Source organism: Salminus brasiliensis, chromosome 13 (assembly GCF_030463535.1).
Source record: "Salminus brasiliensis chromosome 13, fSalBra1.hap2, whole genome shotgun sequence".
In the NCBI taxonomy this organism is placed as follows: Eukaryota; Metazoa; Chordata; class Actinopteri; order Characiformes; family Bryconidae; genus Salminus; species Salminus brasiliensis.
The window spans coordinates 7,971,628-8,042,350 of record NC_132890.1 but is presented as its reverse complement, the minus strand read 5'-3'; the positions used below and the strand labels follow the sequence as shown (position 1 = coordinate 8,042,350).

The 70,723-nt window shown below is 41.2% G+C and overlaps 5 protein-coding genes across 9 annotated transcripts; 2 read left to right on the top strand and 3 right to left on the bottom strand.

Moving 5' to 3' along the window:
• Nucleotides 1–2,792: 2,792 nt before the first annotated feature.
• uri1 (URI1 prefoldin like chaperone) lies at nt 2,793–11,159 on the bottom strand. 2 transcript variants are annotated; one of them, XM_072695608.1, is made up of 11 exons: nt 10,797–11,159; nt 9,419–9,453; nt 8,770–8,848; nt 8,520–8,655; nt 8,035–8,126; nt 7,884–7,947; nt 6,600–6,801; nt 5,551–5,800; nt 4,965–5,116; nt 4,515–4,758; nt 2,793–3,583 (listed from the first exon to the last, which is right to left on the bottom strand). In XM_072695608.1, exons 1-11 carry the CDS (start codon nt 10,866–10,868, stop codon nt 3,401–3,403), a joined length of 1,509 nt encoding a protein of 502 aa, XP_072551709.1. In that variant the 5' UTR covers nt 10,869–11,159; the 3' UTR covers nt 2,793–3,400. The 2 variants fall into 2 exon arrangements, with proteins under 2 accessions (XP_072551709.1, XP_072551710.1); XM_072695609.1 differs by having other exon boundaries at nt 7,884–7,944.
• Nucleotides 11,160–12,117: 958 nt separating this feature from the next.
• Nucleotides 12,118–14,432, top strand: pdf (peptide deformylase, mitochondrial). 2 transcript variants are annotated; one of them, XM_072695313.1, is made up of 3 exons: nt 12,118–12,158; nt 12,356–12,966; nt 13,067–14,432. In XM_072695313.1, exons 2-3 carry the CDS (start codon nt 12,384–12,386, stop codon nt 13,222–13,224), a joined length of 741 nt encoding a protein of 246 aa, XP_072551414.1. In that variant the 5' UTR covers nt 12,118–12,158; nt 12,356–12,383; the 3' UTR covers nt 13,225–14,432. The 2 variants fall into 2 exon arrangements, with proteins under 2 accessions (XP_072551414.1, XP_072551413.1); XM_072695312.1 differs by having other exon boundaries at nt 12,127–12,966.
• A 1,292-nt stretch (nt 14,433–15,724) lies between these two features.
• On the bottom strand, nt 15,725–21,391 carry spata2l (spermatogenesis associated 2-like). The gene is made up of 3 exons (XM_072694993.1): nt 21,228–21,391; nt 19,656–19,998; nt 15,725–19,410 (listed from the first exon to the last, which is right to left on the bottom strand). Exons 2-3 carry the CDS (start codon nt 19,995–19,997, stop codon nt 17,908–17,910), a joined length of 1,845 nt encoding a protein of 614 aa, XP_072551094.1. The 5' UTR covers nt 19,998; nt 21,228–21,391; the 3' UTR covers nt 15,725–17,907.
• A 2,102-nt stretch (nt 21,392–23,493) lies between these two features.
• On the top strand, nt 23,494–27,687 carry LOC140575235 (peroxisomal trans-2-enoyl-CoA reductase). The gene is made up of 6 exons (XM_072695468.1): nt 23,494–23,680; nt 23,964–24,071; nt 24,185–24,324; nt 25,176–25,272; nt 26,337–26,461; nt 26,571–27,687. Exons 1-6 carry the CDS (start codon nt 23,596–23,598, stop codon nt 26,745–26,747), a joined length of 732 nt encoding a protein of 243 aa, XP_072551569.1. The 5' UTR covers nt 23,494–23,595; the 3' UTR covers nt 26,748–27,687.
• Nucleotides 27,688–32,602: 4,915 nt separating this feature from the next.
• On the bottom strand, nt 32,603–57,221 carry vps9d1 (VPS9 domain containing 1). 3 transcript variants are annotated; one of them, XM_072695341.1, is made up of 16 exons: nt 57,046–57,221; nt 56,242–56,314; nt 55,021–55,218; nt 54,787–54,940; nt 52,158–52,269; nt 46,361–46,423; nt 45,578–45,630; nt 44,929–45,016; nt 44,730–44,815; nt 44,029–44,534; nt 42,446–42,575; nt 41,396–41,601; nt 41,166–41,250; nt 36,942–37,046; nt 35,649–35,770; nt 32,603–34,773 (listed from the first exon to the last, which is right to left on the bottom strand). In XM_072695341.1, exons 1-15 carry the CDS (start codon nt 57,142–57,144, stop codon nt 35,659–35,661), a joined length of 2,070 nt encoding a protein of 689 aa, XP_072551442.1. In that variant the 5' UTR covers nt 57,145–57,221; the 3' UTR covers nt 32,603–34,773; nt 35,649–35,658. The 3 variants fall into 3 exon arrangements, with proteins under 3 accessions (XP_072551442.1, XP_072551441.1, XP_072551443.1); XM_072695340.1 differs by having other exon boundaries at nt 35,654–35,770; XM_072695342.1 differs by having other exon boundaries at nt 35,654–35,770; nt 44,029–44,369.
• Between the last annotated feature and the right edge of the window lie 13,502 nt (nt 57,222–70,723).

The following is a 70,723-nucleotide window of genomic DNA, read 5'->3' as shown; positions in this document are numbered from 1 at the left end:
ACTAGTGTCTTCATGAACTGTATGTTGATACTCTTCATTAGACGTGTTAACCACCTTACTAATGAGGGCGTAATTGCCATTAATGGTTGTTACTTGGAGATGAGCACCAGATGTTTCAATTACGTGAGAAAATAGCCTTTGTGAAGTGTCACGGCCTGCTACAGTCAATAGTATTACCTGAGGAAGGACATTAGGCATAGATGTCATTTGTTGCGAGAGAGAGAGAAAGAGACAGCACTCCTAAAATGTCTAACACACAGCATGTCATCAGTGCACTATGTCTAAGGAGGCAGTGGACATAGAGCTCACAGGCATAGAGGGGATCATTAGTGTAATCTTCATCGCTTTGACAGCCTCAGACACACATGACCTCCAATACTGCAGGGGAGAATGGAGTCTAAGTGACTCTTGTTGTTGCTGCGAGACTGGATGGACATTGGCCACCTTTAGTTTGGTTTGGACTAGTACAGCTGAAGCACAAGGGACTTAGCTTAGATGGTTTGCTAACATCAATAAAGTATAAAAACTATAGCAAATACCAGCTGAATACAGTGTGCAGTGTTCTAAAACAAGTTTACCTACTTTCCAGTCGAGTGCAGCCAATCTGCCAGGGCATGTTTAGTGTCAGAAGCTTACTTTTGACCTTGAGCTAAAAGGCTAATGCAGCTTACAAGCAACAGACCTCACCAGTTAGCATAGTGCAACTACAGTGAACCCTTTACAGCTTTCAGTAAAAAGAAATTTGCATAAATCTGACCTGAAACGTGACTAGATCTTCCTCACAAGTCCCAAAACTAGACAAATGGAAACCAATTAAACAGATTAATATCTTCATTAAAAAGAGAATGGGCAACTGTGATGTAGGTGGGCTTCATGAACTGCTCTCCTTAGGTTCGTCTACAACGTTTCTGTTGGGGTAAGGTCTGAATTTTCCATGCTGTAACCATTTCTTATAATACATTTTATTCCTATTTTAACATTTTACATTAGGTTTAATGATTCATTGGCCTATAGGTCAATAATGGCAAGCCAAGGCAGGCCCAGACCACCATGCTTAATAGTTGGGCTGCGATTCTTATGTTGTAATGTTTTAATCCAGTGTTTCCCTGATGGTGCAAACATACACAGCATTATTATTTAATTCAAAAGATCCTTTGGATGTATCTCATATAAATGAAGGGAATTCAGCATCACTATTAATCTCACAATGAGCGTTCGTCTGGCAAAGGTTCCTCCAAATAGTATAATACTACTTAATAGTGATGCTGAATTCCCTTCATTTATATGACATCTGCCAAACAGTGGAGTGGTGGAGCACAAACTCATTTGAAATGGTTTAGAAACCTTTCCCAACCTGGCACGCTTTTCTGAGGTTCCTAGGAATTTCCCTTGTTTGAAGCCTGGCACACTTCTATAATTTCCTGTATAGGGAAGCCTAGTCTCTAACAGTGAAAAGGTTCATATACATTCTTTAACAAAGACATATAATGTTGGATAAGAAATAAATGCTAATAAAAACTATATCATTTGTACTTTGTTTGACTGGGTTCTATTTTCAGAGATGAGAGAAAGATTTGATTACATTTCACAAACATGTTTCCATGGGGGGCCTGTCCTTAGGTTTTACGTTGCCCCCATATATAATACCCCACCAAGATCAGTGATGGGACCAGGACAGGTTAAACATGGGACATCCGGGTTGTACACTGCATATAGGGCCTACATGGGGCCCATGTGAGATTAAGGTGGGCTACAACAAAAGGGGCCTATTAAGAACAAATGCACTTAAAATAAACAGTTTCTTGTCAAGAGTGCAGGTTATGCTCACAGTTCAGTCTAGCTGAACTCAACTTTATAGAGTGTAGCATTCAGTCCAGCAGCTGACTCAGGTCCTGTCCAAGTCTAAATGCCAATGAACTGAAGTGCTGATGGATAACTGCAATCAAACAAGTCACCAATACAGGAGAAAACACAGGGATTGATGAAGACAGCACAGCTCCTCAAAGTGCTCAATACTTATCTAATGTCTGACATTACAGCTCCTATAAGGTGGCATTACCTGCATTGGTTTATATCTTTTCATTGCTCACAGCTAGAATACAGACAAATATTATTAAATTTGAATGATAATTGAATGAAATTGAATAATAATATTTCTTGTACTTTTGTAAACTACTGTATTGCAACCTAAGCTTGTTCATAGTGCTTTGTGTATCGCTATAATGCAAACGAATACTTAACAGCACTTGTTAACGGCTTAAGCTTAAGAGGGGCTTAGACAGACATTCAGAATTTTATTCAGAACAGGAAAATGATAACATTGACTTTATCTCCCCCTAGTGACTGCAGCTCAACATTACAGTGGTGCAACACAAAGTATTTGGCATAACGTAGCTAGTCAAGCTTATCCAGTTAATATGCTAGACTAGAGTAGGAACGTCTCCTAAACATCAGGCAGGTCTTGTGGGGTGTTCCCACAATGGTCAGTACCTACCAAAAATGGTGCAAGAAAGGACAACGGGTGAACTAGAGACATGGTCATGGGTACCTAAGGCTTAATGATGTGATCCATGAAGGCCCCACACAACTTACAGGACTTATAGGATCTGCTGCTAACGTCTTGATGCCAGATAACGCAAGGACACCTTCAGAGGTCTTGCGGCGTCCAGGGTTAGAGTGGCTGAACGTATGGCAGCTCATAAATGATAATCTAGCATGCTGGGCTCAAACAACTACCACCACAACAGAAGACTCCAGTCAGTCAGATTTTCTAGGCAAAATCATTTATTCTCTTTCCAGTTAACAACATTTGTAGGCAGTCTCAAAAAGCTGGTCTACATTCAAAAACTGGAAACAAAAAAAACCCATGTAGAAAATAAGCTCAACGGAAAGCGTAAAGAAGGTAAAGCAGACTTTCTGGCAGGGGGAGAAAGCTTCGGAAAGGTACAAAACATCTCAACGGCATGGCAGGTCATCACAGCAGCTAGTGAATCACTAAGACAACGACCTTTCAAAGAAAAGATATGTCTAACTCTACCATTTGATGTTCACATTGATCACTCAAGTGGCGTACTGGAACACACAAGGCAACAGCGAAGAAGGATGTGTGTAAAGGTGGCCCAGTTGCCACAAAAAAGTGCCAGGACAATTTAGCAGAGAAGAGAGGCCACAGAAGGTTGTGCAGAGCTACACCTCCTACCGCCATGACCCTTACAAGACAAAAGCAAGAGTATGTTTAGGAAATGCGTAGCACACAGAGCATATTCCGTAGAAACTCACTGGACTGACTCACGGAAGACAGTACAGTACAGCAGCACAGAGAAACAGAGCCCGGGGGTGTCAGGCATACGAAAAAATACAAACAAAAAGAGAAACCATTGGATCCTGGAGAGTGAATCGGTCACTTTTGCTGCAACCGAGCGGCTTTGAACTTTGACACCCTCTTGGTGGGCTCCTGGGGCACTTCAGAGCCCACCTCTTCCTGCTTCCTTTCAGGGATGGTGGGCAGGGCAGGAGGGGCAATAGTCAGGTGAGGGATAGATGAGGGCAGTGGATCCTTCTCGACCACTGTGCCGGAAAAAGCCTAAAACACAAAAGGCATTACGGTTAGCACAGAGCAAAATAAGCACTTATTAAATATATAGAGAAACCAAAAACAATATGTATATTTTATGCCCAAATGTTTGTGGACACCCCTTCTAATAAATGCATTCATTCACAGAAATGCTGACACCAATGTGCAAGATGTGCAGATTAGTGCAGTCTAGTCCCTGTGGAGAAGTACTTCCAATAGAATAATGCCAGGCGTGGGCTAGAGGGGTAAAAAGCCCCCAGTTATTGAGTTGTGGAGCAGCGGAACTGTGTTCTCAGGAATGGTGATCGTCAAACATCCTGACCAAACTAACTCTCTTGCTTCTGATTGCAATCAAATCCTCATAGCAATGCTCCAGAACTTTTTTTTTTTTAATACCCTTGATTTCAGGGGGAACAATATAAAAAAACCCACACATACTCACAATGAATGAGCAGGGGTCCCAAAACTGTTGCCCATAAAATATATGTTCTGAATGTTGTTTCATTTCCAGATCGATTTCTTTCTTAAACTCTTTTGTTTTACGACCATCAGACACAGCTGGATTTCGGAAAAAAATAGAAGTCATTTAGGTCCTGACCAACTGTCCTAGGCTAAAGGCTAACCCCAAGCGACCCTTTTAAACTTCTGCATTTCTCTAATGTTCACTACCTTGGAAACTGGACTGCCTCAAACCCCAGAGATGATTGTGGGACAGATGTGTTTTGAAACATGACTGAAACATCCTTGACTCAGGCACTGAGATAAGAAAGTTATGGGTAGTGTCATTTGTCATTTTCTGTGGGATAAGTGTTAGAACACCTCAAACTCAAGGAAGAATTTCAGACATACTCTAGGAAGAACCACTGTGGTGATTGTGCAACATGGAATTCCCTGTGACCGGTTCGAAGCAAATGTATTTCAGAACACTTGTAATTTGTACCTCAAAGCGACCATTCGGGTAAAGGCTTATGCTAGTAGGGCTATCCTCTTCTGTAATCCCGTCGCTGGTGTCACTGTGGGTAGCCTCGTCATGGCTTTGTGTGCGTCCAAAAAAGGCACGCCGTTCTTCAAAATCTGCTGTGCTGCTTTCACTAGTGTCGCTGCACACGCTGTTCTCGCGGCTGCGTGACTTTAGAATGGATTTCCTCGGGACAAGCTCGCCATTCAGTACATCCACAAATACCCTGGAAACACACAGTGCAAAACATCCATAACCACACCTGCAACCCAAAGATCTCCGTGCGTGTACTAGGAATTTGTCATGCAGATACTGATGCTAATGTTAACAGACAATAAAAGTATGTTTTATATAGCTACATAGATCCCATTTATAATATACACATATATGAATAAATGTGCAGTGTAAAATTCAGTATCATCAGCCTGCTACCTGTAGATATCCGCAGGAGTTGTGATCTTATGATGCTCTTGGATTGTGTGGCCATTGGTTTTGCCGTTTTTCTTTTTCCGCTTTCCCTGCTGTTTCTGCTCTTTCCTCTCACTGAACTTCAGCGTGGTGTTCTTTCCGGTGTTTATTCTCACCTAACAAAAGAAAGACAGACAAATACTTCCCTTACATACCATTTAAACTGTGTACTGTTCAGATGAGGACAAACACTCATACAACATGTCCAAACGTTTGTGGTGAAACCTTCTATTAAATTCATTAAGCTACTGTAAGTCCCCATCAGTACAGCCAACAGAATATGACTCTCTGGAACAGATAAAAATGAACCCATTGGCACCATGCGTGGGCTAGAGAGGTATAAAGCCCCCCAGTATTCTCTGGAATGATGGTTGGTGCTCCATACAATACTTTTGGGATGAGTTGGGAGTTGAGGATGACCATAGACAGTTACGCCAACAAAAGCAGGCAAGCATTTTCCCCCTTCCCAATAACCTTGACTCCATGAGAAACAATGAATGAGCAAGCGTCCCAATACTTTTGTCAATATGGTGTAGGAATGACTTCTTACTTTTTTAGGCTCAACAGTGTGACAGAAGTAGATAGTTGGCAGACTGTTGCCTTCCTCCTCATCTTCCTTTGCCTCTTCATCAAGCTGCGGCCTAGTGATGCCGTTGACCTGGACTGCATGAGAGACAGGAGCCTGGTCCTCACGCTGGCTCTGACCATCGACCTGAGCTTCCCTGCCAGCATCTGCTTCCTTCTCTTCCTCTGATGATGACGAACTAGTATCCTCTCCATTAGTGTCTGTGCTGTCCATTCTGACAGACAGACAGACAGACAGACACATAGCAATTTCACATCATTGCACTATTTTCACATTAAACATGTAAATTGGTGAGGCACCTTTGCAATATTCATAATTTCATACATTCTGTTCTGACTGGCTGCTCATACATGTCAGACAGGTGGTGATGTGATAAGTAAGGCTTTCTGAAACTTTCTGAACCAACTAAACTGAAAAACTGGTTCACTATATAAAGAATGTAAAGCTTGCTGGCGCCATCTGCTGGCCAAAGTGATATACATGCATCACAAAACCCTTCAGAATATGTTTTCATTATTATTACAGAAATCACTCAATTTTAAAATTCTTTTAAAATTCTGTTGAGCTGCGTTTATATGCATAAAGCATTAGGTCACGACAAAGGCTAAAAAAAGGCTTATAGCAGTAACTATTTAGTGACACAATCCAGGCCAAATTTTAAAAATAGATCAGGTTAAAATATCAGTTTCAAAACATGGTGGTTGGGAATGACATTTTTAATAAATTAGGACAGTTTTCACATTCTAACATCAACAGAGATGGGTATGGGTATTGCCTCTATCGCTGGGCATCAGTATTGGGTCGATGTCAACAGAACATACTCAAATATCAGTGGAAAAATCAATCCTAATTCTAAGAAGCGGTTGAGAAGTTTATTTTTTTTATCTTCACTGAAGAATTTGGAGATTAATCTCTGGTCCATTGTTTTTTCAATAAAAGCCCCCAAGTATTTTATGTAATTCTAAGCTTGTCCTCAATGCAGTGCGATATGCAGTCATCTTTGCTCCTCTCACCTGTCTCGCTCATCCTGCTCGTCCTCCATGCGTTCCAGCTCATCAAGCCGAGCCCACAGCTCCTCTTCAGACAGTGCTCCTTTAATGCTCCCTCCACCTCCTCCGCCTTCTTCTTCTTCTTCCCCTATACTGTCCTCCTCCAACTGCAGCATATATTCTTCCTTAGGCTTGGACTTGGGCTTGTGGGCCACACGATGCTTACCTGGCAAAGACCATATGCATTATTAAATGCATCCATATGTTAAATTCATTCATAGTAATGCATAATCCCTATTTACCCAGGATTGTTTATTTGGCTTATATGTCACTCTCTCACACAAACACACACCAACAACCACCAAAACATAAAGTACACCATGATATGATTATCATGCACTAGCACTTGTGTGATATTCTCACTGTATTTAACAAAATTTGGAAGAAAAAAAAATTGCTGTATCCACGGTACTGAATAATATACTAATGTGATGCAAGCAAATGAAGGAGTGTGGTGAATTACATGACCATGCTAGAGTGTAGGGCAGCTTGGATTTTAATAAACTGAATTATGCGATATGCAGGCAGTGGTGGCTCAGTGGTTAGAGCGCCGGGATATCGATAACAGGGTTGTGGGTTCGATTCCCAGGCTCGGCAAGCTGCCACTGTTGGGCCCTTGAGCAAGGCCCTTTACCCTCTCTGCTCCCCGGGCGCTGGAGTTGGCTGCCCACTGCCCTGTGTGTGTGTGTGTACTCACTGCCCCTAACGTGTGTATGTGAGTGTGTGTTCACTACCAGATGGGTTAAATGCAGAGGACACATTTCGCTGTACAGTGACAAATACATGCACCTTTACCTTTACTATAACTTAGAAATATATAAAATACAAATTTTCCATCAAAAAAGTAAAATGATCAACATGTTGTGATATTAATAATGTCCTCTGTATATCAAAGATTAGAGTACAAGTAATGATATAGGTCAGACCCAATCTGCCACTGGTTAATATGCCATGGAAAATGAGCACAGTGGGAATTTTCCTTTTGTATCAAGCAAGCTGTAGCACGACATGAATGATTTCAATTTCCTTACATGACACTGCACATCCTGAAATAGGACTACTGCACATGCGTAAACAGCGGGTTGCTGACTGGTGCTGGTTATTTGCAACGTTTGCAGCCATTTATATCTGTTCTGAGGATGTAGCTCCACAATACACCCTGTCCCATTGCTCCACTGTAATATCACAATATCTCTACGCATTGTCACTCCCCTACTTCCTGCATCACCTTCATGTTTAGAGAGTTACCTTTGGTAACAGCTTCCTCTTCTCCGACGTCCTCTCTAATATCCACAAAATCTCCTGGAGCCTGCTGTGAGAGCATGGGTTAGATCATTTCTCTGAGCTGTTATGTGATAGAATCGGGACTTGCCGGGGTGAGAAAGTAAGATCCACTTACGCCAGTCATTTTCTCCAGGTCTTCTGTGAAGCCTGCTCTGCTTTGAAAGTTCTTCATTACTTTGTGCAAATCATCAAGTTTACTCTTTACATCTGGACAAAGACACGGAAGAGTCGTACAAGACAGATTTTACACACGAGTTTGACATAAGGTTTGTGGAAATAGCAGCATTTTTAAACGGCCATTCAATCTCTATCTATTTTACATACGCGCTCTTATAAGGTGCTTCAAATGGTTCTTTGAGCGATTCCATAAGGACCATGTCTGTAATAGAGATGTGTGAGTGTGGAAAGTTTTTTCAAAGGTCTAAATAACCTTCACTTGATGTTGAGGTTCTTTACTAATGTAAAAGGTTTTACACTCAAACCGATCACATAAATAATAATAATAATAATAATAATAATAATAATAGAAACCATGACTCAAAGAACCATTCAAAGCAAAGGCAGCAGATGCAAGGCTAACTGAACCCAAATAAAACTCACGTTTCTTTCTGTGTTCGACAAGCGTCTCGGCCTGCTTAGCAGAACACTTTGCAAACCAGTTATCTCCAAGGAGGACTGTCAGCTCATTGGTGTGAACCAGCTTCCCAGGCATGAAAGCCAAAGGCCCGAATGGTACCTAAAACATTTAATGGAGGAAAAAAAGAAAAAAAAAAAAAGATTCATAAATAAAAAGTAAATTCCATACAGACACACCTTAAATTACTACAGGGGTGGACAGTATTTTACTTACCATTATATCATAAGAGAGCTTATCAGGCAAAGTGACCAGGCGCTCCTGCAGGCCTTCATAGTCTTTCTCCACTTTTTTCCTAGTAGACAGGACAAAGTAGACAGGAAGAGGAAGACACGTAACATTTTCAGACTACAGTCCCAGCAGACAGAATTACAAGTTCATCATTACCTATTCCCTCCAGTTAGCTATGTCTTCCACCATCACTGGGATGGTGAAGGCTAGAACGTGCTTTGGACAGCTAGACATGCTTGGAGGAGCTAACTGCAACTATCTACAAGCTAACAGACATCCCCACTGACTAGCATCGTGCTGAATGATGGGGAAGAGGGTGGGCCATCCTACCCACCCAGACAGATTGAGGGTAATTAAGCACTCTTGGGCTCCCAACCACAGATGGCTGTGGCATCCCCAGGGATCTTAAGACAGCCAGCCAGTCAGCCCAGACTGTCCACTTTTAAGCAGTGAACATCTGTACAATGGATCTTATTCATATACAGTCCAATTTAAATCTGCTTCATCAATCACCTAGTACTGATTTAAGAGAGAATCAATCAATCAATAAATAAATAAACAAAATGTGCCAAATAAGTGACGATGTGGCCATGAGGCTTCTGTGTTTTTATGAACTTTGAGTAAGGGCACTCACCAATGTGTGATCTGTCCTTTGCAGTCTTTCACCACCTGTGCAAACAGTTGGACATTTACCATTTGAGAACGTCACAGAACTTTGGACAAATTAAAAACAAAAACACTATGTAGCTGCTATAAGCAGTCATATAAAGGAGATAATCATGCAATAATACTCACCACTGATGCAAACCGGGTGACTATCACGAGAGCTGAACATTAATAGTTATAGATCCAGGTAAAACTCACTCCAGAATTAAAGGAATTATAATAAATGTTAGAGTCTCACTAAGTACAGGGTACTTTTAGATAAAGAAAACTCAGCAAAAGTAGTCTAGGAAGGCTAGGAAACAAATTTAATAAACTCATAGATCAATCTTAATGTCAGTTTTTCCAAATAGGGCCATAACGTAATGGAAAAGGTGTATCTTGATGCCCCTAATTCCTAGTGTCCCTGGAGAAAGACCAAATTTAAACTTTCAATGGAAACAAATTACAATTTGTTTTTTATTTTATATATCATTATTAAAAATAATGTATGTCAATTCATTTTGGAGCATTTCTATTGGTCCATTCATCATGTGGTTTTATCATGTATAAAATACATATAAAACTAATTAAAAAAAGCAAATTTAGTTTAAAATGTTCTCATAATTTTTTTATATTTATTTTTATTTTATATATAGTCTTAAATCTAAAATTAACTCATTTCTTGTGTCTGTGGTCTGGGACAAAGCATGTAAAGACAAACACTAAGCCAGACAAAAACATAATCTGTGAATAACCTGCAAATAATCGGTAAATAATACTGTTATTGCTTTTTTTTTTTACTTCTATTATTTCTATTGTGTATATATTGGTAATTTATCTACATTTTTGCATCTGAGTGTCTTGCTATGCCTTTTCTGCTGTGACACTGAGAAATTCCTCACTGTGGGACTAATCTTATCTTTACACTTAAAGTCCATAAAATCCACAAAAACAACCTGATTTGTGCTTCATTTATTATAGATCATTTGATCAATACTTGAACTTATTTATTTTGCAAAATAATAAATTTCTGTTGTAATACATTGGGGGGGCATATAGCATTAGCTAACTCAGCAAAAGCAGCTATCTAGCAGCAGCTGTATGGCAATGGCACCCAGTAAGCTAACCCACTGCTGCCATGCAGCACGTGACTGACCCTCTTTAGAAAACACCAGCGTTACACGGGGCAGCCTGCCTGCAGAACTGCGGGGGTCCTGCTCCACCCGCCTGCACTTTAACAAGGCAGACAAGCAACCGAGGGCTGGAAGTACCGAAATCAGAAGCTAGACGTGGGAACAGGATGTTTTCCGAGCTGCAAATGAGCACAAACCGAAAGCGTCCCCAGACATGACCAGTCACCCCTTTACCTTTCTGTGCTCCTCTTTCAGTCTCGCGACGCCTTTCGGAAGATCAGCGCTTGGTTTCACGTTTCCATCCATTGTGTCCCGTGGATCTCCAGCAGCTAACAGGCGTACAAACTGTGTATATCCACCTCCACCACCACCACACTCAGGGGTTTGAAGTCCTATAGAAATGTTTATGAATGCCAGTGAACGTATTCCTCAGCCCTGGTGTCCTTTTAGTCATCAATGAGGCGATAGAAACGGTCCAATTCGAGAATGAGACCATTTCACCCTTGCATCGTACAAAAGCAACCGTTCCCAAAATTATTCCACGGGTTATGTGCGTCCGATCCCCTCAGCAATGTCCGTCCGTCTGCGCCATGTTCGTCTTCCAACAAAAACACAGCGGCGAGCACGTGACGCGAGGCTCCGCCGATTTGTAGGGGCGCTCGGTCGGTCGGCGCAGGGCTTGCGCAGAGTGCGGATCTACAAGTCATACCCGTACCCAGTTTACAGGAAGTTATGTTTTGGAAATCTACGAATTCTGCACGCAACGCCTCGAAGTGATGATCCCCGTAGATAAATCTTAATATCAGTTTCTCAAGTCATGCATATGTTTATAATTTAATGGAAAAAGCGTTCCTAGACGTGAATTATGTTATAATAAATATGTTAGAGTCTCGGTAATCTTAATTTCAGTTTTTCAAATAGGGCCATAATTTAATGGAAAGTGTGTTTCTAGACGCCCCTAGTTCCCAGTGTCCTTGCAGAAGATACACATCTTAACTTTCAATGAAAACGAATTAATTGTATTTTATATTTTAATGTATTTAATTTATTTATACTTAATATAATTAATTTAAAAACTATTTATTTCAAATCATTTTGGAAAAAAATCTATTGGTCCACTCATCGTGAGATTTTATTACTAGCTATGTCAAAAAGTGAAAAATAGAGACTTTGCATTGTGCATCTATTTATGTAAAAAAAAACCCAAATAAATTAAATACACGTTTATTTAATATTCGTTTATTAAATATCCTTAAATAATTGGGTTTTGAATTCTAAATGACCTTACTTTTAATGCTTTACGTTCTGGGACAAAGCATGTGAAGACAGAAACACTAAGCCAGAAGAGAAAATCACAATAATGTAAGCACATAGTTTTTAAAAAGGCAAAAAAAAAAAAAACGTCTATCAAATAAAATAATCATCAACATTACAAATTAAAATCTTGTATAAAATATATGATATGAATAATCTGACGTGTGTTTCATTTATTAGAGAAAACGTCAACAATAATTGAACTTTTATTTTGAAAAATTTGTGGCCATATCCCACGGCCATACTGGACCTTGTAGGGGGGGCGAGTAACATAACGTGAGGGTAAGGACAGTAGACTAATTGTGATTTTTATCAGTTTAAGCTTTACTGAAACTGAACGTTAGATCAAACGTTAGATGATTAGAAGTAGCACAACCACAGTTTTACGCTTTGAGTTGTTCAGACGTTGTACATCAGCATCGGTGTGTAGTTAAGCTGTAAATCTGCCTCATTGATGCTAGTGTAGTTCTCATTCACAGGTGGGACAGAGCTTCAGTGATACTAGTCATGAACAGGCACTGGAGGACATTGTTGCCTCGTGTCTTAAGATTTCAGGCCAGCAGTGATCTTCTCATCTTGTCCAGGACCCTCTCCCCATGCCCACTTGCATGCCCTGCACTTTTACGCAGCCACACGACGAGCGTAAAAACGCGCTCATACCTTCAGTACCTCAAAAGGAAAGTCATACCCCCACCAGCCCCACCATACAGCCATGTGTGTCAGGTGGGCGACCCTGTGCTGCGCGTAAAAGCTGCAGCGGTGGAGCCAGATGCTATTACAGGAGCTGAAGTGCAGCAAGTGATAAAAACCTTGGTGAAGGTCATGCGCAGGCTGGAGTGTGTGGGACTGAGCGCACCACAGATTGGTGTACCTCTCCAGATCATAGCTCTGGAGTATCCAGAGAAGATGCTGGAGGACAGCACACCTGCTTCCGCCAAGGCCCGTGGCCTGGTCTCCGTGCCCTTAAAGATATTTATTAACCCTAAGCTACGGGTTCTAGATGGACAGACCGTCACCTTCCAGGAGGCTTGTCAAAGCATCTCCGGATACTCTGCCTCTGTGCCACGATACATTTCCGTGGAGGTCTCAGGTAACAGCCTCGTCTTTCTTATCACGTTTAACTGGACAGCAGTGTGTGCAGTGAATGGTAATAGTCCGTGATAACCATTGAAACCCATTTCTTTCCAAAGGCCTGAATGAGAAAGCTGAGCCTGTAACCTGGCAAGCAAGTGGTTGGCCGGCGAGAATACTTCAGCATGAGATGGATCACCTCGGTGGAGTTCTCTACATTGATCGCATGGACAGTAAAACGTTTATTAATGTAAACTGGGAACAATATAATGAATAGTGGATCTGCTGATTAAAAGTTGGGAGTACATTTGCCTGGAAGCAGGTTTAAATGACCAACTATGCTGTAAACTGTCTGCCATCCTTCATTATTTCAAGGGAATGGTCACCACAGGGGAAGGTGGGATACAGTCTCAAGCTCAAGATTTAAAACAGCATGTTTACAGCTTGCAATAACGCTTGTGAGAACTTCATAAAGCCACGTAACCCGAGTCATATTTCTGTAAAATCCTGTAAGATCACTCTCCCGCCTCAGGTCACATGTTTCGTTCACTTTCAGTGCCTGTTCGGTATTTCTCTACAGTCCAGACGTACAGGTAAGCATGTCCATCTTAAGGGGTAGTTTAAAGTGTCAATTCTGCAAATTCCTCTTCACATTTACATTTATGGCATTTAGTAGACGCCCTTAGCCAGAACGACTTACAGAGGTGGGACAGTGTAGTGTTAGGAGTCTTGACCAAGGACTCTTATTGGTGTAGCGAAGCACAGTCACCCAGACCGGGAATCGAACCTCAGTCTCCCACATGTTGTAGTAGCTCAGTGGTGTTATCTGTTGCGCCGCACCAACCACACAACTGTAGGGGGAGCCCAAGAGCAAGAAATATCAAATTTTACATACTGCTGCTTTAAGGATGGAGAACACATGCGGTATCCTGCTCAATGCCTTATGTTTAACATGTAATAAAGGTACCCCTGACTGTTAAAGTGTGTAGGCCTTAAAACAGTTACATGTCCAATACAACAACAAAAAAATACATATAAACCAAATGGAAACATTACAAGTGTCAGTAAAGTGTTTCTCTTGGGGGATGCCATGCTCTAAATCAGGTTGGTAACAGGATCTCCCTGCTCTAACACCCTGACTAAACCTAGCAATTAACAGGCGAGTTGATTCAGGTCTGCTTCAACAGGAAAAACAGCAGCGAATCTGGCCCTCCAGGACTGGAATTGCCCACCCCTGCTCTAGATGAAACAGGAAAGACTGATTGATACTGTTAAAAAAGACATTTCGCCTGCTGTTGCGGGCTGTTGCTATGTGTTGCTATGTGTCACTAGGGGAAACTGTTTTAGCTAGGTGTTTACTACAGCAGTTGCAAGGGTATTTCAGCTGGTTGCTGATATGTTCCTAAGTGGTTGCTACATTATACAACACGGTTTCTATGGTATTGCTAAGCTGTTTCTTGGTGGTTCTGTGGCACTTTAGGTGGTTGTTATGGTAGCTATGTCATTATTTATATATTTATAATTATTTATATATTATATATTTTAGGTTGTTGCTGCATTGCACTACTTTTTTGTGCTGTATACATCTGTAAAGCTGTAATCGCATTCTCAGACCCAACAACCTGTCGATATCTTGGGGTTTCTAAGCCAACATTAGGTTGTGAGCATCTTGTGCAAATAGGGTTTAGCTCCCACACTTTGTGTTTCCGAAAGCACTGCATATCACAGCGAGTGCCGTGGAAGACTCAAGCAATGGTAGGTTGTGTTAAGGTACAGCACTGGTGAAGTGGTTAGAGCTCTGGGCTTTCGATGACAGGGTTGTGGGTTCGATACCCGGGCTCGTCAAGCTACCACTGTTGGGCTCTTGAACAAGGCCCTTCACCCTCTCTGCTTCCCGGGCTCTGGGCATGTGTTCTCACTGTCCACTGTGTGTGTGTTTCACTGGTGTGTATGTGTGTTCACTGCACAAATGGGACAAAAGCAGAAGCTAAATCCCATCTGTGTCCATCACAAATGGTAAATATGGTTGTCTTGTCTTCTTTGCTCATTTCCACCAGGTATTTCACCACCTGAGCAGATGTCTCCACACTCTGAGACCCAGCATATCTGGAGCTGGAACAGTGTCGGTATCTTAAAACCTGTGGGAGCAGTTAACCAGCAAATCTATGGAAAACAGTACAGTTGTGCATACTATAGGAGGTTGCTATAGTATGCCATGTGGTTAGTTGCTAGGGCAGTTACTGAGGTATGTCAGGTGGTTGCTAGGTTATTGCTATGGTATATTAACTTGTTGCTAGGGTGGTTCTATATTACCTAAGTTGCCATAGGTATGTAACACATGAGGCCTACATGTATAATAGTCAAGGGTTTCTTTTAAAGCAAACATTTTGAGGCTATTTTGAGGACATCAAGATTTAAGAATCAAGAATGGTTTTGTATGTAAATATCTTACATAAATATGGTCATGTAAATATACTTATGATGTTTCAGCGATCAACTGATGGTGGAACAACTTGTTTCAAACTGGTTTTAAAACACTCAGCAACTAATGATAGCTTAATGCGAAATCAAGGTGTGCTAGTGTTAGCAGGTTAGCTGCCTGGAACATGGTGAGAGTGGAAAATAAAAGTTTCTGAATTGTCGGGTTGTCACTGACATGGCACACAACAATTTAGCAGGTCCCCTATTTTTTTTCTTTATTTTTTTTAGTAGCAGCAACAGCTGTTCATTTACCAAAGAGCAGAGAGACCATAATGGTTTGTAGAAAAAGGAGAAAATTCAAATAATAAAAATTTATTGGAGACAAAATTCATATATACAGTTATTGTAAGTTATTTAATAAGATTTGACTTCTATACAGTGGGGAAAAAAGTATTTAGTCAGTCACCAATTGTGCAAGTTCTCCCACTTAAAAAGATGAGAGAGGCCTGTAATTGACATCATAGGTACCTCAACTATGAGAGGCGAAGTTAGGAAAAAAAAATTCAGAAAATCACATTGTCTGATTTTTAAAGAATTTATTTGCAAATAATGGTAGAAAATAAGTATTTGGTCGATAACAAAAGTTCATCTCAATACTTTGTTATATATCCTTTGTTGGCAATGACAGAGGTCAAACGTTTTCTGTAAGTCTTCACAAGGTTGGCACCCACACCGTTGCTGGTATGTTGGCCCATTCCTCCATGCAGATCTCCTCTAGAGCAGTGATGTTTTGGGGCTGTCGGCGGGCAACACAGACTTTCAACTCCCTCCAAAGGTTTTCTATGGGGTTGAGATCTGGAGACTGGCTAGGCCACTCCAGGACCTTGAAATGCTTCTTATGAAGCCACTCCTTTGTTGCCCTGGCAGTGTGCTTGGGATCATTGTCATGCTGAAAGACCCAGCCACGTTTCATCTTCAATGCCCTTGCTGATGGAAGGTGGTTTGCACTCAAAATCTCACAATACATGGCCCCATTCATTCTTTCATGTACACGGACCAGTCACCCTAGTCCCTTTGCAGAGAAACAGCCCCAAAGCATGATGTTGCCACCCCCATGCTTCACAGTTGCTATGGTGTTCTTTGGATGCAACTCAGCATTCACTCTCCTCCAAACACAACGAGTTGTGTTTGTACCAAACAGGTCTACTTTGGTTTCATCTGACCATAAGATGAATAAATGCTCTCAAGCAAACTTCAGACGTGCCCGGACATGTACTGGCTTAAGCAGGGGAACACGTCTGGCACTGCAAGATCTCTGTGTGGCGTAGTGTGTTACTGACGGTAGCCTTTGTAACGTTGGTCCCAGCTTTCTGCAGGTCATTCACTAGGTCCCCCCGTGTGGTTCTGGGATTTTTGCTCACCGTTCTTGTGATCATTTTGACCCCATGGGCTGAGATCTTGCGTGGAGCCCCTGATCGAGGGAGATTAGCAGTGGTCTTGTAGGTCTCCCATTTTCTGATTATTGCTCCCACAGTAGATTTCTTCACACCAAGCTGCTTGCCTATTGCAGATTCGGTCTTCCCAGCCTGGTGCAGGTCTACAGTTCTGTTTCTGGTGTCCTTCGACAGCTCTTTGGTCTTCACCACAGTGGAGTTTGAAGTGTGACTGTTTGAGGTTGTGGGCAGGTGTCTTTTATACTGTTAACGAGTTCAAACAGGTGCCATTAATACAGGTAATGAGTGAAGGACAGAGAAGCCTCTTAAAGAAGAAGTTACAGGTCTGTGACAGCCAGCCAAATCTTGCTTGTTTGTAGGTGACCAAATACTTATTTTCCACCATTATTTGCAAATAAATTCTTTAAAAATCAGACTTTCAGATTTTCAGAATTTTTTTTTCTTTTTTTTCTCATTTTGTCTCTCATAGTTGAGGTCTACCTATGATGTCAATTACAGGCCTCTCTCATTTTTTGGGTGAAGTGGGAGAACTTGCACAATTGATGACTGCCTAAATACTTTTTTCCCCCACTGTATATAAAATCATAGGAAATAAAAACCCCTAAACAGCAAGTTTCTGTTAAATGTGTTTGAGTAGTGTGATTTTGTGGTTTGTGTCATCCACAACTACTGAAACATACTAGGCACCTCTGGTCAATGTTTATTGTTCTCAGTATTCAGAATTTAGTCTGTAGTGAATTTTATAAATGATTTGGCAGTAGCGATACACAAAAAAAAAAAGAATAGTTGTATTTAAAAATAACAGAGTGCATTTAAACAGGTCAGCGTCATCACTCTGCATCTCCAATGGCAACTTTACAGGAGAAGGAGAAAACCTTCCTGTCAATGGAAGTCAAAGTAAAAAGTTTAATTCCATCATTAAATTTTGTTAGATCTAAATTTTGTAAAACTAATTAAATTGTCCATTCTATTGGTCCATTCATAGTGAAAAAACAACTGCCAGATTCAAAAAAATGGAAAAATGGAGATCCGAGATTTTGGTGTGACAGTGCTAACACAGTGCAGAGCAACTTTAACAAATTATTTTAAACTGGGGACGAGTTGTCAAAAGGCATGCCACACAAGCAGTTCATGGGGTTCTTAAACCAACAGTTTTTGCAATACTGGGCACAGCAGTACCTGCACAGGATGTGAAAATTAGGTTGTGTGCATTGTCTGCAAAAAAGGTCTAGACTCTGCACTCTGTGTTTCTGAAAGCACTGCATATCACAGTGAGTGTTGTGGAAGACTCTGCAAGTAAGACAAGCTAAAGTAGGCTGTGTTGAGATACAGCACTGGTGAAACGTTAGGGGCACAGAAGGTGCATGTGCTTTTTCTTTGTTCATTTCCACCCAGTATTTTACGGCATGGGATGTCCGGCACTTCTGTCCTTCTTCACACAGGCAGTAATGGAATTTGTTACAGGTAAAACAGAGTACATAAGGCACATCTTCTGCCATAAGACACTCATGCCTCTCAGGTGGTGCAGTCCCACCACACTCCCCTTGAGGTGGTTGTACTTTACCAGTACTTTGCAGATTATGTTTCAGAATTTGGCAGCTTTGAAGATCCTCACACAGAAAATCATGGATATTATAACAGTCATAGCACACGCAGAAAAAATCAGAGGTGGGACTGTCCATACAGACATGCTTCTTTAGGTTATTTTTTGGGGGGGTTTCCCAGCCTTGTGTGGTTTGAGATGGCACATCCATTCTGTGCTGGTGTAGCTGCCTTAAATCATGCCCTTGCTCTTGGCATCTTGCAAAGCAAGGACATTCCAGATTATGAATTTTCTTACACTGGACACAATGATAAGCATACTGGTCATATGGCTCAAAACAGCTGCATATCTGTGGTTCCACGTTTGAAACGCTGATCTGGGCAGCACCTTTTGGTGTTACTTGCTTTTCATTGTCATTCTCAATTTTCAATGGCTTTGGACTCAACTCTGTTTTCTGCGGGGACAAGGAATAGGGCTTTGGACTAATCTGGTAAGTCATTGTTGAGATACAGACCGTCTGTGTCTTACCAGTGTTTTCATTATTCTCTATCTTTGACTGAGTTGGAGCCTTGGGTGACAGCAGAGTCTCTTTGGGTGGAGTGTAACAGCTGTTGGGTGGTGCGGTCATGTGATTAGTCTCTGCCCGCTCTCCAGGGTCCTGATGGTCATCTGTGTATAAATCGAGATCTGTGGTCATATCATGCTCAGAGCTCTGCAGAACAGACTCCAGCTTTCTCTGTGCACTTTGCTGTGCTACTTGAAGGCTGTGGCCAAGCTTCCTTTCCCGAACGAGTTGAAGTTCCCACTCCACACAACTACCCAATGGAGGCACACTGGAGAGCAGCAGCTGGCACTCCATGCGAGCACTAAAGAAAGCACAAGCCAGCTGGAGAAGAGAGTTTGCCTTAACTGGTTTAGAACTCAGCCTCAGCTCCTCCGCCTCACTGGTGCCCGTAGGCTGGTATCCTAGTAATCTAAACAGCTCTTCAGCTTGCTGTGACGTCAGGGCTGGTTTGACATAGTGGGTGAACATACCTGAAAACATCTGAAGAGAAGGAAGAGACATGAGATGAGATTCCTGATGGGAATTATGTCTTAGAACATTCGACCAGTAGTAGAAGTAGTTAAGCTCATTCCACTGTGAAGCAATGGCACACCTTGTTATTAAAAACACCTGACAGAGATATGGTAAGAATGTGGCGTGTTCAGAAGCACAGAAGACATGACACACATTCAAAAAGACTGGTCTTCTGTGATATTTCAAAGAAAAATACACAAAAATAAACATACCTTCACCACCCTGTACTCCTTCCGCCATGGACACACATAGAGGTTCAGGGCTGCAAGCTCAAGCACTTCAAATGCTTTAGCAAGTCTTTCAAGACCAGTCTGACGTGATGTGTTGGGCAAGGATGTCTGGAGGGAAGCTTCCATCACTGATAGTGGGTCTAGCCCAAGTGAGGAGTGGGTGTCATGGGCAGCTCCTCTGGAGAGAAGACCCTCCACTTCCTTACACAGTTCTTCATCTCTGCACACCAAGTTCCAGTCACCTTGTTGAATCCTTCGTTGCAGGTTGGCCTCATACATCTCTAGGAGGCCACCTCTTTTTTTATCCTTAACTCCAGCACTCATCCTGAAAACAAGATTATGCCGAGAATTTTCAAAGTTTAGAAAGTGTATTGACAAAAATATTGAGACACCTGCTTATTCAGTTTCTTCCAAAATCAAGGATATTAAAAAAAAAAGAGTTCATCCTGATTTAGAGCCGTCTCTACTGTCCAGAGAAGCATTTCTACTAGATTTCAGAGCATTGCTGGGAAGACTGTACTGCATTCAGTGACAAGACCTCACCCCAGCTCATCCCCAAAATATTAGACGGAGCACACACTCCTCATTCCAGACAGCTCAATGACTGATAGGGGGCTTAGTATCCCTCTAGCCCATGCCTGGCATTAGGCATGGCACTGAAAGTTTCATGTTTATCTATTCTAGAGAGTCCTATTCTATTGACAGTACTTCTCTACAAGGACTAGACAAGCTGTCTCTGTGCATCTGCACATCTATGTCCACCATGGGTCCAACTTAAGGTACCTGAATGCATTTGTTAGACATATGGTAAAGCTAGGGAAGTAGGCTTTCTACTAGATTATGGAGGAGCATTGCTTTAGGGATCTGACATCCCAATCGTACTGGAGGGAGCAGACACTTCCACTGCGCTATACCCCTCTAGCCCACACCTGGCATTAGACAGATTAGGACTCTCTAGTCCAGAAAGTCCCAATCTATTGGCATCTGCACATCTGTGTCAGCCATGGGTCCAACCTGATGTAGCTGAATGCATTCATTAGACATATGGCAAGTATAGCTCTTTAAATAAAAAGGGTTATTGGAAGGGTGACAGCCCTGATTTGTTGACAAATGGTTGATAGCCCTGATTTAAAGGACTCCAACCCAAAACCTATGAGTGGGAAAGTGATTAGGACTAAGTCAGTCAGAGTAAACACACCCTAGTGAAAAGTCCCATTGCCCATTTCGACTGTCCAGTAGAGCCAGCAGACCAAAGTGAAAACGAAAGTCCATTTAATATCTAGCTAGTTAGCTAGTTAGCTAGCCAGATATTAGCTAGCACTACAAGACTAACAAGTCATTAGCTACAACTAGTGATAACTAACTAACTAGCTAACTAACTAACTACACTCTAAAATACCCCTAAAGCCAACTAATACATAAACAACCTGAATTTTATTAAAAAAAACAGCTAATTTAGCACTACCCCCTTTTGTTTTAGCTAGTTAGCTAGTTAGCTAGCTAGCTCTCTGGCTAGTTGCCTGGCTAATCCACACTGCTACATTTACCACCTACCTTCCTGCTCGATCCTGAGAACCAAAACTTCTGAACCAGAGATCAATCCGTGTCCCTCAGAGTTAGAAGTTACACCACGCCTCGACGAACAGCCTACAGAGTGTGAAAACCTCTCAACTCTCCAGCTCACAGACAGACAGACTCACAGACAGACAGACAGACAGACAGACAACAAGAACTTTTCGGACGCAGCTTCCGCGGTGCAGAGCGGTGAAACAGCGCCCCCCTCCGGGCAAACGCAGCCAGTGCAGCCCAAACCCGCCCACAGGCAAAAGCATGGCTCTGCACTCAAACTCAAGCTCCTTAATAACCGAGGTAGAAACATATTCAGAGACATAAAGCATTCCCTAGGTTTGATCAATTATTTTTTTTTTATCTCAATTTTTCTTAATTTAGTCTATTTAATTAATTTAACAGTTTAACCATGTTTGGACGATGTTTAGACGTTTTAATCATTTATCTTAACTTAACTTAAATACTGATTTTTGTGTTTCGTAGTATCTAAGCTTAGAGGTATCTTAGCTAAGGGTATTTTCTGAGTAAACAGTGAAGCACTTTTGTGGAGAGAGTCTGTTAAACGCCTTAAATGTAAAGGGTCAGGTCCCCTTTACCTGCGTCAAACCAGCTGCCACCTACCGGTCCAACTAGCAGGCCCCTCACCCACCCATCCACCCACCACCACCCATAGCAGACCAGCCAGCGGCTCACCCTCCTACCACTGCTACCTGTTTAATGACCATGTTAAAACCTAAATGCACTCCTAACTACCTGCCACTATTAATATATCACCACTATTAACTATCTGTTGTATCTGGTTTGGTAATTTTGATCAATAATGTTTAAATAGTTCTGATCAGAGGAGGACGGGTTGGGTCGGGTCCCCCTGGTGAGTCTTGGTTCCTCCCAAGGTTTCTTCCTCCAGCTCTGAGGGAGGTTTTCCTTGCCACTGTCGCCGTTGGTTTGCTCACTGGGGGTCTTTGATCCTTGTCTTATGTTATTTCTGCTTTGTCTCTGTCTTTTATTAATTACTAATTATGTAAAGCTGCTTTGTGATGACAACAGTTGTAAAAAGCTATACAAATAAATCTGACTTGACTTAAATGTTAAATGTGCATTAAATTAAAATGTCAATTTCAGTGTAAACAGACCAATAGAAATGCTGCATAATTTCTACATTGACTTCCATTGAAAGTTAAGGTTGTTTTCTTCCTCTGTAAAGTTGCCATTTTGGAGATACGGGGATTCGTGCGTGCATGATAATGATGATATAATACTATACTAATAATATACTTTTCTATACTCTTCATGTAGTTTCCTTACAGGTTCCAGCATGCTTCTGTTCTGCTGGCTAGGAAAGGGGTGCTAGGAGTGTTATCGGTCAAAGCTATCATTTTTTGGCCCTTGGTTAACTGACAAATAAAAACTTCAATACAGAATTAGTAATAATTAGCTAAACCTAAAAGAAGTCTATGTCACCCAACATATACCTCTATTACATTACCACTGTAGCTTAAGGCTCACTTTACTTGGTCTAGTCATATAGCTATAGTAGACCTTATAGTAGCTTATTACTTTGACCATCACTGCCATGACTATATAAGTTATACTACCCCATGATTATTATATTACGATTATAAATATGTTGCACACCTGAACAGTACAATGGTTTAGATGATTCAGTGACTTTTATCAATAATTTATTAATAGTTATGATCAGAGGAGGATGGGTCGGGTCCCAAGGTTTCAATCTCCAGCTCCCACTGTCGCATTTGGCTGCTCACTGAAGGTCTTAGATTTTTCATGTCTTTTTTGTTGTTGATTTCTTGTCTTTTACTAATTTTGACAGTTGTAAAAAGTGATATACACATACATTTGATTTGATTTGATTTGGTTTGTTATAGAGACAATCAAAGCTGCAGATAAATATTGGGAATGGGGACTGTAGTGCTGTGCTGCTCCACAAGAGGGCACCAGAAACACAGAATCGTGTTACCTGTGTTTCTTATGCTCCAAAAAGCATATATTCCTTTATTTATTTATGGATTTTAATCAAATTGTAATGGGTAACAGGTCTAAATACAGAATACAGCTTTTGATCAGAGCTGCATTATAAATATTTTCTCATGTCCTTTTAGTAAAATGTGCTTATCTCTTTGTGTTTGGGCCAAATGTGGAGGGGCTGAAAATGTTAAATGACAAGCAGTTCCAGCCCTCTGTGAAAGGCGTGGCCACAGTGACAGTGACAGAAGGGCGGACCTGTGCTCCCTGCAACCAGTTTAAAGGTCTCCATCAGCTCAGGATGATCTCTGTATCTCTTCCAAAAACTCACCGAGCTGTTGTGCTGTGTTAGAGGAGTGGACGTGCTGTGATGGCCAACGGGGACAGGGTGGTTCTCGCTCTTGGAGGGGCAGGAACAGTAGGCTCAGGCCTGGTGAAGGCACTACTGGACAGAGGTAAGCAGGCATGGGTTATAATTTATTTTACATTTTACAAAATGATATTTTCTGTTGATATTTTATATATTCTGTTGTACATCAGATGCAGTACTTTACATTTGGTGTATGTTTTAGATCAGAGTTGCTCTTTAGACTACAAACTATAAGTGATATTAGATGAGATATTAATGCTTAAAATGTTAAATGACATTTTATAATAATTATCTTTGTCATATAGTCTTAATACATTGCTAACACACACGCACATACACGATATTAAACCCAAGCATGTCTGCTGAAGGTTTTAAAGTTGCCGTGATCTCCAGAGACAGCAGCAAGCTAGAGAAGCTCAAAGCATTCGTTTCACCTGCCACCAAAGGCAATCTGACCACTCTGGTGGGGAACGTTGGTAAGTCCTTTTCTTTACTGACCCTGTCATGTCGCACTTGTGTTATCATAAGTGAATCTGTTTAAGTAGCAGAGACTGTGTGTGTATGTGTGTGTGTGTCTGTGTGTCCTCAGGCTCAGAGGAGGGAGCAGAAGAGGCAAAGCAGGCCCTGCTGCGCTCTGTGGGCAAGGTTACAGATGTGGTGTCCTCACTGGGCTTCAGCTGGTGGCAGGGAGGACCCCCACACACTCAGTCTGTCAAAGAGCTCCACTGGGTGAGCTGCTGCACAAGCACCCTGGCTTCAGTTAGTTGTACAGGCATGTTGTCGCTGTCATATAAAAAGACTTTTTTAATTAATTAAATATTTTAAATATTATTGACTTCCACTGAAAGCTAAGAAGTTTTTCCCTTTTGTGTAAAGTTGCTATTTTGGAGTTTGTAGTTTTGGTCTGACTGAGATGATATACAGTCATATGGATACACACTGCTGCACATAAAACATTAAATGTGGCATGTGGAAAAGTTAATGCACATTTTATATGGTATATAATTTTATATATTTGTTTCAATACAGGTTGTATATTGTAATCAACCATTTTTTATACATTAAAAATGATTAAAAATATTAGCAAAAAATATATAAAAGTTTGATTCTGCTATAAATGTTTTAATTTTATTCAGTATTTTTATTCATATGTACATAATGGTGATGCAAATATAAATATTTTCAAAAATATTTTAGCAGCTTCAACAATTCCTTATTATAATAGACACTTCCATTCGTTCCTAACTGTCTATGTGAAGACAGTAACTACATGTTAATACAGTGATAAAGCCATGCATCATAAGTAACTCATAATGCTACATTAGACACATCCTATCTGCTAAAGATATGTGGGAAAGTTAGGTGATTCCAAACTTTTGACTGGCTGTGTATTACTGCTAATTGATGACTTAATTACTTGTTGAGTTTTTCTACAGGCACTGCCTACATCATTATTTTCCTATATGGCACGTCATTCAAGTCGAGCTCTGTAAAAAATCTGACCCCTCATCAGTTCCAGCGTGTGTTAGACTGTGTGTATTCACCCTCTGATGACACTTTTGCTGCTTGTTCTTCACCAGGTTATTGAGACACTGCTGTTCAGCACTTTTGTGTCCTGGAAAGCTTTCTTTCCTCTGGTGAGAGATGACCCCAACAGCACTTACACATTTATCACAGGTGGGTTGTATAAGATGCATGTTGATTGGTATTAGCAAACACCTACAGGCTCTCTAGAAGAAAGTGCAGTTACTGACATTATGGCAAAGGCTAGAAGCAAGAGCTTTCATGCTTCTGTGCTTTAAGCACACCCCTTCTTCAACTCAGTATGAGACTTTGAATGGACAGATTAGTAGGACGAGATGTGTCAAAGCAGGAAACACCAAAATATGTAGGGCAGGGGTACCGAGCTGGGGTATAGTAGAGCAAAGTGCCCGGTTTGTGGTGGAACAAGGGCCTAAAAAAGGCAAATGAAGAAGGTAGACTTCAAATTTAGGTTGTAAATATGTTTTTTAACAGTAAGAAAAGCAAATAATTTATTATGAATTTAATAAGTACACTGTGTCCAAATGTTTGTGGACCCCCTTTTCTATTGACTGTGTTCAGCTACTTTAAGTTGCACTCCTTACTGATACAGATGTGCAAATGAACACATGCATAGCATAAACTTTAACCCATTGGCACCATGCCTAATGCCAGGCATGGACTAGAGGGTTATAAAGACCCCCGGGCATTGAGCTGTGGAGCAGTGGAACTATGTTCTCTGGAATGATTGCGATGGTGCTCCACCCAATACCCAATTTTGACGGCATAAGGTGGGGTGGTGATCATCCAACATCATGACCTTAGCAACACTCTTGTCACTGAATGCAATCAAATCCTCACAGCATTGCACAGAAATATAGTAGCAAGCCTTCTTCCCTGGACAGTAGAGACAGTTACTCCAAAGAAAACAGGATCAACTCTTTTTAAACCCTTGATTATAGAAGATACAATGAATGAGCAGGAGTCCCAATACTTTTGTCCATATTGTGTATGTAGTATTTCTTACTGGGTGAGGAAGTGGGGTTAGGGCATGCCTATTCAGGCATCTTTGCTGGTCAAATTTGGCCCAAGAGCCACACTTTATGCATCCCTGTTATAGAGGCTTGTGTCACAAAACAGTTTTTTACCTATTTAACCTAATGGTGGGTCATTTCTAGAGGTCTGAAATCTTAAGTCTTATTTGACACTCTGTCCTGCAGGGGGTGCTGGGGAAAAACTGCTGATGCCAGGCACAGGCTTCTTGACTGTGGGTGCAGCCAGCACGCTGGCATTCTGCCAGGTACTGAGAGAGGAGTACCCGGAGGCGCCCTGCAAACTCAACCAGGTCTGCTTTCCTGTGTCTTAGAGCCGTGTCTAGACCCTCTTTCCATTCCAGCTATGCCCTCCTGAAAGTGCCCTTCTGAAACTGAGTGTTATGTACTGACTCCTTACAGGTGAAGATCAACACGGGTGTGGCGTCTCCAGAGCGAATGGCGCCCGGGTACCTAAATCATGTGGATTTAGGGGAGGCTGTGGCGACTCTGCTGGAGAGGAGGAACACATCTCACAAAGTGTTCACCATCAACTCCCCAGCTGACCTAAAAACTGTCATCTTGGAGGGCAATCTGTAGGCCAACCTCACCCCCTGTACAATGCCATAAAACCCCCCTTCAGACTCTTGGATCTATAGCACACATTTATACTTTGCATCCACTTTAGCTTCTGTGTGTATGTGTTGTTTTCTTTGCATGGTAAATATCATTTTGTGAGGAGAATGCAGAGCTGCGTTCTGGATTATTTGGACGCGTTTCCACTGGTTTTAGATTAGATGAATATACAGGTCTTAAAAATGAAGATGCCAAAAAGGGTCTTTGGATCAATGCCATAGAAGAACCACTCTAGGTTCCCTAACCTACCAACCTTACAAGTGTTTTTTGTAAGTTCTAAAACCTCAGCATAATGTAAAGGCCCTATAGTAGTTAAAGGTTTTTCCTAGAATCGGAGGAACCCTTTAGGAACCCTTATTTTAAGGAGCGTAACATCAGCATGTAGGGTGTAGGAGGGTGCAGGTGCACTTGGTCTGAAAAAAGAGAAAGAGCAGCTTGACTCAAGGGTGAGAGGCATGCATGGGAACAGGAGAATGAAAGATTGGAAGTAAAAAAAAAAAAATGTTCTTGGACCGTACTCCGGCATTCAAAGTTCAGCCATGCCTGTGGGTTGTTGGGAGAGAGGTAGGAAGGGAGGAGGGGTCCGGGCGGCTGCTTTGAGTCCCCCTAGCGTGACTCCCTGCCCTGTTCACAAACATCCCTCGTTTCTCTTCGCTCCCGCTTATCTGGCTCCAATTATCCCAGGCCACACTGCCCAAAAATAAACAGCTCTGAGAGAGAGAGAGAGAGAGAGAGAGAGAGAGAGAGAGATTGGGAGGTCCAGCAGCGGACCAGCACAAGAGAAGAAGATGAGGTCACTGAGGGTATCGTTGTCTTTTTGAGTTTATCGCCATCGTCTCATTTGTATTTACGCTTTAGCAACATGAATGTATATTTGTCATGCCAATAAAGACATCAGAATTCAGAGGAGTGGCTGGTCATTGGTGAAAGAGGTCAAAGAGAAGGAGGGAGGGTGGAAGGATGAGGGAAGGGTAGTTTTGTGACTACTCACGGCCCAATTATGCATACGATTTCCAAAGTTCCACTTTCAGCACAGGTTTTAGAAGAGACTGAAGGCAAATGAGAGATACAGACTGGACGAAAGCATCTATTTAAAGTATACATGCTGGTTCAGGCCTGGATTTTTGACTTCATCAGAAAAAAGATGGAAAAGAGGCTCCAGTACAGAAACAGCAGAGCTCTCATTGACTGTGTCCAAAACTGAAGGCTGCTACCTTGATGGTTTGGTGTGTCATCAGTCAGCACTTCAGGCAGTGGTTTTACGTGATGGTACCTGTAAACAAAATTTTTGCACTTTTGGCACAATTTAGACGCTTTGAAGACATGCTACACTGGCAATTTTAGTCAAAAATAGAATTGTCAAAAGTCAAAAGAAATATAAATTACCTTGTCACTGCATTTCTAAACAAATGAAAAGCTAGCTGTCCTCATAAAACCCATACAGCCTAGTTAAAACCCACATGTGGCCCACATGGACAGGTTGGCTGGGTATTTGTTGTCAACAATAAAATGGACAAATGGATCTCGACAGTCTGCGTTCCAATAGTGCTGCCAGGATGACTTTTGCGGCACTAATGCATGACAATTTCTAATATTTTCATGTCTTACTTTGGATAACATCAACAGTTTCTGTCTCTGTGTTCTAATTTTTCTCCCTAAACCACATGTTTGTCACCAATATTGGGAACAGAACAGTTTTAAATGATAGTACCTGTGAAGTAAACGATTTGGGTACTTTTGGCACAATTTTACCCTTTAAAGACAGCACTGCCAAACTTTTGCCGTGCTACTGACGTGCTACATTGACTATTTTTTGTTTAATTTGAAATCAAAAGAAATATAAATAACATAAATAAATAAATAGTCATCGGAATTTGTAAACAATCGAAAAGCTATCTGGTGTATGTTAATGTTTGCTAATCTAGCCAGATGGAAAAAAATGAACTGCAACTGTTGTTAATGAGAGGTTGAATATTCAGTGGCTGCTACCCAGCCAGCATGTTCATGTAAGCCCCAAATAAGTTAATGATGGGCCGCCTGTAGGGGCCCCATTGTAAAGGATGATTGGATTTTAAGCCTCATTTAATCTTCAATTAAATACACCTTTGACGTGTCACAGGTGTAGGCAATTTAGTTTTTGCTGGTTATCATAGGGAAAAGTTCGAAGACAGCTTTTCTGTGGTGTACAACTGCAGCCTAACTGAGCCCCACAATGGGACCCACAACTGTAGCGTAACTGGAGCGCAAAACTGTAGCCTAAATGGACCCCTCAGTGGAAATCCAACTGGGGCCCACAACTGTATCTTAACTGGTGCATACAGCGGTAGACCAACTAGCTCCCACAATAATAACCCAACTGGGACCCACAAAAGCAACCCAACTGGGGACCAGAATGGCAGCCTAATGTGTCCCAGAACTGTAGCCTAACAGGGACGTAACTATAACTACGCTTAATCCACAGTGGTAGTTTAACTGGGCCCAGAACTGTAGCCTAAATATTGTTTACAACGGTAATCTGTAACCCAGCTGTGGCCCACAACTACAGCCTAACTGGGCCCCACAATGGTAACTCAACTGGGGACACCATCTGGGGCAAAGCCTAATGACAGCCTAGTTGTGTCTCACAACTGTAGCCTAACTGTCTAACTCAGCTGGATTTACAAAAGTAGTTTAATTGGCCCCCACCATGGTAACCCAAATAGGGCTTAGAACTGCAGCCTAACTGGGGCCCCACAAAGGTATCCTAATAAGTGTTCACACAATAGCCTAACTGGGCTCCACAATGGCAACAGAACTGGGGCCCACCACTGTAACCCAACTGGGGCTCGGAATAGTAGCCTAATTGGGCCCCACCACTGTAAACCAGCTGGTCTCACAATGGTAGCCTAACTGGTCCAAAAGCCCACTTCAAGCCCATGTCCATATAAAGCCCATGCAGCCCAGTTAAAACCCACATGGAGCCCATGGCCCATGGACTTCTTGGCTGGGTATTTGTTGTCAACAATAAATTGGACAAATGAAGCTTGCTCGACCGTCTGCCTTCCACTTGTGCTGCCAGGATGTCAGGATGGCTTTTTCTGCATGACCATTTCTAATCTTTTCGTGTCTTAGTTTGGAGAACGTCAACAGTTTGGATCTCCATGTTCTAATTTTGTCTCCATAAACCTTTTGTTTGTCATCAATATTGGAAACAGACCACCATAACAGATCCCACAGGCATGCACAAGCTTTTAATGTGCTTTCTGCAGGCCTACGGATGTGTTTAGCTGTGAGGAGGCTGAGTCACCTGAGCTTGTTGAGGTGGAAACTATGGTAAACGTGCGCCACGGAACACAGAGGGTGCGACCTCTACTGTACTTCTCTCCTCTGGATCCCATTAAAACCTGGACGTCTTCCTTCTCCTCAAGACACGGGAATTCAAATATTGAAGCAGATTTGAAAACAAAGCGTCAGTCTTGGCAAAGCAACACTCCTCTTTTCGTGAGACACTGAGGCGACCAAGCCAAAAGAGCTCCGCTCTTGCTTGTCAACTCCAGAAAACATGCACCAAACACATAATGAGCTCCGAAGGAGGCCACAACCATGCAGACAGCAAAACTGATAAATGCCTTTATTTACCAGACCAAACTGACAAACACATCGAAACTGACATATTTAATGGTGGGATTAGTCTGTGTTTTATGCACTGGAGTACTGTTAAGTTGGTGCTGTTATTAGAAACTTCTGGAAAGCTTCTGGCACACTCAAATAAGCTTGTATTATATCATTAGCAAGCCCAAGCACATTTTATATCTGCAAGACCAAAGAAATGACCCCATATTTCATATTGCTTGGAAAAGGCCACAAAGATCAGCAAAAAATGCAATGCTTAAAGCCCCTAGGAATCGAAATCTGAGTTAATCTGGCTCCACGGGGCCCCCATTGCAAAGTTATCTTATGAATACCTTCCCAAAGTATAATAAATGTCTGCTGTGGAGCAGTAGAACTGTACTCTCTGGAATGATGGATGGTGCTCCATCTAATATTTTTGGGATGAGTTGGGGATGAAGCAGGGTGGTGATCATCCAACATCCTAATGATCTTGTTGAATGATGAATGCAATCAAATTCTCACAGCAATCCTCCTCCAAAATCTAGCAGAAAACCTCCTTCACTGGAGAGCAGAGGCATTTACTGCAATAAAAGCAAGATCACCTCTTTTTAATACCCTTGATTTTGTAAGAAACAATGAATGACCAAGTGTCCCAATACTTTTGTCCATATAATGTAACTTCATTGTGGGTTTAAGAACTGTAGGTGGATTAGAGAGATATACAGGGAGAGATGTGTTGGTTTTCATCATGACAACACCACTGAATTCCAAATGTGTTGTTTATTCAGCTTGGACAGCATCAGAGCTGACAGGGACAGAAATTAGCCTGACTAATTTGCATGGAGTGAAGAGTGAATAGACTTTAGAAAATTAGGATGGTGTAGTTTTTCCATGAACACATTATTTAATGCATCGCAAATTGACAGGTTAAAGAACTGACACGACAAACTCACGTAACTGAACTGAAGATGATGCATGAGAGACATTTTCAAGGTTTTAATCCTGCTGTACGGAGGGCAGGAGCTTTGTATGCTAGGGTGCTCGCTCTAGGATGGTGTACAGACTGTCCTGTGCGGATAGCCCCTGCACTCAGACATGCTCTGGAGCGCTCATGTAGGGGACAAGGCAAGTGGACTGGAAGGGATTTAAAGGGACGCTCCTAGACAAAGAGTTGGGCTACTGGAGTTATTTGAGTTCTCAACGGGCGAGAGAGGGGCTATTCTGGGACTGGGGTTATCGGCCCAACCTCCCCCTGATTCACAGTGGCATGTTTTCTCCTCTGGCCCGGAAACTTTTGGAACAATCCAGCCATCTGCCTGTCAAGCTTGCTGGCCACCCCTAGTGCATAAATCTTGCCTCTCTGTGAAACTGGAACAGCTAAACAAAAAAAATAATAATCAAAAAATAATAATTATGAACAAAATAGAGATTGAAATTTGAAAATGTCGAAATTTGCATTATGTTCAAAAGTTGGGACACCCATCCAACAAAAGTCTTGGAACGTAATGAACCCAATAGACTTTGTATGAATTAGGACTGCTTAGATGGGTTGTGAACTGTCTTTAGGAACGATCAGTTGATTCCAATTCCACAGCATAACTAAATCTCCAAGTCTTGCGTACGTTAACTCTTAGCCAGAGTCTTAGCAAGACCTGCAGGAATTTTCAGACAATATAGGAGCGGTTGTGCACTATTCTACTGTGCAGCGAATCATGTCATGAGAAGAATTAAACTCTTCGGAGCAGCTGTTGACCTGATCATCAGGAGATTGGGAGTTTGATCCCTGCTCCGTTGGTTGTCGAGCCAACATGACAGAATTGGCAGTTGGCTAGCTAGGGGAGCCCTAGGGAGAACCGAAAAGTACAAAACTGTTATGATGCTTTGAAGTTTTTGGAATGCTCTTGACGGTTTGTGGACATGATCATCATTGAAAATCTGGGGGTAGATCTTAAACATCCTGTGGGTGGAAGACAGCCCAAGAATAACACAGAATTAAGAGGTTTTTCCAAGGGAGAAGTGGGTGAAAATTCCTAGAATAGCAGCAGTACTCCTCGCGGATTACTAAGGTGTCAGAAGGGTGTTCCCAAGTAGTTATGCAAGATGGGGTCCAGACAAGCCACAATTACCATTTATGTAAATCATCACAACCTATGTAGGATTTTTTAAAATAATGCTTTAATTATATAAAATATTATTTATTATTACTTGTTAAATAAACACACTCTAGGTAAATGTTATTTACATCTTTATTGTTAGAAAATCCAACACATGCGCTCACTCTTCCTTCCGTACACCCTCACATTAAAAGGTTATCAGTAGCAATAAAGCAAACATTCAAGCCTGCGGCCTCTGTAGTAGTCTGGACGAAATACAACGGTCACATTCGCGGATACATAAATAGATACACATTTATATTTTTATATATACATACACATACAGTTCTACAATATTTCTCTCAAATCACTCATGACTGATGGCAGACCAGTGTTACACTAATGTCAGCATTTCTTCAACATTGAGACTCTTTTCTCCTGCCCATATTCTTTTTCCAACCCATCTGTGTCTTATAACTGGAGACTAAAACATACTTAAACTTCAAATAGCATTATATTATAAAAAAACAAAAAGCATAAAATCCAAAATTTTCAGAATGCAGCGTTAAATGGCACACAGGCCAAAACTACCAAATACCCCAACCTCTGTAAACTGACCAGCTGTGGTGGCACCATTTCAGACGCATCAGCTCTGAAGCCAGCAATCTAACCCTTAAAGGGCTGGATGTGGCTGCAGGTTTTAATTTGACTGCTTCAGATGAACGGAAAAGGACCCAGGAATTCCGAAAGCAAAAAAGACAAAGGGCATATTTTTCATCAAGACCAGAGCGACTAAAAGATGAAGTGCAAAGTTTACAATTAATACAATAAACTACTAATAATACTGTAACTGCAGAATTCAGGACACTGTGCACCTACAAGCAGAGACTACTGGCTGGATTATCAGATGAATATTTTATGTAGTTCGCATATGCATGTGTTAAACATCTCAGTAGTGCTGGTTAAAGTTTTATTTGAAGACATTTATGTTTTAAGGGTGGTACACGGTCATCTACACTTTAAAAATGAAGGTGCTTTAAATGTTTTTTTGAGTGATGCCACAGTAGAATGGCTCTTTATGGAAGCAAATGTGGTTCTTCTATGGCATCACTTAAAAGATTCATTGGAAATGCATTTATTTATTTATTTATTTATTTTTAAGGGTGTTCAACAAGTCCAGTGTACATTTCACAATTGCTCAATGAATTTCACTTAAGTATGAAGCATCAGACAGACCAGAAACTACTTTTCTTGCTCCAACCACCCAGTCTTTGTTCTAGGAAGCCACCAATTCATAGTTCAAACCTCACAGCAGATACACCCATCTCATAGACTGTTTGCTTGAGAAAACTGAAGACGAATTGAAAACGAGCCCCTTTAAGACCTGGCTACTTCATCCTGTGAACAACTATGAGGAGTTCCTGAAATGAGTCCTGGAGACCACACACTAGGCACGTTTTAGGACTTTTCTTGAACTCTCATTCAGCCCTTACTGAGCTATTTAGCAAGCTCTTTTCCTTACGTGCTGGCTCGGGTACATGGAAAAGTACGAAGTAAGAGAAACACAAAACTACAATGCATAGTCCTTAGGACGGACACCTCCAGGTAAAGTCCCTCTTTTTTTTTTGTTTTGTTTTTAACCCTCATTGGAATACACATATATCAGATGTCATCATGCTCATAAGTACATAAAAGTTTGCTGAACATCTCCATATTAAAACTGAAGTTCTTTCCATCTCTGCTCACAATCTCCTCACACACTAGTCTGCAAAACACTAATGCTATTGTTATCCTACCTGAGAATACGTCTAAATTAAACCATTGCATTACACGATGGCATGTTTGCAGTGCTTTAGACCTCCATTCACTCACAGTAAAACAATGGCATTTAATAAAAAAAAAAAGAGGAAAAAAAAAAAAAAAAAAAAAAAAAAAAAAGGGTGAACAGAGAATAAAAATTAGGCACGCCATTTGATTTCGCTCTGGGTCTCCATTAAATGCGACAACCGCCCTGACCAATTCCCTCATAACATCGATTTCATTCCACTCCGCTAACCCGAGCAGCCTTTATTTGCAGTGGTTTGGGACCAAGCTCTCCAACACAGTAGGACTCCCAGCTTACCAGGCTATGACTGTTCCGGGCTCAGTAAGCTCCCAAGTCACTCTGTGCTACCTCCTCCACAGTCTCTGATGAATGCAAGATGGATGTGTAGGCTTTTACAGAGTCCTGAGGTGGATGAGGAGTTCCCTGGGCTGAAAGACCAGTAGAGGAGAACGTCGTCTGAAGAACACGCATCTCCTTACCACTGTTAAAAGAAGACAAGGGAGACCAGTCAAAACAAGCAGTTGAGACGGATTAATTTATCTATCTTATAGACAATATCACATGAGATACAAGGTTTTTGTAGCAGCGATATATTTATCATTTTGCTGTTTCATGTCTGACATTATCTGCCAGTTGTTCTTTACCAGGTTCCCATTTAGATATTTCATGAACGTTATGCACAATTACAAAATGTCAAGGTATTAAGTTTGGACAGGAAAAACAATAACCATGACTAATGCTTGAGTAGCTGCATAAACAACTAAAAAATTAAAATAATTCATAAAAAAAAAAAAAAAAAAAAAAACGCAGTAAAATAATGCAGTAAAATGCAGTTCTTGTTTTTTTTGTTTAGAAGATAATTTAAAGGACCAGATCATACAAATAAAAATGTATTTATTTTTTAAACAAACAAAAACTCAGACCTAAGACCAATGATCGATAACCTATTAAACCTGTGCGAAGGCCCATACATTGGTTCTTCTCTCTTGTAAACACAATTAGCAACGGTTTCACAAACCCTAAAATGGAACTCTGAAGGACACTACAAAATGTGGAACAGAGGAGTGCGTCTCAACACTGGGCATAGAAGCACAAATGACAGCTCCACAGATAGTGCACACTGCAAAGTTAAATGTTTGGATAAAGTGAGATAATTGTGTCACAGAGAGTTTTGCTGAGGTGGGATGATGGTGTCTGGGAGAGTTAGGAGCTCGGCAGCAGCCAAGAGTCTGACACACACACACACACACACACACACACACACACACACACACACCATTTACTATATCTGTGACCCTCTGTGAAGTGTATCTGATGGCGAGATAAGCAGACCAACCAACAAGGAAGGGCACTGACCTTACCGATTTCAGGTGAGCTTGGCAGCCTGCTGCAAACCTCCACCCAAGTGTAGGGACTCCACATACGTCAGCGCGCTCTGCATTGAGGTTAGGCAGTACCCCTCCTCACCGATCAGATACCTGGTGAACACAAGCATAGAGCCCTTAAAGCAGGTCCTCTACCTAAAAAGCACAACATAGCTACAAGTACAACTGGAAAAGCATAGACTCTGTAAATGTGCACACTTGAGGTTGGAGAAGATATAAGTGAAGTAGAAGGGGCTTGGTGGGGGGTGGGGGGTAGTGACTAAGCCATTTACCTGAACGTGACTGCACCATTAAATCACACGCCTAATTCAAACGAACACACAAACTTGAAACCAGTAATTGCAGCTTAAATAATTAGGAGACGCCGCATGTGTAACAGTCCTGTAGCATGCAGCATGCTATGAGCAGTTCCAGCTGCTCCCTCCTCAGACCTTTTCCAAACCACAGAGTTACATAAACATCTAGAGGGATTTTATTTGTATTTTTATGGAGGGGAAAAAAACTGACCAGAATATCCCGACATTCCTCAATCACTGCCAAACTAACCAGCCTGTAAAAAAGAGTGGCTTTTACACAGATAAACAGAACTCTAGGCTGTGGCCTGAGTAGACACGCAACGGCACTGTGGCAGCCGACAGGAGGGGAGAGGTGAAAGACAGACGTATGAGGGCAGCGGAAATAAGTATAATAATCAGGGTTTTGGAACTCTTATAATACCCACTACAGTAAGTGGCCAATGACTTATTTCAGTACAATTCCAAATCACAGGTAAAACATGCTAAACTGGAATCATTTCAGTCAGTAAATACATGAATACCATTTTGCTATTTTATCAGTCAATATTGCTTAGGAGTGATGAGGGAAGAGCCCCATCTACCCAAATGGCTACTGATGGAAGTGTCAAGGCTCAGGATTTAAACTCGCAACCCCTGGGCTAGAGTGATGGTGAATTAGACCACTGAGCCACTCTGAGAACCCTTATTTTTGCAATTTTTTATAGAAATGTTTATTTATTTGTATATTTATGTCAGCGCTCTGATGGCAGGCTGCATCCATGTTTTCATTAACCTGTGGCTAGAGCCTCACCCCCCGCCTCCCTTCGTTCAATCATTCAGGGTTGTGGTTGGGCCATCTGGAGTTTACAGCTGCTGTACTGCCATGTACACTATTAATTAGCCTACCTATTAGTAAAAGGTAAAAAGTTAGAGCACCATAACACAGGCTGAAGAAAGGTGTGTAAGAGTGATGCATGTCAGGGACTCACCCCTCATGGATGAACTCTTCTAGTGCAGCACACTCAGAGACCAGCTGAGGCTGTTCACTACGCAGAGCCACAAAGGAGAGGATGGGCAAGAGGTCATCCGCTCCACTGCAAGAGACCAGGGGGGGGGGGGGGGGGTGGAAGAAAGAGCATTCAGAGGAGTATTTCCACAGCATTTCTATGTCCAGAGAGATCAACACTATTCATTTGCATTATTGAAGATGCATTCATGCATGAGCCTTAACACCATTCCCCCCTGAGACACCGATCTTGGCAAAAAGCACCGGCATTCACACGCTACATGAGTGAGGCCTGCTCGCGTGAGAAAGCAGCTGGGTGTCCCCTTTCTTGCTGGCCCAAAGGACATTGGATATCTTTCACCGAAGTGAGGGAGCGGCGGACACAGCAACACACTTTACAGAGTGGAGTCGTGGCAAAACGCCCAACAGTTCTGGACCTATTAAACTATTACCTTACAGCATTAGCACAATACAACCTACCTGCAGACACTCATATGCTTGTCTGGTCTTGCCAGAAGGTTTATTAAAAGTGATCAGAACTTACACAGTAGATCTGTAGCCTCTTCTGAACAGGGCAGAAGAATTTTCACTGCTGTGCAAGTACATACATTTATACTACCTGCTACACTCTATGTCCAGTTGTTTTGTGACCACTGAATGCATTCAGCTACTTTAAGTTGCACTAATTGCTGACAAAGATGTGCAAATTCACACCAACACACAGCTTGTCTAGGCCCGGTAGAGATGTACTGCCAATAGAATAGGACTCTCTGAAGCAGATAAACATGAACCTATTGTCACAATGCCTAATGGTAGGTGGAATGCTGGAATGATGGATGGTGCTCCATCCAATATTTCTGGGAGGAGTTGGGGAGTTAGGAATAAGGTGGGGTGTTGATCATCCAACATCTGACCTCACTAATTCTCTTGTCACTGAATGCAATCAAATCCACACAGCAATGCTCCAAAAACCCCCTCCAAAAATCACTGAATTTTTTCAGTTACGATTAGGGCCACTTTCATGTGCGGTACCGAAATCCGATACATATCTGATATGGCAACAGGAATCAGTCTGAACAGCCAGATCAGATTTCATGTGTTTTTTACGTCAATGCAACTCGACAGTCTCTGTTCAGATAAAATTAGAAGGCGTATATCCTGTGGCCGAATGCAAAAAGCTTAAAAGTGGAGTTTAAATAAAACAAACTTTTTATAGCAGTCAGAGGACAGGTGATTGCTCCGTCGATGCTGGAGAAGATTAAACCGAAACGTTATGTGAAGCACTGCTCTTCTACACATGCAAGTCAGTTTAGGAGCATGAACTGTAAGTGTGTTACTGATAGGTCATATTTAAAAAGGCAGTGTGAGCATAGTTTGCTTACAGGGTCCCCAAGAAAGGCTAACCTGATTTGTTACTGGTTTTGAAATGCAGGATGAGATAGCACATAAACGTGATTGGTAATACTGTATAGTCTGCTAATACTTGGCCCAATTTATTGACAAATATGGAACAAGGTCTGTAAGATATCAAAGATGGGGTGGGTGGTGGTGTTTTGATGAAGAGGAAAGAAAGGAGAGGAGAGACAGGGGAAAGAAAAGAAAAGAAAAGAAAAGAAAAAAAAAAGGTAAACCCCCCCCCCCCCAAACAGAATGTCAGCTCAGATCAAGAGCAATGAGATGAGGTCAAGTGAGCCCCCCCACTTGGCTTTGAGGACCAAATGAAGAGAATGGAGAGAATAAAGATGGAGAGAATAATAAAATGGCAAAATAATAAAAGAAAGTGGAAATAACTGCTTTTCCAGGGGAAACAGTTGTGAAAGTGTGTGTGTGTGTGTGTGTGTGTGTGTAAGTGCACATAATGGACAAACAAAAAAGCAAATGGACAATAGAACAGTACGGGTAAAAGAAAGGATTAGAGTTGCTGAATTGTTCATGTGTAAGCATGCATGAGCGAAATCAAACTCCCCTCACAGTCCAACACAAACTAAATGTAAAACAACTGAACTGCAAATCAATCTCTAGATCAACTGCCCAGGAAAAGGCCAACAGACCGCCTTGATATCTAATGCCACTTCACAATTACATTTATTTTTACAAGCCAAGTTTCAAGAACCAAGCAGGAAAAGGCTCAGATTCAGTGTTTTCATTCAATCCAAACCATGCTCATTATGGGCCGTAGCCACACGCAGCTCCGGGAATAACAAATATATGACCCAGAATTTTCTGTTTTAGTTCTAAATGAAAGACTGATTTCCACAAAAGAAAATCTGAACATTTCTTAAGCTTGGATTTGTTGCATAAGAGCTGCCAGTGGCCGCTAGGTTCTGGAGCTCTCCGAAATACACCACTGGCGCTTCAGCTGTGACCATGGAGCTCCACGCCGCCAAGGACGTGCGTCACCAGTGTCACACTGTACCACAAGCGGTGATCTGAGCAGACACACGCACACAGACATAACCTTAATGCCCCTTAAGGGTCAAAATAAGAGACAAAGAAAGAGAGATGGGACTGAAGGAGAGGAGTGCAGTCTGAGGGCTCCCAGTGTTTAGGGCGGTAATGGTAGTGGTTTACAAACTTCCTTCGCCAAAGTGGTTTTTCAATTAACAGGAAGCTCGCGTGAGCTCACACTTTTACTCTCCTCATTACAGCTGTTAGAGCTGTCCTTGAGGTAAACATAAAAACCCCACTGCGGCAGCAGAGCAGACTTTACAATCTAGATTAGATTTAGCAGACAGATCCATCTCTGCTAACATCTCGCACAGCGCGATGTTCAGGCAGACAAACAAAGGGGGCTTACATACTGTAAACAGCCATTCTGTCAGAAAAGGCCAGTGTGGGGTGCATGTTAACTGCATTACAGCAGGTAACAATTTAATGATTTATTACATTCAAACCATTCCAAGGCACTAAGATTACCACATGTGAACATAGAGCATGTCCAAATGTTTGTGGACACCCCTTCTAAAGAATGCATTTAGCCATTTTAAGTTAGATTTGTGCACACAGCTCGTCTAGTCCCTATAAAGAAAGTCCTGCCAAAAGAACAGAACTCTCTGGTGCAGATACAGGCTCCTTAAGCATGTAAGGTGATCTGATATCTGACATTAGTACCATATTTACTGTACCGAGCACAGATGAGACTGCTGTAGAAACTGCATTTTTGCTGTGGGCTGCCATACCTACAGAAGGTAACCTATAGAAGGGTGCACATTTTAGCATATCCTCAGCTTCGGATCTCAAGAAACAGCTTGAGCTCCCAGCTACTAGTATTTTACTCTGTGCTTTGTTGCCATTTACACTTTTGTGGCCAAATGAAAGATGACAGAGTACAACCACAGCTTTTACTGAACTTAGAATTTATTCAGTGAATATTTAACTTCACACGCCATCACAGTGTTCGCTCCGGCTTCCACTTCAGATTTTAAGGCAGTCTTAAAGTTACTGGAACGAATTTTGTTACTTTTTTTTTTTTTTGTAGCGGTAATAGCAGTACGTCTGTGAGCACATCTGCTGAAACTCTCGTACACATCAGTGATATTCCTGGAAGCATCAGCAGATGTAATACTAGGCAACAATACCAATAGCAACAGGAACAGCAACAGCTAACCACAACCACCACAGTACAACACTTTCTTCCAGTAATTTTCAGACAGGCCTGAAAGCAGACACGACCGTAAACATGGTGATAGTGTGTGTTCAAACTAAGCCTGTGTCAAATAAAAAGGTACAACGAGGCCCAAAAGCCCACCACTGAGCACATTCGTCATTTAAGCTTGGGAACTAAGAGCAATATCCGACTAAAAGTTAGTAAATTACACAAGTGAGTAAATCACAAGCATTCGATTCTCCCCGCTTTCTCTGCCAGCTGATAGGCTAATTCTCAGACCACTCTTGCAGCACTGGCTCACTTTCGCCTGGCGCCATATCAAGGCCCTAGTGTATTCCAGACAGGGCGACCCACTTAGTGGGCTAGCCAGCTTAAAGCGTCCCGCTGGGGTCTGAGGGCCAAGACGGGCTCCCTGCTGAGCTTTGGCCTTCATGAGGCCTGATGAGGTCTGACAGAGGGCCAGGGGGGCATGCAGGAGGTCACCCTTAATCTCAAACTTCCACACCAAGTTACTCACATCCATGTGCTTTTTTATGCAATTCAAAGACAAAGAAAGTAATGAGCAGATTTTAGTAAGCCAGTGTACTTCAGGAGACTTACATGGCTGCCGTTTTGGGTGACTGATCATGTTCTTGAAGGAGACGGTAGTGCTCTGCACATGCACAGATGAGTCTCAAGGTTCTGACTGTAACAAAGACAGAAGAAATGGGAGGCAATTATTCTCTAAACATCTCTCTAGATTAAACATCTCCAAATTAGCCCTTCAAAAAAACCTCTACCAAATCTAGGTGGCTTATGGCAATTGTATCACAAATGCTAGCAGATCTCACCAATGCACTCTAACTTCCTCTGTGGACAGTAGTCTCTACACAGCAGTTTTAGCTCCTGCACTGCTGATTCATATGGGTAGGAACCATGGAGGACAGCTGGGTCTTTGGGATACAGTTTGGCTGCTACACCAACATCACCTGGTGAGGCATTACGGTAAAGCTGAACGCTGTTTTCAAAAGCCTGCTCTCGCTCTCTGTGCACCTTCCTGAAGAGTAGAGACAGACAGGGGTAAAGGGTTTTATACATATGGAATAAAAACCATATTTAAATGTACAATACCATATTTAAGGACAAAGCACTATATGGACAAAAGTATTGGGACACCTGCTCTTTCATTGTTTCTTCCAAAATGAAGAGTATATACAAGTTCATCCCGCTTTTGTTGGAGTACCTGGGATTTCGGCGCGTACTAAACTCTTCCCAAAAGAACTGGATGGAGCACAATCATTCCAGAGGACACAATTCCACTCCGCAGCTCAATGCTGGGGGGGGGTTATCTGCTCCAGAGAGTCCTATTCTATTGGCAGTACTTCTCTACAGGGACTAGACAAGCTGTGCATGTGTGTGTACATCTGTGCCAACAGTAGGTGTAGGTTAAGTAGGTGAAAGTATGATTTGGGTGTCCACAAATAATTGGACATATAGTGTAGTCGGATATATATATATTTTTTTGATTCAATTATGTACAATCAAACCAATATTGGTTTGATTCAATTGTGCACATGCTTCTAGGATAAGGGTGCCATCTAGTGTTTAGACTCAGGAAAACAGGAAAACTTCACTTCAATCTTGTCTTAAATGGTTAGCAGTGATGCAAAATCAGCTTTTAAAAGAACATTTTATATTATTTTTTTTACTTTTCTGACCTTTCTCTGGTCCCATGGTCTGTGTTAAGTTTAAATTTACCACCATGGAAAGAATATCTGGTAGTCTGATGTGAATCACGAGTAGGGTTATTCACACCAAGCTTCTGAAGCGCACCCAACTTGTAAGAAGCCAGTATACTGGCAGAAAGTGCTGAAGTTTCAAATCTGTTGAAAATGTAATACCTAAATAGTGCCAGAAGAGGGCCCCAAAGCGGGGCGAAGAAGACCTCCTCTATGCAAGCCACACAATGATCTTTGGAGGTTGCGGTGTTGAGACATTCAAAGGAGAGCAGGCACAGAGATAACAGACGGTCTGAAACACAGGAAAAGTAACAAAAAGTAACATCAACAGCATTTTTTTTTTTTTACAAGAAGAGTTTTGAATGAATACAGATGAAAATTTTAAGTACACACAGTGTGAGGAATACTTAATGTTGTGCAATTACTTTAAATTGAATGATGATATTAAAACTGTGGAGAGCTTAAAAGAGCAAGCGATCACAATGTTAAGTTAAAACTGCATAACAGGTTTATACATGTATATACATTTACACACATACACTTTAGTTATGTAATTAAGCGACTCAAATAAACCATATTTTTGGCAATTCCTGATGCACAATAACCCTTTCATATCATTAAAAATAAAATCAATGTGCCTGTGAAGTTAAGTGAGTACTTCATAACACCTGTGATTTTGTTCTGTGTGCAGAATGTCTTTCGGTTCTTGCAATTTTACCCCCATTATTAATTTTTGCAGAACACCTCCAGTTTTGAGGTATTTTGGAGTATTCCTTAATGCACAGTTTGTTTAAAAGTCGATCTATACATGTTGAGAGGCATTCCAAAAGCTTCATACAGTGTCTTTTCAGTTAGTCCATGGTGGATTTTGAGGTACTGTGTTACATGTATTGTTATACTACTAAAGGGTTTGACATTTGAATCCAGGAATTGCCATCCTCAAAGCATGATATACGCACAGTTGACAACATGTTCTTTCAATGAAAGGTTTCCTTCCATACATAACTTTACTGACAGTCGCCAAATCTCTATTTTCACTTCATCGGTCCACAGCAGCTTTACGTTTTCTAGATGTTCTGTAGCATAATTCATATGTTGAGCTGTCGCAGGCATGATTGTCTTTTCATAACTTCTATGAAGATGATGACACAGTGGAACAGTGTACCTCCAATCCTGATTCGGCTAAAGCTTCCTGCTGGGTCTTAGCTGTTTTATAGGGGCTACAATTTGCCTGCCTTTTCATTATACAGGCTATTCTCTTGTATTTGTATTTATCTTTTAGAGCTCATGTGGACCTCAACTTCTTAACATTTGCACACTGTAGAAACCTCAAACTTAAACATTCTTGCCATTTTATAGCCTTCCTCAGCCTTGTGGGCATTGACTACTCTCATTTTCAGATCTTTAGACAGTCGCATACAGGCACCCATGGCTGCTGAGTGTTAGCACAACCATTGTAGGGTAAGTAAATTTATAAAGCTTGGGAAATTGATTCAGCTGAAAGGTCCTAATTACAATTGGCAGCATGTCCTAGGCCTGATTTGCTAATTAAGGTCTGAGAGCTTGCCAAAAACAAAGCTGAGCCTTTGCAACAGTTTGGGAGTCCAAACTTTTTCACCGGCCACACTGATGATTTAGATTTTTATTTTGGATGTTATGAAATAGAGTATTGAGGGCACACAAACTGTACTGTGTACCATGCAGATCAATACCATAGCATTCACCTGAATGGAGTCCTTACTTACCTATAGCATTATGGATGTCTTTGACTATGGCTTTAAGGTGTTCCTTCAGAGCTCGCTCCTCAAGGTCCTGAATATGAGAGTCGAAGTCCCCATGGGTTGAGTCACAGGTCACATCTGAGACGGACTCATCAGCACTGTGTCCGGGAGTCCAGTCGAGCTGAGTCAGAAACTGCTCCAGATCCTCAAAGGAGTTCTCTCGGTCTGGAGGGGCTGGAGTTGGGGGCTCCTCAGATTCCAACTCCGGTTCTGTGTCATCGGCATTGAGGTCGTGAAGCAGTGAGAGGGAGATGGACGCGTCTGACACGCTGTGGACCAGGCCAGATTTGAGCCGATCCCTGGGGCTGTCGGTGAAAAGCAGGCTTTGGGCACTGCGAGAGGGTTTTAAGGACACAGTATGACCAGGCACTGGGCTGGGGGGTGCACACTGGCTGACAATGGGATACAGCCTGTTATACACTTGATACTGAAGCTTCTTCAATAGCTTCATGACTGGGTGATCAGGACAGCTGGAGAAAGAAACACCGTGACTAGACTGAACTGCAGCATGACATGATGGATCATACGAGTCAGATTTTTTTTTATTATTACAGGAGATTATTAAAGGAAAACAAGATAAGTGCTAAGATTACAAAATATTTACTGGACCCCTGTTTTCTTCTACTATTCAAAATATAAGGAATATTCCTTAAAGTTTCTCATACCTCAGAAGATAGGTGACCAGGCCCGAGACCAAAGTTGCATCGTGTGGGTTCTTTTTCAGGTTAGCTTTCCAAATTTTAGGCCAATCCTTTGAATTTAATATCAGTACACTTCAGTACCATCATTCAATGGCATCAAACACATTAGGCAAATAGGGATACACACAAAATACAGAATCATAACATGACCACACACACTCACATGATCTTGTTCATATTCCAGAATATTTGCATACAGAATCCGTTGCTCTTGTTCCTCAGGGGTCATCGTTCCAGAAGATGAAAACCTCCTGTAAATAAAACCATACAAATCATAAGTGAGCTTGTCCAAGTTGTTGGTCATAGTGCTGGTCCTAGTGCTGGTCCAGACCACTCTATGGACACAGACAACACACTATATTAATTGTCATATTGCACCTTATTGTGTAATGCATTGGAAAAATAACCAATCATACTGACGACACATGGCCGGTCATGATTACTACATTATAGACTTATCTTTCAATGTATTTACATGGCCTCACTCATGTTTAATGACCTCAATATTGTCTGTTGTGTTTACTTAACAAGAAGAGCCAATTAACCTGAATGAGTCAGTATGTTCTTTAAAAACAGCAGTTATTTTAGATCGCTATATTTTATTTGATTATTTTTTATATTCTAATTCTAATGTCTGAATATTCTTAATAATTAATAATTTAAAGTTGTATTTGCTTAGAGTCCTTTTTCACCTGAAGTGAAATATTACACACTCCAATTGCAATCAGTGGTGACGTCAGTATTGCAGATTACTATTATACAACCTTCAGACAACTGAAATTCCCACCAACTTACTGCCAGAATTCCCTCACCTGTTCGCTTGCTCCTGCAGTCGAAGTCGTCTCTCCTCCATCTTTCTCTGGAGCTACCAGCATTTAGGAAAATGTCCAATGGCAGGCACACGTTTCAGATAAAAGTACCTTGTCATCAACTTTGGTCAATATTTTAATCGGTTAATAAAACCAAGTCAGAGAGCACTTGGAGGACACTTAGGTTGAGAAATGGGCTATTCAGCAGTGAGTTTGTGTTTAAAAAAAAAACAGGAACAGCAACAATGAAACCAATAGGCTCCCCTTATTTATATACACTGAGACTGTAGCCAAGTCTCTAAAGCTGTACATATGGATCAATGACGAAGCCTGAACGACAATCTCCTTCATAACAAACTAGTTCAAAGACCAATTTCTCACCAAATTGGCTAAGCTCTTTCAACTGATGCCCCAACAGAGTTCTGTACTTGTTGGGGTCATGACGTTGGAGGGGGGTGAGGGGGGTCACCGTCAAGAGCCGTCACAGACTTCAGAAGTTCAGTAACCAGTTTATGAAAATATGAATGTATATCCATGTACATAATGTAGATCATGATCATTAGAATATCTGTCTTAACCACTTTACTTCTGCAGAAAAAAGACAAGATTTGTTGGAGACACCAAAATAAAAATGAAATTAATTAAATTACATTTTTGCCTTTACTCAAAGTTTGTAGCTTGAGTTTGAGTTTATTTGCACGCTCATTAATTGGGAAAGGTTACAAAACACACACACACACACACACACACACACACACACACACAAATAATAATCTTAAAGGATACAGCATCTTGTCTGGCTCTGGCTATGATGAGGTTCTCCATCATCTGTCTCTGCAGAGAGAGGGTCTGAATAGTGTGGAAAAGATAAATTAGACATGCGCAGCTTAAAAGCAACACACATCAAACATCACCTGAAAAGGGGCCTAAAAATGATAGGAGACATCAGAACTGAGACAAACACCTTTTTCTTAATGTGTTCCAACACCCACACAGTAAATTCAACTACTGGCTTAATTACTCACACCCCATCAGCTTCGGATAAAAATAAGCTACTTTATTAGAGAAAGCAAATACCCAGATCGCAGACGCAGGGACTCATTCAACCTTCCAAACCGCCTGTATTATCGGCATCTACTTCTGCCACAGATGCTTTCAAACACTGGAAGCTGCCCACATTACAGAGCGATATAGAGGAGTAAGCACTGGGGTAGTGCGATACGGGCTTTTCGCTTTAGGCAATATATTTGATAGAAAGAGTCTTATTTTGGTTAATATGTTATTAGAGCTCCTATATTCGGGCTTCCACATCACTGCTTTGTGCTTCAGAGGTTGAACGAGTCCCTGCTTTTACGACCTGGGTATTTGCTTTCTCTACTAAAGCAGCTTATTTTTTTAGCCGAAGCTGAGGTGAGTAATTACGCCAGACGTTTGTTAACCAAGTAAACGTTAAGCTTTCCTTCTGGAAATCTCAAATTTCACAGTCCTGGGCAAGACTTTTAATAGAAAACAGCCATTGTTCAATATTCATACTGGTCATGTCAGGTTCCATAATCATTCAGATCATCAATGCAAGATTATAACACGTATTATTAGGCCTAACTGATCATCTGAGAGACTGGGAAACATGACTTTTGGAGGGCAATCTGGGCAACCTCTGGGCAACAGCCATTGTTCAATATTCATACTGGTCATGTCAGGTTCCATAATCATTCAGATGCTTATAAATGCAAGATTATAACACGTATCATTAGGCCTAACTGATCATCTGAGAGACTGGGAAACATGACTTTTGGAGGGCAATCTGGGCAACCTCCTTGCCCGGGATTAGGTCCTCATGTTGATGATAGCTAGCTACCAGCAAAAACACACTGGCTGACCAGTAGCTATGTTCAGCTTGACCAAACTGATCATCAAGCTCAAGGTGAAGAGCTTAAGGTGCTTGTGGTTTTGTATGGATGGCCATCTTCTCAACCACCACGACCAGCTTAGAACATCTGAAGCCAGCTGCCAGCAGAAGCTGGATTTTATGAGATATGAGATATGAGATATAGCTACAGGAATGTTTTCTCGGCTCTCGTTGACCCACAATCACCAGCATGAACTCCATCAACAACCCCACCACCACCACCGGATGCGCTCATTTTACGCACTCGACGCGTAAAGGGAAGACAGGACAGCCATGCTTACGCGTAAACTCAAAGTAACTAGTTACAATAAACTCACACAACAAAAGCAAAGTCAAGAACCAGCCCATTCCCCCTCCCAGCACAGACACAGGAAACATTGTAATTCATGTTAAATAATACCTTCAGAAACGTTTTAAGTTTTTTCCAGTACGCTCGCAGGTCCAGGGGAGCCTCGCTGCGTCTCCGGAGCACTCTTGGAAACTAGGTGTGTTTCAGGTAAAAGGTTTAGCTACATTCACGCTGAACTCGAGCCGCGAGTCTCGTCCGTTTTCACAAAGATAACTTGAACGACAGAACTTACCATTTTGAACCCAGTTCAGTAGCGTTTCGTTAAAACTACCCCACACTCGAAAGACCAGCCCTGTCCTGTCCCGTCCCGTCCCGTCCTGAAGTGACCGGCCTCCCCCCACCTCCACTGAGCTTCACTGCGGCTCCACAGCTCTGAGTAAATCAACTCCTAATCGATGGGAAGGAAACGGCGTCACCTGAGACGGGCTCTGTCTCAATACCCACTGAGCTCTCTACAAAGGCATCGCTTTAAGGCCCTAACTATGCTGCCTAGATGCCACACACTAATCAAATTTCAAGGCAACAAGCTTAAGTGATAAGAAACTCCCACCAGGCTATGTAAACAGGCTTTTAGATAATGTTGGGCCTACAAAAGGCTAGCTAGTACTGTGATACAGTGACCATACACCTACTCGAACAGATTTAGGAGACATGCTAAGGTTAAGGTTAAGGTGCACGTATTTGTCACTGTATAGTGTACAGCGAAATGTGTCCTCCGCATTTAACCCATCTGGTAGTGAACACACACTCACACACACACATGTGTTAGGGGCAGTGAGTACACACACACACCCAGAGCGGTGGGCAGCCAACTCCAGCGCCCGGGGAGCAGAGAGGGTAAAGGGCCTTGCTCAAGGGCCCAACAATGCTGTTATTAAAGGTAGCAGTTAGTCCCCTAAAAATGGCCGTCTCCAATATGGGTCACTTCAGTGTAGTGCGCATTTCTGCTCGCTCTCCATGAAAAATTAAAAAATGTAAGCTTACGTCTTAGAGAGGCATTTATAAGCTTTATTCTGGCAGAAACGCACATAGAAACAATATTTTAACATTGCATACAACGCTGCAATCTTCTAGAGCAGATAGGCCAAACACGCCGAAGTGGCCGATATCGTGGATGGCCGTAATGGGACAGGTAATTAAAAAGTGACGTACCGTAAACCTCATACACTGTTGTCTCCTCGTCAAAAGAATCCAGCATAAGCAAAGCAGAGCTGCAAAACAAGCCTATTCCAACCCCCAAAGCTGTTACGTAACAGTCTAGGCTCAATATATTTACACCCGGCCTACTTACAAAAGTCTTTTGAGGCTAAGCGCAATGAATACGCTGAGAGAATATGGAGTAGAGTTAAAAAGGTTAAAGGCCAACACTAGGAGGACTGGAGAGGAGAGGAGAGCTGACCAGAGTATGCTGGCAGAGTATGGAGTGGTGCATGGAATCAGCACAGGGGGAAAGAAGTGACTGGAAAAAGCAGGAGGACAGGTGCTGGGCTAAAAGCTAACCTGGCTGATTGGATAAAAGCTAGCTTAATGCATACTGTGCAGACTGGACGGCAAGAGGTACCAGAGTCCTCTCTGGTACCTCTTGCCGTCCAGTCTGCACAGTATGCATTAAGCTAGCAACAATATCAGTAAGACTCAGGAATAATAATAATAATAATAATAATAAAAACATGGCTAAGCTAGGCTAGGGTATGGTGGCTACTGAGATGTGACGCAATAAAATCAGAGCTCAACGTAAGAGGAAAACAGTGTTTTATTCCGACACAAAATAACAGGGCTGTAAATAAGCTTGTATATTTATTTATTTTTAAATAGGATTGAAAGATATCCACAACTACAGCTGTATTTATAGATAAATGCCACACCAGCTCTGGTGTGCAGCTAGAGTACTTAGAGTAACCCAATTAATAATAAAGACTAACATATTAATTGATATATCAATCTTCTTCATATTTACTTGATTCGGTGTCAACAGTTAATTAAACAAATCCTATCTAACAACACTGAATCACTGCTGACCACAAGTATCCTACTGCCTTAGTCTATGATATTTACCCAAATAACTTAAACAAGCAATTAATGAACCAAATTTCAACAAACTAATCTTGATCCTTGTGAGCTTGTTAATTACAGGCCAATATCAAATTTCTCCTTATTTGCATATTGTAGAGAAAGTAGTCTAACAGCAGCTGTGAGCCACCTGCAAAACAATGGTGTCCATGAAGTTTTTCAGTCTGGATTTAGACCCAATTATAGTACTGAACCAGCAACACCAATGATCTGGCTGTCTCACTATTCTTGTGCTATTTGATCTTAGAGCGGCCTTCGGTACCATAGACCACGGGATCCTTCTTAAGAGGCTTGGAAATCTTGCAGGAAATTGAGGATATGTCCTCTTCTGGTTTAGATTCTACTCGTTCCATCACTATTAGTTGCTTTATTTAACTAACGAATAGTGGAGTATCCATATCCATACAGATGTGGTGTTACATGGTCAATCATTATTCTCCATATATACATTATTCTCTTAAAAACAAAATACACTCTCTTTGAATTGTAAAAAAAAGACACCTGGTCCTTAAAAAGTCTTTAAATTAGGTAAATATAATTTCAGATGAACACCACCACATGACACATATCACATCATTATTTATTTAACAAAAACTAGGCCAAAATGCAAAAGCATTGTGTGAAAAATTAAGTACACCCTTACTGCTTTCAAAGGAATTAAGGGGGTAGATAGTAGGTAGGTGCTGCTAATCAAATGCTCTTGATTAATTGATCATCAGCAAGTGTGACCACCTCTATACATGCAGAGGTTTAGGGCAGTTTGCTGGTCTGGAGCATTTGGGGATGTGTTAACACATCAGCAATGATCTTAGAGAAGCAACTGGTGCCGCCCATCAATCTAGGAAGCATTTTATGGCCATTTACAAACAATTTGAAGCCCATCATTCTACAGTGAGGAAGATCGTTCACAAGTGGAATACTTTCAAGAGAGGTGTCAATCCTCTTAGGAGTGGAAGTTCAGATTATGCAATGCTGAGAGAAATTGCAAATAACCTAAGAGCTACATCTCAGACTCTTCATGACAGTACTGAACAAGTATGGCTTGTTTGGAAGGGCTGCCAAGAAAACACATCTTTCTAAAAAGAACATTGCAGCATAACTTAAGTTTGCATCTAAACAAACCACAGGACTTCTGGAACGGTGTCCTTTAGACAGATGAGACCAAAGTTGAGATGTTTGCCCATGCTGCCCAGCACCTCATTTGGCAAAAAAACAACACAACTCAACATATCAGCACAAGCACCTCATACCAACGGTCAAGCACGTGATGATTTGGCCTCTTGTAGCCACAAGACCTGGGCACCTTGCAGTCAAATGTGAAGCAAATGTGAGCTTAGCCAAAATTGGGTCATGCAACAGGACAATGATCCCAAGCAAACCATCAAATCTACAACAGTACTGTACAATCAGAAGATCCAAAAAGAAAAATTCAAGAAAAAGGAAAGAGTGGCAATAGCCCAGTCAAAGTCCAGACCCCAACCCAATTGAAATGCCGTGGCAGGACCTTAAGAGAGCTGTGCATAAGCGTGGGTGCATAATGCCCACGAACGTCCATGAACTGAAACAAGGTTGTAAAGAAGAGTGGGCCAAAATTCCTTCAGAACGATGTGAGAGGCTGATGAAGTCATACAGAAAACCATTACTTGCTGTTAAAGGTGGTTCTACAAGCTATTGGTTCATGGGGTGTACTTTTTCCACACATGGCTTTTCCATTTTGGCTTCAATAATAATGACATGCTAAATAAATAATGACATGGTGGAATCTGTTGTGTGTTCATCTGAGAATTATTTTAGGACCTGCTAAGGACCAGACTATGTTCTGATACGTAAAACCATAGAATTCAATGAAGGAATAGTTTTTCACATGTCTCCTATGATGACGCCCAGCTATATATATATCAGCCAAATGATGGTCTCTGTCCTGTAGACTGTTTACACTATTACCTCTCTGTCCACCAGACTTTCACTGTGGTACTTGTGGTACACCTGCAAGCAAGGAATGTAAAAATCTTAAGACAAACCTCGCAAAGACTCAAATTATGGTAGATTAAAGGGAGCTGGATTCTGCTGAACATGCTCAATTTGAGGACATGAAATTGAAGGTGAGGGCACATTAGTTTCAAGTTCGTTCACAACAATAATTAAGTGGCACACAGGATTAATCTGAGTGTCAGCACATTTGGAGACATCCGAGTGAGATGAAAAAGGTACTGTGGAGTGAAGGAAAAACTTTTTACTTGAGAGGATGTACTTACTAGTGAGGTTTTTTGTATAGCCTGACTGGGGGCCAGCCTTGCCAGACGTGCCTCATAGTTTGCCTTTAGTTTCTGGTTCAGACGTGAAGCCTCCTCAATAGGTGTTAACTCCCTGTAACACATAATCATCTTAGGTTGTAAGATCTTGCATTGTAGTACAGCGTATAGTGACTGAAAATAACATATCACAGCAGAGCGGGCCCTTTCGTCTTGCAACAAAGAACCAATAGGTTTGCTGAGCAAAGGAAAGCATGTCTTCTGAGTGCATAGAGCTGCACCCCCCACAACTCAAATACCAGGCACACAGCATTGCATTGTGAAGCAACCCTTCAAGAATGCCACACACTCTTCTGCTGTGCAAGAACCCTGCCATTCTTCTCTTTAATGGAAAAAAGCCAGTTACATTCTCAGGAACTCCTAGCTACTCGTGAACCTGAACATCTATAGAAGACCATAGCTGTACACTCTAGGAAGTGGGGGTGCCAAATCTGGGGGAAAACTGGGCCAACTTCAAATGACATTTGCAGACGTATCAGAGCACATAACACTGAACAAAACTTTGTTCCCATGTATTCTGCACATATCAGCCCTCACAAACCTGATAGCCATGACCAATCAATTTCTTGGGTCAATGGCCAGAGGTAATATCTGTAGCAAATCTTTGTTTCATGTTACAGACCACGAAATAAAAACAGCCACCAAACAAAGAGGGGCATGCTCCAGTCAAGGCTCCAGAACATGTCTATTCTACTACTCTTAGATATTTGAGTTAATCTTCACTGCATGTAAGGTTTATGCAAATATGTTAGCAGACAGCACACCAATCTGTACATGGTCCACATTCCTCATGTACAAGTGTGCAGGAATACAAGCACATAAACAAACAAAACTAAAGACCCTGACAATCTAATGGCCTGATTTTCTGCAGACTGTAGACTCTTGGGATGTTAAATTGTATTTTCTGTAACGGAAGTACATAAAACATTGAGATACATTGAGATTAAGATGCGCTATATGTTCAAATGTTAGTGGAAACCCCTCCTAATGAATGCATTCAGCTACTTTACGTTGCACCCATTGCTGACACAGATGTGCAAATACACACACACACACACAGCTTGTCTAGTCCCTTTAGAGAAGTACTACCAATAGAACAGGACTCTCTGGAGCACATAAACATGAACCTATTGGCACGATGCTGCCTAATGCCAGGTGTGGGCTAGAGGGATATGCTCTATCCAATTCTTTTGGGATGAGTTGGGGAGTTGGGAATGAGGTGAGGTGGTGATCATCCAATATCCTGACCTCTCACCTTGTTGCTGAATGCAATTAAATCCTCATAAGTGTTCCCTGGATAGTAGAGACAGTATAAACATGAATAAAAAGTGCTTCTTCATAAACATTTTGTTGTGATTTGGCAAAACTTGTAGAATATCTTTGGAAAAGGTACAAAATTAGGCAAAACCTAGTGATAATTGTGGCTGTATGGGTGGCATTGAATGTGCTGGACTACTTTTCATGGACTTAGGTATTTTGGAGCAAAAGTAGTCCTCAGTGGAATCTTGTGAATTTTTCAGCATTGCGAGAACACACTGCCAAAGCAACAGTAATTAATAAGCTGTGTGAATGTCACCAAATGTCATGTGCTACAATCTGTAAACAAGCTGGAAGAATCTCATATATCCTTGTTTGGTTTGCTGAAAATAACGCAAGTCTGAGGCCATCAAGTTTGGGACAAGGACAAACATCAGATTTATGATCCAAAGTCTAAGAATCTTTTGTGTCCTTTTCATTAGTTAATACAGTTAAATGACAGCGCTCAGAGTGAGTGTACTTTGGTTGGCTTTCCCTCATCAGTCTACCCCCATGCAGACTGAAGACCCACCTCTTCCAAGAATACTTGGACGATTAGAGTACTATGGTCACCTTATTGTCTTGTGTTTAGTAATGTCTAAAGCTTAGAGGTATCCTTTGAATTATTGGTCTATTCTAACTAGCCAGTTTTTGTTGGGTAAACAGCAAAGCACTTTGTAAGTCGCTCTGGATAAGAGCGTCTGCTAAATGCCAGAAATGTAATGTAAAATCTAGCTCAACCATTATGATTACAAGGCAGGTCAGGTGTGTTAAGAGTTGGGAAAACACAACAATGTGCAGATCATGGGGTTCCCAGGATTGACGTTGGGAAGGTTTGGCTGTAGAAGGTTCCAGACATTATGAAGCGAAGATGTCTGCTCTACATGACTGACCTTTATCTAAAGGTTGCATAATAAGGCCATCCTTGTTTTGGTCTCTGAGAATGAACACACTACACTTAAAGGCAGAAGATCAATAATTCTTGACAGATCCAATGGGTTTGTTTACAGATTCTCCAGAACAAAACACAGATATGAGAAGATTTTTGGAACTACTTTGAATGTGTGGATATGTGTCAACAGAATCAATAAAAAATCTCAGTAACTTGAAGAATGTCATGTTGCATATCCTTGTACGCTATTGTGCGTCACTGTAGGGACCCTAGAAGTTGGTTAACCAATTATGGACTAAAGTAGGTGGTCAACAGTCCAACATAAGGGACTCTGTACCACAAACACTGTTTCGTGGAACTGTTTTGAAATAAGGAGTGACTCACCTTTTGCTGTCTTGTGACTCCACAATTTGTAGCTTCTGGAAGACCTCAGGGGGCAAGAATGGACATCCCGTTCCTTCACCTTCTGAGAGCACTCTGCGATGCCTAGAGAGCTGGGCAAAGGATCCTGACTCCATCGCTGTTTCATTTGACATCGCTACAAATGGGGCAGAAGATCAATTTTATTTCTGTTACGCAGTGTTCCACAGTCTCTATAGTGCGGTAATAAAGGCTCACCTGACGGTGTAGAACTGGCTACAACATGAGGAACATCAGTGTAGGTCTGGGTGAGTGAGGATGAAAGAACTGCTGAGGTACAGGGGTTAGGACCAGGTGTGTCATTCCTTTTGCCTATGCAGGACTTCACTCTTTCTAAACACTGCTCGGCTAACTTCACCATCTTCTCCACTTCCACTGCCTCCATCTCTCCTTCAGCTGCCCAAAGACAGAGTATAGAGGAAAGGATGACAGAATTAGGAAATCGAATAAGACATGCAAAGTAAATAAATCAATGAATCATATTACATTCAAAAGCACCAACAATTAAGGGGGTCTGTGCCAAGTTTCGAAAAGGTGATATACATACTCTTTAAAGACAAAAGTATTGGGACACTTGGACAATCACTGTTTCTTATAAAATCAAGGGTATTAAAAATGTTGATCCTGCTTCTGTTGGAGTAACTGTCTCTACGGCCCAAGGAAGAAGGCTTTCTACAGATTACTAGATTTTGGAGCATTGCTGTAAGGATTTGATTGCATAGCATTCAGTGGCAAAAGCATTAGTGAGGTCAGGATGTTCCCAACTCAGTATCTGATGGATCACCAACCATCAGTTCAGCGAATACACAGTGTTCTACTGCTCAATGCTGGGTGGCTTTATACCCCTCTAACCCACACCTGGAATTAGACATGGTGCCTATACGTCCATGATAATCTGCTCTAGAGAGTCCTATTCTATTCTACTGACTGTACCTCTCCACCGGGACTAGACAAGCTGTGTGTGTCTGTGTACATTTCCACAGCTTTGTCAGTAGCTGAATGCAATCTTTAGAAGGGGTGTCCACAAATATTAGGACATAGTGCATAATGCAATGGAAGCCCATCTCAAACCCTAATGACAGCCTATGTGTGTGCTTGATCATCAACTTCACTTTGGTTCTCAAAAACTGAGGCAAAGGACACTGGCAGTAAAACACAGACAGCGATCGAACTCAAAGCTTCTTATAGATTTTCTCCAGCTTGCTTTGAGCTACCCTCCACTACAAGGCCTAAAGTACAAATCCTCAGAATTCCAGCCACACAGTGTCACTCCTGTTTTTAACAAGCTTCTTAATGAACGTACAGAACTGAGCAGAGCACAGAACTGGCTAGCAGGTGACGTGGATGGGAAATGTGGATGTCCAACTAAACTTCACTGCATTTTTCATTGCCCAGTCTTAGTCTAACTTGATTTCTTACCTTTGCAGGCTGCATCCTGAAGTAGGGCATGCGATATGTAGTTCACACTTCTCAGGTATTCACAGTAAGCGTCCTACAAGAAGAAGAAGAAGAAGAAGAAGAAGATTATTTTATTAAATTGTTTTAACAATGAATAGGCTATGCGATCTGCCAGACCACTTGCTGTTCTTTTGCAGAAAGACAATGGGCAGCCCCAGGGAGTATGATATGTAATATGTTAGTCTGGCTTATGGACAGTAATTGTGCATAAGTTATATATATATATACATATACACATACACACATATATATATATATATATATATATATATATATATATATATATATATATATATATGTATATATCACTATACTTTTATAAATATCACTATAAAGTGTGTATATATATATATCACTATACACTTTTAAATATATAGTATATAGTACTATATATGTACTATATATATTGCAAACAGAGCTGAGGGACAATCCTACTGTACAATCCTCTACGTTAGGCTTACATGATCAGGCTAAGAGTGAAATCCTGCAGTGTTTAATACCCCCCAGTCCTGAAACTGTCAGACAGTACTCAAGAAGGGAACTGTTGTGATCGCAATGGTTAAGTCTTATTAACGGTCCGTTATCAGGCTACAATCACAACCGGAAAACATCAGCAGCCCAGTAAAGGCCAGTGCGTTGTCCAGTTCAGCAGCTGGCCGCTTGTTGTGGCTCCGGCCCCGCAGTGTTTACCCCTCTCACAGTGAGGGGAGAGGCAGGGCTGACCGAGCCTGTGTCTCGGACAGATAGCCAGACTGGCCGTTTTACCTTATGTCTGTTACCCGTATCCAACTGAATGGCCACCTTTACGAGTCGCATGGCGTTTTGGAGAGGTCTCAGACTGCTGTCATTAGCCGGAGCGGCCATTCTGCCCACTGTAGCGCTTTTAATCTGCCTGAATGAAACAACATTGACTCAGCGGCCAGAAAACAAACAGGGAAGGAAGCAACTATAACCACCGCAACAGAGGCGGAAAGACGAGGTTTCAAAATAAAGGTCACTCGGCCTCGCAAGGTCTCATTTTAAAATTACAAATCAGGTAGAAAAATAATATTTAGAGACTTAAACCATTCTCAGAATTTAATAAAACCGAGTCCTCGATTTAACAATCCGTTCCCTCAGTTTAGAGAGGACGTTTTAGTTAAACAGAGGAAACAATTTATTAGATTGAGGAGGTGCATATTTTTAAATAAAAAAAACAACAAGTTATTAATTTATGAGAATGCATACTTTTAAATTAAATAAGCAATTTATTAATTCATGAGAATGCATACTTTTAAATTAAATAAACAATTTATTAAATTGAGAGAATGCATACTTTTAAATTAAATAAACAATTTATTAAATTGAGAGAATGCATACTTTTAAATTAAATAAACAATTTATTAAATTGAGAGAATGCATACTTTTAAATTAAATAAGCAATTTATTAATTTATGAGAATGCATACTTTTAAAATTAAATAAACAATTTATTAAATTGAGAGAATGCATACTTTTAAAATTAAATAAGCAATTTATTAATTTATGAGAATGCATATATTTAGAATTAAATAAGCAATTTATTAATTTATGAGAATGCATACTTTTAAAATTAAATAAGCAATTTATTAATTTATGAGAATGCATACTTTTAAAATTAAATAAGCAATTTATTAATTTATGAGAATGCATACTTTTAAAATTAAATAAGCATTTTATTAAATTGAGAGAATGCATACTTTTAAAATTAAATAAGCAATTCATGTATTGTATGTGACAACTAAATCCAGCAGCATGCAAAAACCACAGCCTCCAGTAATTATCCTAAAGGTGCTCTTAAAAGCCATCCAGAAAAAGGTCCTGAAAATGGTCAATGGGTCTTGTGACAGCAGGCCTATTTTATAATACATTACTAAGATGAAAAAAGAAACAAAGGGTTTGGCAGCTGGTCTTCAGTCTATAATTATTGTCTTCTGCAGCACATTAATGACTGTTTATTTCACTTTGTAGGTCCTAATGCACACAGTTTAGAATTTAGGCTTCAGGCTTATTTACTGATTTAGTTTTAAGAGCACCACAGATGATGCAACACTTTGTTTTTATTCATTTAGTCTTGCCTCGTGAGTTTGCATCAGCAGCTGTGTCATTTCTAATAGTGATGAGAAGGTTTAGCCTAAAGTGAAGTGCTGTGATATTGATGTCAAGTTTCTGCTAATTGTGTTTAGCAATCTTTTTTTTCATTTTTTTTAAGCATGAAAGCAGGCAGTACTGTTAGACTTCCCCTCAGTTCTTACGTACAGAAGGATAAATTAAGTGCAGAGTTTATTCTACAGCAGTTTCATCATGCAGTTTCTGAGTGATAATTTGTTTTTTAATTGGGAAAATGATGCAATAATGATGTGAGTACTGGCAAACAGTGTATGGGGTAATATCATGGTAATTACAATGTGATGTTTGCTGTTTGTAAGCTTTCTGCTTCAGAAACACAGTGAATATGTGATCCAGCGCATTTCCCACCCCTTCAGAAAAGTGTAGAAATCAGCACAGCATGAGTTCAGTAACAGGGAGGTCAGACTGTACGGTTCAGAGATTTATGTATGCAGAACTGGACCTTTTAAAAGGCATAGCAGACTCTGAAACTGCAGGCCAAACTTCACAGCTGAAGGAGCTCTCATGTACGTGATTATGATTAACATGTTTAATATGTGTGTGATTCCAAATGCCAGTTTGATTACAATCACCGGCATACGAAAAGGTCAAGATTGCAAAGGCCCTGCCGGTGTACATCTGCTGTCCTCTCTACAGAACTCCCCAAAACCTTTCTTCCAATACAGAAATCTGATATACAGCAATATATCACATATATTAGAATATATAAATCATATTATTTAATTATTTAATTATTTAAAGCGATAGTTCGTCCGTACATTTTGGGGATTTAGAGACAGGTGGAAGAGTCCTGTTAAAATGTACATTGTGAAGAGCCCCGGGTAGTCTAGCGGACTGAGACGCTGTCACTGTTATCAGAGGGTCGCTGGTTCAAATCCCGATCACACTGCTAGCCATCAGCAGCCGAGGCCCCGAGAGAGCGCAATTGGCCTTGTTTTCTCTAGGGTGGGTAGATGACACACATCTCACATGACCTCACACTAGTCACTGGCATCTGCTAGCTGCTGCATCAGAGCCGGGTATACGGCGCTTCCCTCCAGGTTGCCTGGTGATGTCCCATCAGTGGCAGTTTGAAAAAGAGGTGCGGCTGGCTGCGCACTTGTCAGAGAGGAGTGTGTTGGTCTGTTAGTCTGTATCTTCAGTTTGACCGAGGAAGACCGAGTCTGCTGTTTTGATATCTGGGATAGCCGTTCTGTTTGTATCACTATCATTAGCAGCACCGTGGATGCTCAGATAACTAGCAAACGTTGCTGGATCCTCTTTCAGAGGCTGTGCATGTGACATAAGTACATAAACACGTGACCTGGCCAGGAAATTTCCCATTAAACCTACCAGACCACTCTGTTTTTAGAATGAATATATTCATTCATGCTTTTGCAGGGATGGACACGCAGCACACTGAGACCATTGATTACAACAGTTTCACCCTCATCAGAAACACAACTGTGTTCAATTGTAATAAAAAAATCTTTAGGACTACTGCTTTAATTATATATTAATATGAAATATTTTATCCAACATATATTTGTCACATACTAAAATGCATATTTAACATATCAGCATATACAAATATATACAAGGATTAGTCATAACATTATAACATACCACCTGCCTAATATTGAGTAGGTCCTCCTTGTGCCGTCGCAACAGATCTGACCATTCCAGGCATGGACTCTGCGCTCTGTATGCTCTGTGGTATCTGGATATTTTGGTGCATGGCGTCTAGCCTCGCCCTAGATCAGCCTCAACATGGTGTCAAAAAGTAATTTCCTACATATATATATACATATATGTGTTAACCTGCCAATTTAAAATATACGTGTGATTCATATATTATGCATATGTGCCCACATCTCTATTACAAACTTATGGGACCAAAAGTGGTTCTTCTATGGCATCACCCAAAGACCAATTTGAAGCACACCTCTTTTTTTAGAGTGTAGGGAACGAAGTGAAGTGAATCTCTTCACTGCATATTAAGATGAGATGATGAAATTACGCAGACTTGCTGACAGGGTGAGAGGGAGACTGGGGACAGGGTTTGATTTACGTTGACTGGTGACCTCAGAATTATGAGTGAATTAGACAGAGGGAGGGAGCTCCTGTTAATCTTTCATCAGGAAGGAACTACGCTGTGATTTAACATCCACTTACACCACCAGCCAATTCAGCCAATTATTATACAGAAGCTGGCGCTATGTCTACTGATCTCAGCAGTGTTTCATATTTCAGAGACAATATAGAGAAAGAATTTTTTGGAAACGGGTTGAATGTGCTCTTGAACAAGGGCTTGACATTTATAGGATGCTGAATTGGCAACAGAATCTTGGACGTAGGAGCACATATTCTACATTTTCCTTGTTTTTTAATTAAACGATCATAATTCATTTTACACACCGTTTTCCAGCCTGTCTTTATGCCCCAGAACAGAACTGGCTGTTTGTGTTACTTTGACTTTAAGACTGATATATGTGAATAACAAATGTTCTGATTGGCTGGCCTGTATTGTGCCTCATTTGAAATGCAGTCAGAGCTGAAACATGAAAACTGCAGTATAAATGGGTGGAGCCAAACTGTGGTAGGCTGAATAGGTGGAAATGCTGTAGGCCTATGCTAATTAGTCAGTCAGAAATGTGTGAATTGACATCGGCTGATTTGAAATGCGATCACAGTCGAGTTTGTACAGATGTGTCTTAGCCTGGCCGCTCAAATCAGATTTGAAAGTTTCATTGGCGTCACTCGCAACACAGCAGAAAATCAAGAGCGACCTCCATCTCTCCTGCTTTCGCATTCGAACAGCTCATTAGCTCCTTCATCGTTACCACAGCAACCCATGCAGATAGTTTTGTGATGTCCAGACATGCAAATCCAATCTGATTACTTGCAAAACAGTGCGGACAGTCATCTCACCAGATCTGATTTGAGAAACAAATCCAATTTGCCTGCAGGCTGAACATAGTGAACTTTCCTATGTGGTCCTAGATTGGATATGCATTCGATTCATACGCCAGGCATGTGAACGGCCAGATCAGAGTTTAGGTGTCTTTCAGCCTGTACACATGTGCTTCTGTTCACATTACAGACATATACAGACTTACATTTATGAATGTGAACCATCAAATCCGATCTAAGCAAAAAACGGAATTAATTAACAAGGCCTGTAATGTGAGCGTAGCTGTAGGTGCTAAAAAGTATTTACAAGCTGTGATATTTGTCAAAGGTGCTCTTTTGTAGTTCTGACCTTCAGGCCTTTTTTTTACTGTAAAAATAAAAATTAATCTTGCTACAAATATTAAAGTCATGTTTTTACTGAAATTTTTATTCCTTTTGGAGCTCACTCAGCTCCGCTCTTCACAGTAACAGTAAAATAAACAAAGCAGTTCCATTGGGTTTAGACATCATACTCTATATAATCGTACTGGACATGTGCTCTAGTTAAGCCATACATGTCCTCACAGTCAGGGTCCTCATTAAGACTCCCACCACTAGATGGCCCTCATAGCAAAGAAATATCACTCAGATGTGTCCACATTTCAGGCCATGCTTTGAAATGACTGCAGTGGTGCTTTGGAATTTGGAGTAGGAAAACCTATTAATCATCGTGTGTGTGTGTGTGTGTGAACATAAGAGTGAAAACTCTCAGCTTTGAAGAGTTCTTGAAGTGAACAGAGTTTGTATAAGCTTATTTTGTGTTTTATATTTTTTTTAAAATCAGAATCCTGTATCCTTGATGAGTAGATTCTTTGAATGAGTGATCTAAAAAAAAAAAATTCAGACATTGCTTTTGCCTAGAGAATCCAAAAATCCCAAGATGTCGGCCGCTTCAGTGCTCTGTATTGTAATAATAATAATAAAAAAATACTACTAATAATAAAACACAGAAAGAAAGCATAATCAGAAGCAAATTGACTTCTCTGTAAGGCTGAAACTCTGACCAGAGCTGATCAGATCGTGTTGGTTGAAAGGAAGAAGGATAAGGCTGAAAGCAAAAAGAGCGAGATAAAAGCATGCAGCGAGATGTGGGGGAGTAGATGGAGGCTTCTGATGGTTTTGTTTTGATAGGATGACAGTGTTTGCGTGTTCTTTAAAACCGTGCCGGTGTAATGTCATCCCCCTCAAAACGATTTACAACACCCTGCTTCCCTGCTCATCTTCAGAGATATTCCCTTCAGTCAGCACAGCTGCTGAGTGTTGTGGGCCTTGTCTTGGCTCTTACCGAGCGACGGTATCACACATCACCTCGACTGCAATCTGATTAGCATCTTAAAAAGGGACTAATTATTTTCCAAGCACTGTTGTCTCCAGCACGCCTCTCTCTTGGAAGCAGAAAGACCTTATAGAAAACAAAGTGAAGAGGAAGGTCAGGCTGACTTTGAGAAGAATGTGTGCGGTGCCAATTGCTCTTTGTTCGGCCTGAAAGGCAGCATAAATGTTTCATAATTAGCTAAGCTCGGGCCGTTCCGACTTCTTTTTGCACGTTGGACGGATAGACAGAATGAGAGCAAACTCAAGTTAGAGGCCCATTTGAATACAATGCACCGAAGCCACTTAATTTCCCCCCATTTTTCATCTGAACGCCAATCATCTGTGACGGCAACGGCAGCAAAGGTGGGCATGCGCGTCTTTAGATCGTTCCCGTAGTGTAATCGGTAGGGAGGGCCCATTCAGATTCGCACATTTGTACCCGTTTTTATCTCACCCTGCTTCTTTTCCTTCTCTCTTATTAGGTATTAATAGGTTTTCAATGCAGTTCAATAACCTCACCCCTTCTCTGACTTGTCAGGCTCCACTGCCCATAACCAGAAGAATTAATTACAATTGATTAAACTCGTCTCCGCAGGAGCCCATCCTTCATCTAAAAATAATTCACCATTTCCTTTTGTTCTCTAATCAGAGGAGGAAGTTTTTAACATCCCATTGTAAAGGAAATTGTCTGACAAATGAGGATATTTTTTCATGGTAGGGTGGCCAAGAAAGTCGGTGGGTGGGAGGACTTCCCTTTTATGGCTCTCTTTAAAAATGTGGTCTAGGAACTTAAAAGCACATTTGCCTGTGCTTTACATCATACCAACGGGGAGTTGAAGCGAGTTTGAAGACATACTTGGATGTATCTGCTCAGTAATCAGGTTAAACATTGGAAGGAATAGGACTAATAAGAGCCAGCCGTGCTTTATGAAACAGATGACAGATGACAGATAATCATAGGGGCTCTAGAATTGAAAACTGTATTTATCTTGGCATAGCTGAATAATGAGAGTTCAGTACATGGAACTGACAAAGACTGAACCTTAAACACTGTTGTGTCCCCTTTTCAGAAGAACTGGGTCGATTCCAAAGCCTCAGGACTTCTGCATAACTTCATTATATTCATGACCCCAAAATGTACATAAACTAGCAAAAGCCCCAGTCAAAGCTGGCACAGTGGTAAAAGGTGATGTTGACTTTGGGAGAATGTGGCGGTGTTGTTGATACTGGAGAGCAGCACATCACCTTCACAGTCTGCTAGTTGATATGATATGTGTTGCTACGTGACCAAGGCCTCCGCAAGGTGTCCGCAGTAGAGGAACTCAAACCCAGCATTTGATTGAGTGTAAGCAGGGCAGGAAAACCGACGCTAGCTTTTACAGTCTCTTCTCTCCATAGTCCGCTCCCTCCAAAAGAAACTGGACTACCTCAGCTGACTCCCAAATTACAGCGTAGATACCTTTTAAAATGGGAAGTATGGCTTATTGTTTAGTGGTAAGGCTCAAGAATGCCAAACGCAGGGAAGTGAGTGGGGAGGCTTGGCTAAAAGGTAACCTGAGACCATTTTTTCTGCTTGCTAACAGCACACTGCGCTGAGAGGACACAAGGAGAGGACAGCAGAATCATACGGTATGACTCACAGTGTTTTTGTCACAGTGATAAAACTATGCTGTGTGTGTGAGCCAGTTACCAGTGGTGTAAACCAGCCAATTAAGCCAGAGCTTGATCTTGAGCCCTCCGTAAAAGCAAAATCAGAGTGTTTCATTCTGAGGAAAAATAACTGGGTTGAAAGTAGGCTTATAGGCTTACTATTAATACATCACAGAGCACCTTATGACACTCAGTAATGCATTCTTTGACATCTTTCATTTCCATGATGGGATATTAAAAACACAATCCACCAAAACTGGAATCTACTTATTCCACAGATGTTAGGTATATATTTCTAATCAGAAGCACTGAGCGCTCCCCTTTTCTCGCACTAAGCAAATGGCAGCCTAACACAGGAAAAAGTACATCCGCCGTTGTAACCTGTCATTTGCGTCTTCTGCACAGGTCAGCAGTGGACCTTCTGACACTCGAATGATAACTAATTGCTACTTGGTTTTTATCAACGCTAACGGCAGGTGAAAACAGTTGATTCTCCCCCAGCATCTGCCAAGACTGATGATTGCTGGCTTTGTTCCACGGTGCCATCGCCTTGGATTTCAGTGCCAAGTTCTTAGCAGTGACCTTTGGCATGCGCTGTGGGCTGTTTCCCGCTTTTTTCTTTTCCTTTCAGGCCACTAGAACTGTCCCATTTCCAGTTAAGTGGTTTCCAGGGGTGAAAATCCTTCGCATGACAATAGCAAACAGTCGCTCACTCCATTTTCTCTCAGTAATGCCCAAGCCATTAAGGGTCTCCCTGGGCTTGTAAGCAGACGTATAGGGTTGAGGTCACCTGTTTGTTAGGGGTGTTTGCGGCTCGGTGGTGTATTTTGATGTATAGAGCACAAGTGGAGTCAGATTTGTCATTAAACAGTGACAATCATGATTAACACCCGCATATACAAATTTATAACAATGGACACCATATTTAGCTCTCTTCTGTTATTTGACAAATGCCCTATTTATAATAGGTATGTTTTTTTACTTGTTGCATATGGTCTAATTTTAAACTTAGATGTTTGTTATATGTGTTTGCGGACGCCCATACATATCAGCAATAGGAATCCTTCCCAGTATTGAGGTGAAAAGGCCTTAGCAATCTGGATCTGAAGCTTCATTATGCTCCATATAGATTCGATAGTAGACACAAAGAAATGGTGTTAATTCTGATGGAATTCGTTCAAAAACCTTGGGAAGGGGCCATTTACCTTTCACAGCTTTTGAAAATAACACGTCTGATGAGTCACAGCAAAGGGGTCAGAGACTATTATTCTCACTTAGAAGAAAAGTAGAAGTTCAAGAGAGAGAGAGAGAGAAGAAACAAAAGAGATACTGAAGCTATTTTCAACCCACTGGGAAATATAAAATAAGCCTGAAAGTTTCTTGAAAGTGTGAAAGTGTTTTGTCCAACATGCTTAATGTATTGGCATACTGCATGGATCCCCAAGGGGACATTTATTTGCAGCTGTTGCCAAAGAACATGGTACTTCATGTATACAAAATTAATAAATAGAAATTCAGTTTTCTTGTGAGGAAAAAAACCCAGCAAACCACCACCTTTATTACTACTTTAAATGTCTCAAATTAGAATCAGGTGCAGCACATCAGCTGCGGGTGATTAGAACATGATTAGAGAGGATTCTGGATGAATTTTTTATTGTTAAAGTGAGTGGGGTCACCATGGCCAGATCCAAAAACGGTCTGGGGCCTTCGAAAAGAAGGTTGTAGATGCATATGAGCCTGAGAAAGGATTGAAAAAGATCTCAGAACAATGAGAAATCAGCCGTCTGCTAAATAATTTACGAGTGTAGGTCAGGCCGTCCTAGCAAGTTCAGCCCACAGGTGAAGTGAAAGTACATCATATACCCACTATTTAAAGCCCCTTGAGGTACTTTTAGAGGTTCCTTAATTTAAAACTATGGAGGAACCTCTTTGAGGTGCTTTGAGAAACCTTAAAGAAACATTTTTATAAGAAAAGGTTCCTTGAAGATTCCTTTAAGCACTTCAAGAGGTTTTGAATTCAAATAATCCCTAAAATTACCTCATAGATCTAAGATTTAGGAACATTTAACAATGAACTGCACAACTTTTATTATGTGCAAGATGAAAACCCTTGCTGTGCAAAAAAAACAAAACCTCAGGGCAAGGCTAAAGTTGGCCAGAGAACACCATGACAAAGAACAGGACCTGTAAAACAATGAGCTTTGGATAGTTAAATCTTAGGTCCTGATGTTGTTGTTTTCTCTAAACTTGTGCTGTCCTTTTCTGATGGTAGCTGCATGTTCTTTGACATCTGACAACTGTGGCAAAAGCTACCTGCTCTACCTGCCCAAAATTGGCATATGCAGAAAGGTTTACAATATAATATATGTACTTATATTATAACATTTTATAACATTACTATCATTCAGCTCCTTTTTTCCTTCTCTCTATTGCAGCTTTAAGCAAGTCTATGGGATATTTGGCCTCATCACAAAGGGCATCAATAGAAAGCATTTAGCTCACCATGGGCAATAGGAAAGTCACAGGTGTGAGCAACGCAGTCATTATTTCTGACCCCTGTTAGGCAGGGGTACACTTTAGTATAGTCTGTGCTGAAGTGTGTTTCAGATTCTCTATTTTGGGAACACTCTACCCTGAAGCACCAGGACACTACACGGAACTGATGGACACCGAAAGACAGAGTAAAACCCCACACACACCCACCTATCAGAATACTGAGAGGTCTCCTTAGAACAAAGACAAACCGACCTCACCCTCTCAAAAAAAAAAAAACGTGTGCCTGCCTAGGATACTTAGATACTACACAGTGCAAAGGCATTAGTGCAGAGACAACATCAACTGAAAGATCCAACTGAAAGATGGTTTAATATAAAATGCTTTACATACAGTCAAAAGTTTGGACACACCTGGTTGAATGTGGGCTGATCGTCTTAAAAATGAGTGATTCAAATGCTAGGGGTGACCATTTTTTTCACTAATTTTTGTTTTAAAAAAGTGGACACTAGGGACACATAAGTACCCAAAGTAGTTAGGATGTCGTGGCTGGGGGGTGTAGGTTGAACTGAGATAGGATGATTAGGTCATATAGGCTATTAATGCTATTTTTTGGTCTTTTGCTAAATTAATTTATTAATATAACTGTAGCTGCATGGTTTGAGAGGTATTTTCACATACACACTGCCACAGTCCTACAATTTATACTGTAAACAAAGGGTGTATAGTATCCTTTCTCAAGCCAGTGTCTCTGAGTCTGTGTGTTGAGACTTGCATGTAAATTGCATGTTCTGCTAATCCTCTCCTCTTCAGTATGCTGATCTTCCATGGCTCAGTTCACCTCCCTCCAGTGCCCAATCCCACATCGCCCATAAAAGGGCTTCATGGTGCTTTGCCACAGAGGCCAAACATGGACGAGCAAGAGAAGTGACCCTTAGAGGGCAGCAGCGTGCCTCAAACACTAACCTATGGCCTAAGGCTGAATGATTTAAATAGTGTTTGCTCCTTAACCTAGTCCGTTCATCTCTTAGGGGTGTTCTGGTGGGCAGTTATAATGAACGGATCACTATTTACATCCAGAAACTACCAACCCCAAGATTATCCCCCTCTCAATCCCCCACTACCCACCACTCACTCCCACCTGACAAGGAATGTGTAGAGATTGACAGATCGGCTATTTCTGCTAACGGCCTTTAATTAAAGCTCATTTGGGTTGCTGATGGCATTTTCAGCCTCCTCCGTCCACTCCAATTAGACATTGTATTAGACTCCTAACATCTTGAATTAGGAAAGCCTGTAGGGAGGGAAGGGGGGGGGGAGTGGGCAGAGACAACAATACCCCCACCCGAGTGTCCCGGGATGCTTCAGAGGGCAGCAGAGGAGTTATGGATATTCTATAATGCACGATGGGCTCTCGCGGTTTATCGATCGGGTAAACACTCTGAGCTCGGAGTGCTATAGATCACACAGAAGATAAATCCTTATGTGCTCTCTCTCTCTCTCTTTCGTCCTCTCTCTCACTCATCTCTCAGTCATTAAAGTCTAAACAGAGACGGCCCGTCACTCTGATACCTGCATTAGTGAAACTTGCAGACGCTACATGGGATTTCACGCAAAGCTCTTGTCTCTCAATGCGGTGGCGTGGAGATTAAAGCGGTATCCGCCATGCTTCTTTAGTAGTTCTATATTCTGTCGCCTTCCCCATATCTCTTAAGGCTGTTGTCACATCAGGATATCCTGAATTCACAGCCCAGCCTTGATGTAAGAGTGTGTTTAGTTTCAAGTTTCAAGTTTCAGGTTTATTTGTCATTTGCACAACATGTCAAAATGCTTGTGGTGAGGCTCAGGTTGATGCTCTACAGGAGGATAAAACTATATACATACTAAACATATTAAAATAAAGTTGTATAAAACTTATATTAAATAAATATAAAATACACACAAAATATACACAAAATACAGAATACACAAAGACAGGAGGGCTCTGTAGAAATTCTTTGATATGTACATTTATGAGACAGGTATAGTCTGAGAGAGAGTGGAGCTAAATATAAATATGTATGTTTATGTCTATTTCTGTTGTATAGTGTGTGTAAGTGTGTCTTTAGTGTTGTATTGCACACTGTGCTTCAAAAATGAGACTTGAATTCCTACTGGAAAGCAAATGACCACACACTCAAAACTGTAAGAGGCCATTAGGCTTCTCTTGGTGAACTGTAGGCATACTTACCAGGCAGCAAGTGAATGTTCTCACTCAGTTTATGTCAGTTTATGTAAAGATGGCTCGCAACTTACAGGACTTAAAGGATCTGCTGCTAACGCTATCGATGCCCAAAGTCTTCAGAGGTCTTGTGAAATCTATGCCTCAATAGGTCAGGGCTGGTTTGCCAGGTACAATATTAGTGGTTTTTAATGTTATGGGTGATCGGTGGGTGAATAAGTGTGTGGAATTTTGCACATGACCACCGTAAGACAAAATCACAGGGTGAGCTTTGAGGCAGGCTATTGAGGCATTTTCCTGTTCCTGTAATGTATCATGTTGAGGCAGGATAACTAGCTAGTTCCATTTGGTGAAGCTCGTCACTCGTTTTCCTCTTCCTAGGTATAACAACATTTATTTAGTACCTATGCATTTAAAAAAATCATCCTACAGTTTGCTTTCATGACGAACAGCTTTGCACCCGCTTCTCCATTCCCCACCCCATTTCCTCCATTGTACTCTAAAGCTCACTACAAGTCATTAGGGGAGGGCTGGCTTTACGCTCCACCACAATGCTTCCTTGAACTCCAGCCCAAGTGTCTTTTAAACTCGCCTCCCCATTTTAGCCTCCAGGGCTTGGTCTTTACTAGCAGAAGTCAGCATTAGAGCATGGAAAACACTTCAAAACCACAGCTGAGAACTACTGATCTAGGTGCTTTATTGCTAATCTAACTAAAATGTTTCATAGAGAGGCTTGACGAACATTAGTGGTTGTAGGCTTTGTGTTTTTGTGTCTTCCAACCTGCTGCGTGAAAGATTTTTCAAGCATTTTTGGACAGCTTCTCCTTTGAAGCTTCACAACTCTTCTAGGACTTCTCCAGTATGAAGAATGTGGGTTTTACCGTTGTTCTTTGGAGCCTCAAAATCTTGGGAGCAAATCTGTCAGTTTTCAAACACGAGCACGCACTCAGACAGCTGTTTATTGCTCTGAGTGTGAGATCTCAAGAAATGCATTTGTATTCTGGTGTTTTCTGTCACTCCAACATAAGGCAGCATGATGCCAAGTTCATTATGATGATGAGGGGCCAAGTTAGACACTTTTATATTGAGTAGATCTGGCTCAAATCAGATCTGATTATTTACCAAAGCATTCCAACAGCTGACCCTAATTTCCATTGTAAATAGGTTAATTTCCCTCAAGGAGGCAATTACTTTGATACACCTGATGACTGAATGCTTGATTGCCTTCCCAAGCAAAAAAAATGACAAAGACATGAAACTTTTCTCTTATTAATCCCCACTGAAAATCACAAAAGAACCAAAGAACGTGCATATCGTCATCAAACAAGCAACACAGCCCAAAATGGTAACTTTACAGGAGAAGGCCAGACATTATTGCAAATGTAAAATGAGGTTTAAGCAATTTAGGAGCTTTTGTATTGGTCAATTCATCCTCAATTCAAATTGCGTACACAGTGTAAAGTGCAGCTGCTCTGTTTAAATGAACACAGTGAAACTTTTTTGTTTGTTTTATTGTTATTTTAGATGTTGTTTATTCATAAAACATTACATTCAGATATTTCACATATATTTATACATATAGATAGATAGATAGATAGATAGATTCAACTTTATTGTCATTGCTCTGTGCAATTACAAGACAAACAAAATATCTAAAATATAAAATATCAAAATATCTAAATCTAAA

What these genes read in the sequence shown, in the direction of transcription:
- vps9d1 (XM_072695341.1), bottom strand. Translation starts at nt 57,144, where the DNA reads ATGGCCGCTCCGGCTAATGACAGCAGTCTGAGACCTCTCCAAAACGCC. An exon ending in ATACGGGTAACAGACATAAG is followed by an intron (nt 56,315 to 57,045) that starts GTAAAACGGCCA and finishes TTCTTCTTGTAG; the next exon opens with GACGCTTACTGTGAATACCT. An exon ending in GAGGAAGTTAGAGTGCATTG is followed by an intron (nt 41,251 to 41,395) that starts GTGAGATCTGCT and finishes TCTTTGTTACAG; the next exon opens with TCAGAACCTTGAGACTCATC.
- pdf (XM_072695313.1), top strand. Translation starts at nt 12,384, where the DNA reads ATGAACAGGCACTGGAGGACATTGTTGCCTCGTGTCTTAAGATTTCAG. An exon ending in CATTTCCGTGGAGGTCTCAG is followed by an intron (nt 12,967 to 13,066) that starts GTAACAGCCTCG and finishes TTCTTTCCAAAG; the next exon opens with GCCTGAATGAGAAAGCTGAG.
- uri1 (XM_072695608.1), bottom strand. Translation starts at nt 10,868, where the DNA reads ATGGATGGAAACGTGAAACCAAGCGCTGATCTTCCGAAAGGCGTCGCG. An exon ending in TGTCGAACACAGAAAGAAAC is followed by an intron (nt 8,127 to 8,519) that starts GTGAGTTTTATT and finishes GTCTTTGTCCAG; the next exon opens with ATGTAAAGAGTAAACTTGAT. An exon ending in GAGCAGGATGAGCGAGACAG is followed by an intron (nt 5,801 to 6,599) that starts GTGAGAGGAGCA and finishes TCTGTCTGTCAG; the next exon opens with AATGGACAGCACAGACACTA.
- LOC140575235 (XM_072695468.1), top strand. Translation starts at nt 23,596, where the DNA reads ATGGCCAACGGGGACAGGGTGGTTCTCGCTCTTGGAGGGGCAGGAACA. An exon ending in GAAGGCACTACTGGACAGAG is followed by an intron (nt 23,681 to 23,963) that starts GTAAGCAGGCAT and finishes TGTCTGCTGAAG; the next exon opens with GTTTTAAAGTTGCCGTGATC. An exon ending in CACTTACACATTTATCACAG is followed by an intron (nt 25,273 to 26,336) that starts GTGGGTTGTATA and finishes TCTGTCCTGCAG; the next exon opens with GGGGTGCTGGGGAAAAACTG.
- spata2l (XM_072694993.1), bottom strand. Translation starts at nt 19,997, where the DNA reads ATGAGTGCTGGAGTTAAGGATAAAAAAAGAGGTGGCCTCCTAGAGATG. An exon ending in AGGAGTACAGGGTGGTGAAG is followed by an intron (nt 19,411 to 19,655) that starts GTATGTTTATTT and finishes CCTTCTCTTCAG; the next exon opens with ATGTTTTCAGGTATGTTCAC.